Here is a 69916-nt window from a genome sequence, read left to right as displayed (position 1 = left end):
TTCCATGATCGCCTAATTAATTAGAGTTCCCCCATTTGGCTAGTTGAGCTATTTTGTTGTTTGAAGCATTAGCACATCATTTACCAACACAGGACCAAGTTTGCAGCTCAGAAGATTAATATCGAGTCTTTTGAGCGTGTCGAAATGCTGACATCTTAACAGCAGCACCTGACAAGACATCAATCAGTCCTTGATGCTCCTTTTTGTTTACTCTTCCCTCTGGTTTGTCTTTGTATCTTCCCGCCTGTCTTTTTGCTTCTAAAGTTGCCTCTTGAGTGTTTTGTTCTATATAAATATTCAGAGAGAGAATGTGCACCTACACAATGTCGACTGGTACACACACACAAAGGGAAAAAGAATAAATCCACAAAACCTATTATTGTGTAGCAACGTGTGATTGAGCTTGCTCTTGTGTAGGTCTGAAGCATCTGGTGTCACAAAAGACAGCCTGTAAATTCAGGTTGTAAATGTAAAAAATCAGCCTTGGGATATACAAGCTGTACTTGTGACAACATTCTTTAGAAAAACAAAATTCTTGGCTTAACCCAGTACTAAGAATCATCTATCATATTTAATGTCGTTTTATGCTTATCTCGCTCAGGGTCACAAGGACACTGGAGCAGGGGTGTGGTGCCCAGAGTCAGAGTCAGCTTTATTGTCAATTCCTTCATGCTAAGACACACAAAGAAACCGAAATACCGTTCCCCCTATCCCACGGTGACGAGACACAGCACACGATTAACACACAAGTAAAACAACGGGGAGAGAGTTCAGGACCCCAACAGCCTGGAGATCACAAACTTCGCCAGTGGCGAGCAGTGCTGGCATCCCACAACAAAGTCCCGGCACCATTCGTCACGGATGTAGACGCACAGTCCACCTCCTCGCGATGTTCCCCCTCGTACAATGGCCCGGACCGCCCGATAGCACGCCATCCGCTCCAGATGCACAGCAGCTACGCACTGTCCGGTCCGCAGAACTCAGCAGGCATGTTGATGTCCAGCGATCGAACGTTCGCCAGAAGAATGGAAGGCACGGCCGGGCAAGCTGGGTTGGCCGCCAGCCAGGCCCGGACGCCCTACCGACGGAGCAGACCGAGCGCCTTTAATGTCCCCGCTTCAAAGTCCTGATCGCCACAAAACTCGCTTTCGCCGATGTCGAGCAGAACCAGCCCGCCGCACTTGTAGCACAACCCGGTACGACGAGACAACCACACAAAACTGGCGGACAAACCCACATTAAACGACAAAACAAAACACCGTTCGGGACAGAGAGAGGCCGCTGCGTGTGCACGCGCCGCCATCTTACTATTTCAAGAGTTTCTCTGAACGGCTGGTCTATTTCCAGGCACCTTGACACTAGTAAGGAAGCAAACCGGTGCCTCGCTCAGTTTCTAGCCTCATTTGACTTGAACCATATTTCCTCCAGTTCCAATTCCATTTATTTCTGATGAGTGAATTACTCCAAACAACTTATCTGTGATGAAGATGTGATCATTGACGTTTTAAAGGCATGCAGTTTACTGCTTAGAGCTAACATCTTACTGATCTTAATGACCCATGAATTGCATTGAGATGTGCGATGTAAAAAATTCTCAAGGGTGTCACAAGCACCTCTGCAAAATATATGGAGTTTCCAACTGATCATTACCTGCTATGTTGGAAAAAGAAGAATGAGACAGCACACCAACCCACACTGCAGAAAATACGATTAAAGCTGTGCTTGCCATCGGTGTAGAGAGAATAAAATTCATTGCATGGCCACCATCATCCACTGACCTCAACCTTTTTGACAAAGGAGGTTTTATCAGAGTGGACGGCAATATACCTCCAGACTCTGGGAGGCAATTCTTGTTTCCTGAAACGAGGTGTACTACAAGCAGAAACTATCCATGGGCTGTTTTTAAGGTGATAACAAAGATGGGCTCCTACAGCAAGCCAAAACTGGGACTCATGGCTGAGGTGGAAATGTTTTTTGTTTTTTTCCCCTCATCATTTCTGTGTAACTTGTATCACTCTATTTTCACTTTTCAATAATTAGACTGGGGGAGAGAGCTCTACCCATCCAGTTGATTTTGGTACCAAAATCCTGAATGGAAGCCATGAATTCAGAAATGCATGTAAATTGCATTGACTATTTAGAAAAATTCGTGGATCATTAAAAAAATAAAACAGCATATGGCCAACCTGAGGCATCTTCTTCAATATGACTTTGATAAAACAGCGTTTTAATCCCCTCTGGCTGTTTTGTATCGACCACATGTTTTTGTCCTCTTGGTTTAATTAAACACATGCCGTTCGTGTATGTTTAAGTGTGCTTGAAACACAGCAACAAGAGAATGGCTGCCACTGGAAGAGAGCCATAACTAGTACACAGGGGACACCTAGATAAAAACACACACTCCACCTTTAACTGTCTTGGTCCCATAGGGGTGTGTGTATCGGGGTGTAATCATGTATTGTGTGTGTATTGGGGTGTAATCACTATGCCAGCATCACTTGGCTCCACTAAAGAAAAAGCGTCTCATGAGAGGTTTGAACAGAATCTCTTGATTTATATTTTCTTTTCACTGTCCTGATGCACAATACAGCCTATTTATGTTTTAACGTGTTTTTAACATGTGAAAATGGCAATACATTATATTCTAATATCATTAAGCTTTAATTAGAATTCACTCATTGTGCATGCACATTTTTTTCACTGGATAATTCATGTCGAAATACAAAGCAACAATACTTTACACTCTGGCACTAATGTGGTGCAAATTCATGATTCAGTTCAGATCAGGTTCAGTCATTTATATCAGTTTGATGAAAAGATATCAAATGCAGTTCAACTCAACATGAAATAGTGTGCGAGGGTGTGCGTGTGCTTGTACGTGTGTGTCAAACACTGTGGTTTTGAAGTTTCTTGCCTGTGATATATCCAAACTTCTACTGCTTTTCCCAAGATGTAAGGATTTTTTTTTTAAAGAAGCTCTTTGAAAGCTATTTTGGATGGAACCAACGTCTTCAAAAATGTCTTCAGGGAATTGTGAACTTTGCATTTGTTTGCGACACAGAGAAAGTAAGGGGAAGGAAAATTGAGCAAGTTTGCGCATGCTGTTTCCAACAATTCTGTCAGTGGCAATATCGTTACAAACTAATCTGATGGGAATATTTGTTAAAAACAGATTTCAAACTGGTTTGTTTACACTTTGAGGAGCAGTGCTTTAAGTGGAGGGGGCTTATTTGGCTGTTGCCAGGTAAGTTAGATGGTAGTTAAAATTAAAATATAAATAAAATATAAATATATAATATAAATATGTAATAGATAGGAAAATATTAGGGCACAACCTCTTCCTATGAATATGGAGAGTGAATTACAAAAACAATATCTTATCTCCAATCTCACTCACCGTGTGTGCTTCTGAAAATTCTTGATTTTTGTCAATTTTAGGTATGACTTGAAGTTCTGTAAAATGTTGGCAAAAGCACATTGTGTCGGGAATCTGCCGATCAATCAAATCCTGTGTAAGGGGGTGAGTGTGTACGTGCGTGTGTGTGTTCATGTCTGTGTTTAGTTATTTAAATGGTCCTATCTATCTTCATTGGAAGGTATCAGGGCAAGAGTGGGACTCCCTTTTATCAGCCATATACATGTCCATCTTTCCCTGTCAACGAGAGCGATTGGTAGAGAGCCAGGCAGTGGTTGAACGCCAGCCTAATTTACCTTGTCAAGGTGGGCTATTGCTCATGTGACTACAGTATATCTATCTTTCCTAGAACCTCAAGTGTTGTACTAAAAGTGACAGAGAATAAACAGCAAAAAAAATTGGCAAATATTTGCAAAATCCTTATTTGAAGTGTGGGGCAATGACTTGAAGTAAACAATGCAAGCGATACTATCTTGTCCTTAACTGTTCCTGATGTTTTATTTTCCCAAGCAGTCGGTCGTTAGAATCAAACTGGACTTTTCATAAGTCTACATTCACGAAATAAAATAGTCCTTTCATAATTTAAAAATCATGGAAGGTGTCTTAATTCTTCACTCGTCTGTTTTAGTAACCGCGATCACATCAAGTTAGCCTACCTTCAAAGTTGCAAAAGTACAAAAAGATGTCAAACTTAACTAAGACAGCAGATGAACTTTGCTTGAGCAGCAATATTGCGCCCCACCTCGGCTCGAATACATGAATGGAAGAAAAAAAAAAGTTTTATATAATTCTTTTTTATTATATTAATATTTATATGTTTAATATTATATATACATATCTCTATTTTACTCTCAATGTTTTTAGTGAACTTTTTTGTCTTTAAGGAAACTAGCACCTGTGTGGTGGGGCAGCACCCCAATGTTTTCATTGTCTTAGAGATAAATTGCAATTATAAGCTTGCAACCGGCTGCATGCAGATTCCCTGTGTAAAAGAGGACATAAAAATGGGCTTGAATCCAAGCAGAGTCTGAAATCACCGTGAGCGATGTTACTGCCGAGGTGCTTTTAATGGATATTGAACACGGATGCGTGTGGCTTTACAGCCAATAAGCCAAGAGATGCCAATATTCTCCATGGGAGCAGACATCCAAGATGCACCACCACTCTTTTCTCACCTTGTCTCCCTTGTGGCTATCTATGCCCCCGCATTCATCTTCTCATCCCTCTCAAAGACTTCCCCACCGCCCCTGCACCTCCCCGTCCGTCCACATACAGACTTTCGTTCCTTCTTTTGCTATTTAGCTTTTCAGGTTGGATATTAAAATGAGGTCCCACTTCTCGGCCCACAGAGACACGCCTGCTCTTCTTCAACACATTCAGCACATAGACACACGCTGGCCTTTCTTTCAAGTCTTCTGTGCCACCATATTCATTAATATAAATACATGTCTCATTATTATATACTTGAAAAGTCTCTGGTCGGACAGTCAAAAAGAGAGCATCACACACTGCTGGTTTACATAGCTCACAAACAAGCGCATTTTGGATATTGTTAAGAAAATGATAATAACTAGACCACAATCAATATTATTATCGATGAACTTGTTTTCTTGGTAGCGAGCAAATGTGTTTTGTTGTCTTTACTTTTTGGTTTAATTATTTTCAGGTAGCAGAAATTGACTTTGGGCTACATAGAGAAAAAATATCTTTTAGAAGAGCAAACATATTTAAAAGATAAAATGCGTCATTAAATCTAATGGAGCTCCGCAAGTAAAGTGTCGGCCCCTTTGAAAGAGGAATGTTATGTGCTGCATTTTGGCAGTTTGTGTCTTGGGGAGAGGCTTAGTAAAACATAATTTATGATTCAGATGCCACTATGATGATTAGAAACAAAATAAAATGTAGTCAGCGTACCTTTTTTTTTTTTTGGATGGTCCTGATGATAATTAGTTAGTGTGGTGCATTATCAGAATTGTTGATTAATGTACTATTTGTGACCTTTCAACAGCTCTTAAACCAGGGTTCGGCAACCCAAAATGTTCAAAGAGCCATATTGGCCCAAAAATGCAAAAAAAACATACCTGTCTGGAGCCGCAAAAATCTAAAAGCCTTTTATAATGCAACATAGACTGTCAATACATAAGTTGTATGCCTACTATTAAAATCATTTAAAGAAAAATCGTGGTGTCAATTTGATCATTTCTTCTTGCGGCCCATTAGAGTTCACGTACCTGCATAGCAGCGCTGTCTGTTCGATATCGGTCACGTCACACGACTCATCCATCACAGGCAATTGAGAAAAAGCTGGAGCTGAATTGATGTCCTTGATTTGCTGATCGGTGATATTGTTTGTGCGGAGAGCCTTCATGTACTCGGTGAATGGTTTTCCGCGTTTTATTATCTCCGGGGCTGCAAGAAAACTTGCAGCAGTAGTAGAGTTTGGAGATGCAATCCACTTCTTGAAACTGTTTTTTCGGTCCTCAAATTTCTCCACCAGTACTGCAATTGCACCTTTCCTCTCAGTTGCAACTGGGTGATCGGCAGCAAATTTAGCATGCTTTAGCTGAAAATGTCGCTCCAGATTCCTCTTATTATTATTTGACAACATCCCATTGCAAATCAAACATGCAGGCAATGCTTCAGCATTGGCAATGAAAGCAAAGAGTTCAGTCCATTCTTTCTTAAAGCCTCTGTTGTCATCAGCAATCTTTTTCTTTTTGCCTTTTGAATCCATGACCCATCATCGCTCACACACCTGTTTGTTTACAACTCACCTGCGCTGTGTCGCAGGCTATGACGCAATTTTGCTATTTGGCGTCATTCTTAAATTCGGTATTTTTAATATATTTACAACTTCATACATTTTTACAGCATAAGAATGGTTGAGTCATGATTACCATCTAAAAACCGTATTTTAAAAAAACACCAATAATTAAAAAAAATAACATTTTCACACATTTTTGCAAAAAAAACGCTAGGGGTGTGCTCAAGAGCCGCATGCGGCTCTGGAGCCGCGGGTTGCTGACCCCTGTTTTAAACCATTCTGTGCCTGATCCCAATCCTTCTTGGCACAGGCCAGTCTACATTAGATTGAATGAGATTCATCCCGTAATTCATCTTGCCATGTAATTTGAAATCCTTACAACAATGCCCTTCCTTCTTTCCATTCATAGCCTGCACAGGCGTACAAAACTGGAATATACATAATTACAGCAAGCGGCTGTGATTCGCATGCTAACTGCCGTTCAATCCAAAGTGTGGGGATGGGTGCAATATGATTAGGCAAATATGTAATCCAATGCAATTTAATTATATGGAAGTGTGATCATGCCAAAAAGAGATGGAGAAGTAGAAGTGGAAAGGCCCCGATTTTTTGGGGGTGGTTTTTTATCACACAATTGGTTTAGATTTGCGATTCTGTTTTTTTACATTTAGTCACCTACTACTTTTTTTCAGCCTCGCTCTCACTTGTGCACATTATTTTATCTCCTGTGGCGTGATGGTAAAATGGCCACTCCCTGCAATGGATGAAAAATGGGTGGATTTTTTATTTTATTTTTTTGCTTGATTTACATTTCACAAATGCAATGTTGAGCAGAATACCACGATCAGACTACTGGGGCTGTACAGACCATATTATTGTCAAGAACATTTTGACTTGACTTCCTCTTTAATTTCTCATTAAACTCATTAATTTCTTTAATGTGTCATTATTAGCGCACTAAGTAGGGGAGTAATCCAGAAGGAATTAAAAGTAATTAAGTAACAATTGTTTTTAATATTATCGTATTTGGATTATGATTTCAACCCAATTTTTTAAAGTATCCCTTGCAATAAAGTTGAAGAAGAAGACCTCATGATGTTAAAATACTTTCATACGATTTCAAATCTCATAATGACAGAAAATGTAAAAAGGTGGTCAGAAAAGGGTGGCAAAAAACCAAAGTGGCAGAAAAACTACAGCCTCATGCTGTAACAAATGAGTTCATATTGCAGTGCTGCGCTGTGATGCGGCCATTTTTCATGAATGCTGTGATTTATCAACACGGGCGCTGAGACGGTCATAGCAGGGGATTTTGATTAAGGTCATTAGATATCAGACATTAGCTGCGTGATTATTCATACAGCTGGGATTGGATTTCTTCGTCATTTATTTTATTTTATTTTTTAACTTTCTTCCCTGCTGGTTTTTCTCAGTGAAACTCTAGTCATGGTGAGGATCTACTCAGCACCTCAGCAGGTGGACATTGTTTTGTGAAATGGGCTCTATGCATTGGCTGCACCCTCGATCATCTACTTTTGGAATCTGTATTATTTCTGGGCCAACCGTTTTGAAAGACAATGCATTTGGACTTTGGTGCAACTGTGACCATGATTTTCAGATGGGCGCTGTTTGTTTGTCAATGCATCACTTCAACTTTGGTGGCTGTAGCCGAGGTTCCAACCCAGAGCATCGGGACTTCAAGGCAGATTGCCAGTGTAGTGGTTAGTTTATATTTATTTATTTGACATTGTTGCTTTCCTGAGGGCCACAGAAGAGAAAGATTATTCCACTCTCAGTGGCCCTAGTTAAGAGAGCTCAATAAAACACCTTCTGCTTGTTCGGTTGCTACTATTATTTAGTAGATTACCGTTTCCTAAATACAAGGAAATGGCCCCTAGTCTTTTTTTATGTCTTCTCCCTCACTTAGCAATCCCATTTAGCAGAATTCTGGCTATTCTTCACACACAGACAAACACACAGGGTATTGATTGAGGATGCCATTATTTGCTGCTGTTTGATCTGTTTGGCTGCGAGGAAAAGGCGGGCAGGGATTTTCAGGAGACTCTTAGTTGATTGTAAAATCACCTTCATCTCTAACAAATATTCCAGCACAGGCGAGGGTGGGTGGGCAAGAGTCAATAATGAGGCTTATAGGATGGGGAAAAACAAACAGTATATTGTGAAAAGACTGTTTTTTGGCCAGTAATTATTTAATTATTTTCTTCTCATTTTTATCTCTACAGATTCATATTGGTTTTTTTTCCTTGCATTGAATATATTTTATACAACCATATTTATAACCACAATTTACACAGTTTGTGACATAAATGTGTTCCTGATTGGTTTCAGCAACACTAATGTGTAACATGTGCTACATAAAAAGCTGGTTCCTTCTTCAGGCTCTACAGTGAATATTTTGAATGTAAACTTTAAAAAAAGGAATATGAAGAGCCATCACTATCATGTATATTCAAAGATTCCTATGGAATAAGCCATAACTCTCTAAGGGGAAGAGATTATCACCTTCCCTCGTATTGTTGTCTTGTCCCCCCTTGGAAAATGCTCTTGTTGAGACAGTGACAGGATTAACTTGCATGCGCAATCTTCGGACACTGAGCCGCAACTTACTTTCAAAGAGGGAAATGCCGGATTAAAAAAATTATTCCACTGTCTTTGTTTCTATTGTTCAATTTGATGCCACTGTATTTAAAAGTTTGTAAGGGAACTGGACCGCTCACTGCCTTAGTTGGCCATTCAGACTATGGTAAAATGAATAAACTATCTCAAATATTAGACCTGTAAAATTGGTGTTAGCCCCAAATTGAACGACTCTTTCAGCTAGATCATGGAGTGAGTAAAAAACATTATGACAGTGCAAGCTGACCTTAAATCGTGAAGGGAAAAAAGCTATGAGTGCGCTGTTTGGAGTCCAACAGACATAAAATAGCATTTTTGTCTACGACAGCATATACACTTTGTATCTGCTCGGTAAATCCAGCCTGTTTTAAACCCTGGCTGTCAGATTATGGCACCCTTTAGCGTTAGTGACTGTGAGACGACAGTGTTTTGTGTTTCTTTAAGCCACAGCCAATTTTGCAAGGCAACTGGATTCACCAGATTATAGCCGTATAAATATGTAAACCCATGCCCACACCAAGCAGTGTCCTCGAGATGAAGCGGCAATGGAGTTCAGAAAGAGAACCTGGTGAGCGTTTGAATGGATGCCGTAATGTCAGGTTAACATGAGCCATCCTTTCAAACCCAGCAGGCAAAAAAAACATGGATTGGATTGGTTTACAGTGAATAGTGGGACAGTTCCAAACACTGCATTGTGATGGAGCCAATGTGACAGACAGAAAGGACCATTCCTTTTGTATACATTGGATGGACAGATCTTTGTGGCACGAACGCCTTGTATCATTGTTCCATTAGTATTGTGCCCCTCCCAAATATATGTCCTGGTTTGGGGACCAAAGGTTGTATTCGGGCTTCGAGTTCAATAATTGGGTCTAGAACAAGCGTTTTCAATCTCACACAAATTCGAATGATGAAACCGTCTATACTGCTTATGCTCATTAGAGTCGGCTAACTTGGGACAAGAAGCGGTTGTGCTGAAAAAAAAAAATATTTTACCTCAGCTATCACAGAGCTTCACACACCACAGTCCTGAAGCGTCACTCAATTCCATGATATACAAGTACATTACAGTAACTAAATATCGTGGGAAACAAAATTTATTTCAGCAGTTCCATTCAAAGATTGAGATGTATAGAGATTCACTCCACAATATTTCATGGTTTTATTCTTTTACAATTTGATGATTAGAATTCACAGTCGACGCAAAACAGAAATTCAACATCGAGAAATTATTTTGTAAGAAATAATAAAATTAAATACAAATTGAGTAATAATCAGCCTTTTGAAGAATATTTTCCCGTGTCTTTTATAACATGACCTTCCCTTTTGAATTAAAGAAAAAAAGATCTAATTTATCGATAGACAATACATACTAATCCATAGTATTTCCTCCTCATCTGGTATGTGTAACAAACGAATAAAACATGACAAAATGCTTGATCCCGAACACTGAACGATCCAGTTTTATGATATTAAATGAGATAATCTCACATTATTATAATACAGTTTGCAGAGGTTGTCTTTACGGGTGACGATGCGAGATTACATCATCATCAACAATGTGATTGAACTGAAATTAAATCTGAATTGATAGTTCATTAATAACAGTATAATACATTTGTTTTCTCCATGTTTTTCTCAACTAAACTCTATAAAAACAGGCTGCTGAATCAATTTGATCCTCAGTGAGGAGAACGGTGCTCCCAGGCTGGAACGTGTAAATGCAACTCTGATACAAGCCATCTGTGCTCCAATCATCAAGTGACTTGCTAGAATTCACGTGAAGCCTCGCTACCCCTAGAGGCCATGTTTTTACATTCTGTTCTCCCAAACGATACATCACTAACTTTGGCTTGGTGCCATCACTAAAGGGGTTATGTTTAGTTTTGCATGTTTAGCTTCCTAAATCATTGTGAGATGTATTGCATCTTTGGTTTAAAAGATGCCGGCTCCAGCAGTTGCTTGTTTGAGCAATTCTGAAAAATGTTTTTCACATCTAACTAATGTTTAATGTACTCCTTTACTGCTTCTCTCTACCTCCTGCCATCCTCATTTTCCCTATTACTGCACTGCTGCTCGATAAAGCTTTTAAATGTTTGTTTATTCGTACCAAGGAGAAAGCAGGCTGTTAGTGCTTTTCTGCTCTGTATCTTATTAGACACCAAGTAGCTGCAGTTGTGACACTAAAAATGTCCTCAGATGTAAATAATGCGTAACTAAAAAAAAACAATAGTGTTCACAGCAGAGCTGGCACAGTCTGAAATAATAATGAGCGAAATTGTATTTAATCAACGTCACTGTGTGAGTGGCAGCCTGTTTCAATGGTTTCTCCTCATTGTGAGCTTTTCACAACTTTTTTTTTGCTTTATTAATAGTTTTAAAACTCATATTTTGTTGGGGGTTTTTTCTTCACATTTTGAATATGGACATGCAATTTGTAGTGGCACAGAGCCATGGCCCCTTTGTACACAGTCATCTAGTGTTAGCACTCATTGTTAGCACTTAGCGCTAACACTATGACAGCTTCCGTAGTGAAGCCCGACATTCCTCGTGAGCTAAAGAGAAGAGCAACTGAGTAAACTATATCAGCTGCGATAGGCTTATAGCACCCCAAACAGAAAATATGGCAAAGGATAGATGAATTGCTAGGCCCGGCGTGATGTCTGGCTTTTATTTTAATTTTGGATCCCATTATAATGCAAGCCTTGGTTCAAACTCTAGTTAGTTGAAAATACAGTTGTTAGACCCCGTTAAAAGTAGGCCATGTAGCCGGCGGCAGACGGGCCTTGTACATATAGACAACATTGTAACTGAGTCTACTCAGCAAACAGGGTTGCATAAAGCGAAGTCAAATCAAGGTCTCTTAAAACAAGCCTATGCAGCAAATGGAAGTAGAACGTGACTCAGGTACTCTTGTCGTCATTAGAAAATGGTCCACTCAGCAAAAAATGAAAAAAAGGAGAGATTTTCCAAATGGGCAGCCCCACTCCCAAACCGTCTGTCAGATTGGCTATTGAAGAATATGTTTGCCTAAGGAAAATTGGTCCAAATTGCTCAGCTCTGTATGAAAATCACTTCTTACTCTTCTGGAGTAGCAACTGGTCTCGTTCCTGTCCAAGACTGGAAAAAAAGAATTTGAGGGCTTACATGACACAAAAACATCCCCAGGCGCTTTTGCAGAAGTCAAGAGTAAACTGGAGGGGCATACAGAATAACAAAAGCTGTCAGGGAAGAAGTTATTTCCCAGTTTGACCCTGCCTGCAGCCAGACGGATGTGTAAAGTTGGACCGCTACTTGAAGCAAGACAAAGTAATTTTCTTTCAAAGTATTCGGTTCTGGTGCAAACTGTAACGTGAGGATGTATGCAAATGACTTAAGCTCTCTTGAGAACGTGTGGCTTTCGGATAAAGACGCACGCAGATTAAGTAAGGAGTAGGGTATTACAAAGAATTGATGTCTCATTTGGTGGAAAAAAACAATCAAGGAAGATATAAACGTTTCCACAAAGGGTAACACATTAAAGCAAAGCGTCTTATCACTTGTCGTTTTTTTGATCAGCAAAGTTGTACAAAGAAAGAAAAAGAATCGGCGCTTCAGAGCAATAAATTGCCTGCTGCAATATTCAACGTTTTGCTTTGTCTCATGCATTCTGTTCTGTGATTTAGCCTTGTCCGGTTTGTTGGTCATGAACAAAAGTGGAAATGTATTCTTGCGTGGGTTTAATCCTGCAAAGCTATGTATCGCAGTCCTGCAACATGCTGCAGCCCTTGGATGACTCTTTCTTAGGAAGTTCAACTTTCAGAATCAATAAATAACAAATGGCATGGATCGTGTAAGATTCTAATAATCATTAGACCAATCTCTTTCAACGCTGGAACTTTTTTGTAGGCGTTGGTGAGAAATGGGCAAAAAACGTCATCTGAGTTGGGTACAAGATGGGAAGTCGCGGTATTAAAAAAAATATGTCATGGGTGAGGATGAATTGTCTATTTATAAATGCAGGAAAAATAAAGTCGAGGGCATATACAGTCAAGGAGTTGTTCCTTTGTTTATTTCTTTAGTAAAGTTGAGATTGTTGATCAATTTTTCCCCCATTTTGGGGTTATGAGGATGTCATCTGTTCTATCAGCGAATACAATATAATTTTTAATCTTTCCAACTGTATATTGAGGTCTTAAAAGGGAGTTTTTGGTTTCCTCCATGATCGAGTGCAGGTTTATTGGGTCTCTTAAAAAATGCTGAGTTAATTTCTAGACTCGACCCATGTGGAAAGTGTCGATTTGTGATTTGGCGCCATGTAACACCCCATTGCAGCAAGTCGGGAATGCAATTTGAGACTTGCTTCTAAGGTATTTGGGCTGAAGTCGTAATATTATGGATCTCTTGAAGTCACAATAATAAAGAGTTTGAAGCAACCCAAGCACATCGCTTCTGCTTCTAAGTTGTGTTTTACCACAGAAAATATTTTGAGTACAAGGACTTAACAAGACTCTAATTTATGTCTTTGCCCCGGAACATGAGGCGATCAATCTCTCCTCTGCATTAGTTTAAACTGCCACTACAACCTTTTCCCTGTTATGTGATGCCTTAATTAGATTAAACTAAATTTAGAAAACTTGGTGTTCGTAATTTCTCGTGCCAGGACAAGTGGAGGAATGTGAGAATATCTCTAAAATGATAGAAAGATGCAAAAAGCTACTTTGATGATGCCATTGCGTATTTCTGGAATACTCTTCTCTGCTGTATACTGCATGAGGTCTTTTTTGAAAACGAAAACTACGGTGTTTCTTGCTTATTGATTATGTGAAGCAATACACAATATCAACATATGATGCACAACACTGAAATGACAAATTAGTTACACAGCGGTCAGATTTTTTTTTACTCATTTGTTTAATCAGGAATGCAAATAAACATTTCTGGGGCCGATTCCAAATGTGCAACAGGGTTTTTTTTTTTCTGAATCGTTACACATTACTTTCTACCTTGACTATGTACCTCTTACTTAAGTAATTATTTGGAGCATTACTAATTATTTTCACTCAACACGCCACTGGTGAATTTGTGGCTCCAAGTTTCAGCGGTGTTTTGACCATGGCAATTAATTACTTGATCGGGAGAACAGATGTCCGCTATTAAGCTGTCGAACCTTTTGGCTGAGCAGTTTGTGTTGTATGTGTTTGTGTACACACACAGTTAGTCTTACTGTGACTAACATCCTCCTTCTTATTATTCACCCACATGCAGATTAAATCATAATTGGAGTCAATGACTCACGTCTGGAGTCTTTAATAGCTCTACTGGGACATTCTTTTGGACATCACAACACACGCACGTACAGGCACACACACACACACACACACACACACACAAAAGGATGTGTAAAGCTACGGAGTCATCAACACCACAATACACAGTGGTGGCACAAAGATAAGTGACACTGCGAGACATTTATTCCAATAATAGTATTGTTGTTGTGATAGTTAATTCCTGTGTAGGGATGTTTCTATTAGGCCTTGTGTAGCTAAAAGATGTTATATAAGTCAGCATGGTGCAGTGCCGTTTTTCACCTTGCCAGTCACAGTGCTAACCAAGACCTTTGTAAAGGAAGTTGGGTTTTTATTGTTGTTGTTTTTTTTTTATACATAATTGCTCTTGTATTGGTTTTCATTAGATTCTGCAGGTTTATGTGAGGGCTGTGTTGTGGCTGAGTGGGAGAATGAGTCATTGTTGCTCCCGTGAGATGCTGTGACTCACTCCTTTTTGTCATATGTCTTCAAGGACCTCCAAACCTGGTTCAGTTTGTATGGAACACGAAATCTCTTCTTCGTTTCATACAAGAAGGGAGACATGTCTTACGAAACGTGAAACGGCTCCTATCATGAATAATGAAATAGAACCGGTAAACATGAGTCATTGACAAAAATTAGGAGACAAAATTGCTGGTGGCAAAAATTGGACATCTACAGACAATAGGTGGGTCCAAATCGGCTCGATAGAGAACCAGCGAGCTAGCTAGATGGATAGATTAGACCCACTGTTGTTGGGCAGGCGCTTTTCTGTGCACCCGCTGTTGCACTGACAACAGATGGATGGACTTTGTGGCCACTGAAAGCTATCTCAGAGTAACTGCGCACTTCATAAACACAGAGTGGGAAAGAATAAATAACATACCATTAAGGTGTCCTGCAGCTGAAAGAGGAAGTATTTGCCTACATGGCAAAGGAATGCATTGGAAGACGAAGGAGTGTGTTTTTCTAATCCGGCCATGTTGGCACATTATTACCCGTCTGCTGCCGCCACCTCAATTTTCAGTGTTTTCTCAACAGCAGGTGACATTGTTTCTGCAGACAGATCTACTCTGAATACTCGAGGTGGGTGGATCGGTCCACATATTGATAATGATAGCTTTTGGTTGCCAGTAAGTGGATTTTTAAGTTTCTATTTCATTTGCATTGCTACGTTTGTTTGAAAGCGATACCTCACACCACCTACGACCTTAGCGCTACTCTGGGCGGTCACGGAAGAGAGCAGACACACATTGCTCCCACTCCCGCTCTTTTGTTTTGATGTTGGCCAAACTGCCTTGTGTCTTCAGTAAATTGTTTTGCATTCAGTACGTGAACCTGATGAGTTTTATTTGATGGCAGTTGATGAATGAATGATGATGTGAAGTCTTTTAAATGATCATTGAGATCGCAACAGTTTCCTGTAATAATATAAAATCACAGCGTTTTATGAACATGACAAATAGTTTTGGGAACAGTGGGACTCTATTGCTCATTAAACCACAGCTGAGAAATATTAAAGTTGGGGTGAATTAGATCAAGCTTGTTAAAATTAGTGTTACGCTTCACCCGAACAATTTTATTGCCCGATATGATTATCTTTTTTAACCGCCAGCGAGCTTTACAGATATCAGGCAGTCATCTTTTTTAAGCTGTTTGAATAAACTAAGAAGTAAAGAAAATGTTTTCGGAGGAAGTTGAGAGAAGAGAATGAATTTGTACAAGAATTGCAAGGAATTTGTTAAGAATAATGTAATGATGGTTGTAGCTTTAAGCTAACAAAACCCCACAATTCTCCATCTGACTAGTTTAGACTATTACATAAGGAACAGAAGAAATCACATTTAAAATAGAACTATTAAGCATGTTTAACTGTTAATTTAACAAATTATAGCAGATTTAATTGGCGTTTTTGGCTGCACCTCTGGAAGCACGGTCACCACCACAGCACATATCTGACACACGATGACAGCAACTTTTTTTACTTCAAGAATCCTTTCATGTATTTTCTGAGGTTATTTGAAATAATGGCCAACGTGTTGAAGTTCTGCTTATCCTGTGTTTCCTTCATGCTCGCTCTCTCTCTCGCTCTCTCTCTCTCTCTCTCTCTCTCTCTCTCTCTCTCTCTCTCTCTCTCTCTCTCTCTCTCTCTCTCTCTCTCTCTCTTTCTTTCTTTCTACTTTCATCTCTTGGTCTTGTTTCTCACTCGGTGGTTGCCAGGGGCAACTGACATTAATTAATATGACAATCGAATTTTCTTATTGCTGTTTGCCTCTGTAAGCCTTTGTTTGTCCAAACATTGCCGGTAATGTATTGCAGTTTGTGTGCGTGGGCATTTATGCAGGAGGGGGGGTGAGGGCTCTGACATTTTTTATATGATGAAATATTAATACTTATTACCACATTTCATACAGAAGGTAACCTACTGACTATATTCCACATAGGTACAAAACACTTGAAGCCAAAATAGGCAAATATATTTCGCACATTTAAGAGCAAAGTAGAAAGAAGTTCACGCATTACTAAAAAAACAGTGCATGAGCATGACAAAAGCATGGACAAGTTTCGTGTAGTCTGCTTGGACCATAAACCTCTTTTATGCCCAAATGGACAGTAAAGCAACAAGAAGCAGAATCACATTATCGGCAATGCAACATTTAGAATGGAATTGAGAAAGAAGGGGGGGGGGGTAGAGTAGGGGAGGCCCAGCTGTTTTATGTTCCCCGAGGGAAGGCTCACTGACCCACACAATAGAAAACAAAGCCTCTGATCTAGAAAGAGGCATAAACACCAATCCACAGTGGAGTGGTATGATCCATCACACATGCATAGGTATCGGCCCCCCTCCTCAGCATCTGCAGTTCCCTGCACACACACACACACACACACACGCACACACACACACGCACACACACACACACACACAAACGCAACCTGACTTCATTATCTGTGTGCTCTGCGATCACAATGTCAGGCGCAGCAACCATGGTAACAAAAGAGCAAGAGACCGTTTGGATTCACAGCCACTTCACACCAACGCATCATTAACGTCATTTAACTCTCCCCTTGGTGAGTCTGTCGTTTTCTTTTGCCACCCCCTCTCTCACGCCCACCCCACCCCTCTCCATAAACCAAAGTTTGCATATTTTACAGTCTAGCCCTCTGAAGCCTCTGCTGGTGAGTCACTCATCGTGGTAACTTGTCACTTTACGCGGTCTGGCAACCTCATTACCACAGCTGCTGCATCGCTCTTCGGGAGTCGCCAAAGGGGTCAAATGGTGACATTTGCACATTTGTCGTTCTTTGTACATGAATGATTCAGTGCACTGATTTCAATGCAGAGCGATGTGTAATAGGAAATAAGCAGCAGGAAATGAACCACGGTTCTCCAGTTCAACTAATACCTGTTCTAGTACGCAATATACCACGTAAAGAGATACATTCATGAGATATTCATGTATTTTATAGATAGATAGATAGATAGATAGATAGATAGATAGATAGATAGATAGACAGACAGACAGACAGACAGACAGACAGACAGACAGACAGACAGACAGACAGACAGACAGACAGATAGATAGATAGATAGATAGATAGATAGATAGATAGATAGATAGATAGATAGATAGATAGATAGATAGATAGATAGATAGATAGATAGATAGATAGATAGATAGATAGATAGATAGATAGATAGATAGATATGCACATGTATATAAAAACAAACAGTTGGAATAATGGGGATAATTGGTTTAAAAGATGGAACTGCATCAAATTGAATCGTTCAATTTCGAAATATATCAATATTGGCGCGATGTCATTCAAGCTTCAAGCTAGGACAGATGGACTGCATTATCACAAACAACGTGAGAAGAGTCGCAGTTCAGTCAACGGGCAATTACTAAATCTGCAGCGCCGTCTGGTGGTGAAAGGCAGTGGTACAAATACAAAAAAACTAAATCTTTCATTAACATATACAGAGTTTTCTTTTTACCTTCCTTTGATAAATAATTATCAATCATCATTATTTATAAAAGAAAATCGTTGTATCTTCAATGTCAACAGTGGAGTAGTCATCTTGAAGGATAGCGATAAATATTACATCTATCTGAACATTCCACTTATGATCACATCTGTTGTTACATTAACTTGACCAACTATTTCTGAGCAACTTGCCGTTGAACGTTAGTGAGCTTTCTCAACATCGAGACTCTTATCATCATGTGTTACAAGAGATGAACATAACAGTCAACTTCCTGATTATACTAGTAAGATAAACTGGAGAGATTTTGTCCACTACTGAAAACCTCAGGAAATAGAGATGATCCTCTGTCATTTGAATGAGGGTAAAGAGAGAGAAGTGAAGAAAGACGTTTTTGAGGAAATGGTGGTCCAACTAGAGTGTCTAGAAAAGAAGATTTAAAGCGTAAGCAAAATAGTCAACCATCTTAAGAGCCAACAAAGCGTTGGCTTGAAAGACAGGAAGGAAGTCAAAACATGAGAAAAGTAACTGAAACCGAGACAGCAGACGGTGTTCGTTTCTGGCCCAACTGAAGGAACCTGCAAATATGCAAAGTCATCTATAGGTGATGGGGTGGGACATTCTCTGCACAAACACATTATCAGTCTTGCTAAGTCCAAACTGTACACTTACAAACTTGTAAACCTTGGCGCAGCGTGTATCTTTTTTCTCCCCACAATGTAACACAGCCCTGGCTCCAGTAGTCTTGAAGATTTTGAAGCCATATAAAAGTGGACTCTGACCTTTATGAGCACAAAAGATAAACTCAGCAATCAGTTTGACATTGTAAAGATGAAAGGCCTGGGAACAACATAAAAAATACAAAAGAGTCTTTATTCAGATTTACACAGCACTTCACGATATCACCAGCAGGGTAAAAACTCAGCACACAGCCCAGTTGTTCACACTAAAAATTGTTCTTTATGGGTGAAACACATCCATCACTTATATCCAATATACTATTTATTTGTGACATTGTATGATACACAACTTCTTTATAATTGTTTTTACAGCAGACAATCCAAGCTCACTGTTGTGCGTATTGCATTGTGACTAAAGGTCAACTGATGAACTCTGTTGCCAATGTCATCCCAATAAAACAAAGGCAATTGAATTCACAGTGTGTGTGACAGTCCTAACAACACACACCCCTTTATGAACACAAACTAAAAAATACATAAATGAATACTTTTAATTCCGCCAAGGCAGGACATTTAAAAGATGTTAAAGGCTCTTGAATTATACGGCATTCATTTAACCTGGGTGTACCTAATATATGGATGGACACACTAGCCCTTTTTCACATTTACTGAATGGTTGTACAATTGGTTCGTTCAATAAATATCAATAGTCCAATTTGGTCCTTTCAATATTCGTCACATGTGCCAGTGGTGGGTAAACCAGCGAAGAGAAATACCAGAAAAGGATGGGGGAAAATGCTGACAAAAGCAGTGGAAACAAGATTTAGAAACTTAAAATTGAACTAAAACCAACAACAAAAGACTTGCATAAAAGAATCATGTTGCTTACACGGTCTGTGCTTCCATTCAGGATTAATTGGTTTTGGGGCTTGGTTCAAAGAATAGAAGATTCCGAATTGATGTTTTTTACCATTTGGTATAGTTGTGAGTCCAATACGATGTACCCAAGTTAAAAATGTAATTTTTTTTTACCCAAATTATTATTATTATTATTTACAGTGTAGGTTCCATGTCACCCCCCTAATGAGGGCAAGTTCCATAAAACAGATAGCTGGACAACAAATGGATGTTCGCAGGATTCTTTCTTTTAAGAAGAAATCAACACAGTTATGATTATTCTGGAGAAGTATAAAATAAAGAGATGTTTTCATGAACGTAAATACTGTGTGTTGACAACAAGCTGCAAACTAGTTTGCCACTAAGATTCTTTGCAACGGTCAGACTGACGGCAACTGCATGGAAAAGAACACAGAATATGGTGGAGGCATAGCATGGGCGCGGGCACGGATGCTCTCAATTTTTACGTCTAATTAAAAACGCTCGAAATACTTCTGGTTCCATCTTCAAGAAAGCATCACTGACTTTCAAGTCTACACAAACCTTCACTGATTACGGTGCATGGTTACATTGAAGCCCTGAGGATCCTCCATTTGAGGATTTCTTCCATTGTGACCTGAGCAACTAGGTGAGGACTATTTACAATGGTTTTTTTTTTATTCCTGCCATGCTCTAACCCGCACGTGTCATTCATTGGAGGCTAAAGCACACAAGGCTTGAGGCCACACACAGTGTTGAAGGCACATAATGACAACACACAGAAACAGAATATAAAGTGCTGAAGCGGCTTGCGAGCACATGTGAGATTTGTCAGCAAGAAGAGTGTCAGTGAGTCTGTCGGTTCATCTGTTTGTGCGTTATGGGGAAAATTTCCCGAGACAGTCCGATGCATACATTGAAGCAATTAAAGAAGAAAATTTCCCCAGTCTTAAAGCATGGACTCTGGCTAGCAAGATAAAAAGCTGTGACAAATTAAATCTCATTATATTCCCTGAAATAATTATATTGGTATTTTACGCTTTCTACAAACAGCATCTCTCATCATTCACACAATATTTTGATGTACTTTTAAACAAAATGAGTTTTTGTTTTTTTATTAATTAATAAAACTAATAAATTTCCTTCACAAGAAGTAAAAATTAAAACAGGCTTCACAATGTTTCAAGTATATCTTAAAACAACAGTTAGGTGTTCACATAACAGCTTCTGCATGCAGTAATGTTTGCTCCTGCTCATAGTGGCCATTAAACGACTTCTTAATGTACTTTCAGTTTTAATAAGAGCACAGTGCTTTGCATAGATATATTTTAAATTGAGTTTACACCAGTTAGTTTTACGTGTACAATATAGTAATTGGTACAATTACTAAAGAGCAAATTCAGAGTCAGTTTGCTTGGTAATTCTTAGGACATGATTTCTTCGAGGGGTTACCATGGCGCAAATGCTGTACTGAAAGGATATTAATGGTGCAAGAACACTTAATAAATCACTGAAGTATATTTTTGACACTAAACACATTTCACGAAATGGTATCAATCTAGACTCAGGCACATCTTATGGCAAGTATGAACTGGAGGAATGAATACAAGCCGGTCAAACACGTTTGTTGTGGTGCTGCTTACAGTCACCCAACGACTGTTTTAAATCACTCTTCTCTAGAGTCTGTTCTTCTAAACTCTTAACAATGTTTATGATGCAAAGGCTTGAGTCACACTGAATTTAAATTGGACAAGTCATGATTCGGTAAGTGCATAGTATGTTACTGTCGTTCTGATACATCATAGTCCAATAGCCTATCCCAAATTTAGGGTTGGGACCTAAAACAGGTTGCAGATTCACTGAGTTTGAGAAATATTTTTCTAATTTGGCTCAAAGTGTGGGAAATTCTGCAATAAAGAATGGCATTCATAATGTTTCGCAATAATGAATACACGGGCAATTATTTATAATGAATGCACCCGACTTCAGCCACCTTCTACGTTAAAGACACGCTTCCAAGCAACTACACACGTAAACCAAAAATGCCCGAGTACTGCCTTGAATTGTCGGCAGCGCATTTGCAGAGCGTGGCAGAAGACAAATACCAGCGGTGAATCAAAATTGAGTCAATATGCTCGACGATAAATGGACAAGTCAAGTGGTGGCCCAATCCCTGCACGGTCACGTCTGACTTAAATAAAACGAGGGACTTGTCGCGGTGATGTTAGGAGGAGGTGACATCTGAGGTTTTCCTAATGACGCTGGCCCGCATCTCGTGAGTGTGGCTGGGTATGGAAGATGTAAGAGAGTTCTGGCTGTAGGGCGTTGGCCAGCCGTCGCTGTGATAGCTGATGAGGGGGTTGGGGTCTCGCGTGGTGGTTATTCTGCACCGGGGTTTGCTTCCTCTAACGAAGGTGGCCATGCCAGGGAGGGAGGAGGGGGAGACCTTAAGAACTGACCTGCTGTGATCCCGCCTCCAGGCTGGATTGACACTCTGTGAGTCACAGGAAAAGACAGGAAATTACAAGTATGCTCAAAGTGCTCGTAAATAAAAATACATATGCGTGGTGGCTGGTGGGCATGTCTGACTTATGTACGTATGTGATGAAACTGGGCTTGAAACCAAACACCCGTGTTGAAAGTTTGATCATTTTAAATTGTCAACAGGACATAAACATTCAGAGGCTATAAACAGAGGTCATAAATCAAGCCTGTTTTTGTACATTATAATTTCATTAAACTTGGAAATTAGTTAGTATAATGTCACTGTTTATTTTGGGGGCAGGAATACTTTCAGGCAATTTAATTAGTGTGTGCATGCCTCTCTGTTTCGTTCGATGCAAGTACACTGGACTATAACGGAAGACTGTTAATGTTTGATAACAAGAGTTCCTGGACAAGGTCATCCCCCGTGTGTGTGTGTGTGTGTGTGTGTGTGTGTGCGTGTGTGTGTTTGCATTTGTCGAAGAGTAGACTCACCTGTTGGGTGTCCTCAATGTCGCTTTCTGTATCGCTACCTGTAAAGGAACTAATTTAAAACTTGCACATAGCAAACGGCGCATTTTGAACTGTGCACTGGGAATGGAGAAAAAGAGACACAACCTGAACCCTGACAAGTACAGCTACACATATGATATTGATTCAAAGCCCATCTCGTCACCCCTCCCCCGCCTATCAAACACAGCGGATCGATAACTGCTGCCGAGTGATAGACTCAGCTGTGCCTTGGATGACTGGTCAGAAAAGCAAGAAGAAGACACCTGCCACCACAACCTTCGGTGTCAAGTAGAGAAAGTCAATGCAGAAATTCAGTTCAGGAAGAACAGTAAATTGAGCTTCAAGAAACCGCATAATTTAGGATGTCACAAAATTTTAATTTCACACTTGGCTTATTACCCCAAGCTGAGAACACTAAACCACTGTTAAACCGATATGGTCTGTTTCACAAGTTTAGGCGCTCTGTTCCCAGCTTTAGATAAGATAAGACGAATGCTATACTGTGCTGACATTAAGGATGAATTACATAATTGTATCATTTGCCCTCGTGTTCAAATAAACAACAATAATCCAAACCAAAAATGAACCACATTATCTGTCTCAAGCTTGTCTTGTTGAAGCTTTATAAATACAAGAAGAATAAGGAAACAAGACCGGCAGCGATACTGTACTTGTGAATGACTACCAATCTGCTAACTGATTATGTCACAGAGTTACGCAACTTCTGTCAACAATTCAGCTATGGTACAGTTCACTTTTGACTGTGCTTCTTTTTAAGGCATTTGTGAAGAACTGCTTACTGGGGGTTGAACCGGTTAGTCACATCAACTGTACTTCTCCTTGTCAACATTTAAAGCTTCAAACATCTGCCTCTATGGAAATAAGATGATTGCTAGCTTCGGCTATTCCGCTGTAGAAGATTGGCAACGCTATGCAGTTGAATTGTTGCTCAATTTCAGTTAAGATTTTAGAAAGTTTATTCCGTGCCACTAATCTCCTTGTAACGGTCCCACAAATGAGGTGAAATGTGACGTGCTGGTGTGCGTTCTCACCGTCGTAAGAAGACACTGGAGAAATTTGAAAAGGGTACAAGTGGGAGGAGCTCACAGTCTCCTCTTCATTCTCTGTTTTCACTTCAATTGTCTGACAGACAAATGGTAAGAGCTCGCTTGAAATCACGTGATCTTCATCAGGAATATCTGCACATGAACACAGAGGACAACAGTATGACTCTTCCTGAAAAGCAAACATGCTGAATTCCCTTTGTTCAATTTTACTTTTCATATTAAAACTGTTAAAACTATTAAAACCTCTGCAACTTACAAGCGGGGGATGTTTGATACCACTTTTTTTCAGACCGATACCAGTATTAGTTCAAATCTAGAATAGTCACCGTTACCGATACCACGTGCCGATACCACGAGTATTATGTACATATAATGCCCCCCAAAAATAAATGACAGATAATCTTAAATAATATTGAAGATTATTATTATGACTATTTATTCTATATAGCAATTTTCCTTAAAATTACATGAAATTAATGACTATGTTCTAGTTGCAAATTTCTAGTTCCTGTTTGTAAAATGACCACAAGATGGCGGCCGATACCGATATCAACTGCCATCGCGAGGACAGATACCTTGGAATAAGGCTAATATCGGTACTCGCCCATCCCTATTTACAAGTATTCAGAATGTGATATGGACTACAGTACAACGTGAGAAAATTTTAAAGCGCTGTTATGGCACCTTTGGTTGTAATGGGTGGCTCTTCCGCATCCTGCGATTCCTGTTTGAAGTCAACAACTTGTACAGCATGAAAGAGAAGAGGTGTCCTATCAAAAGATGGAGACGATACCTGAGAGACAGAGTGGGGGAAAGGAGGTGAAGATAAAGACAGGGAGTCAGTATCGGAACTCACACCGATACAGTCGACTCAACTGTGTCAGCGTCATAGTGATGGATGACCGAGACACAAGAAAAATGTTTTAAACGCTTGAATCCAAGGCAATGTCTGAATATCATCAACCATATCAATAGGATGCCTAGAAAAGGTATCATCAGAAACTTAACTATCGACTTGCGCATCAAGTATTTGTTATTAATGTTCAAGACCAAAAAAAATCCACAATAAGTGGAACTGAGAAACTTTGCCAGTGTGCCTACAACATTTTAAGGAACTTAACAGCAAGTCGTCCAATGTGAAACTGTACGGCAATCTTACAGCAGTGACCTAATAACATTGAACAACGATCACTAAACAAGCATGTCGTCACATATAAACTACAGTTCCAGATAAGCACATTCTGACAGGAAACGGATGCTGCACTTCCTTAGCAGTGCTATCCCTATTGGTAGCAAAACATAGGGTAATTGTGTGTTTTGGTCATTTGTGTTGTGTGCAAACCAAAAATACAGTGCTGTCTTGACAATGCTGTGCTTTGCATGTCTGTGTTTATCTACCTCTTTATTTCCTTTGGGCCTACTCTCTTTGTTGGTCCTCTTCTTTCCTACATGCATACGCAGAGGAAAACACCTTTCAGATATATCAAGGAAATATCATATCCTTTCCTGAGTACACAAATAAAATTACAGTGAAAGAGTGAGATGTATCGTAGGACTTCAATTCTGAATGAGACCAGATTTTTAGAAAGGTAAATCTCGAACATTGCACAGAAATCCACTTTGAACCTTTTCGAACGACTGTTTTAGGAGTACGTGGTTACACATTTAAAAAATGTTTTTAAAAAAAGGTACGCCAAGTCATTGATGACCAGCAGCAAGGTTTACCTTTCCTTAGACTTCTCTCTGAAGATGACAGCATCTTGTAGACTCTGAAGGCATTTGTTCCCTTTTTGTTGCTTTTATCCTTCACCTCCTCGATATCAGGCAGGCTGTTCATCGCACAGCGGAAATTTGCCTTCCAGGTCTTTGGGTCTGGTTTGTCTTTTCCTGGCTGGTATTTACCTTCACGTACGCAGATGAGACATAACACATGGCACCAACTGAACATGACGCTTTACAACAAATGAGCATTGTATATTATTTTTTTCTCCTGCTACTCCCTCATTACATTAAAACTTTTATTCCCCCTAGGTACTGTGCAGCTCTCCTAAATTTGTTATTTTGTTGAACTTGTATGACTTGAGAAGGATGAAAGCAGCTTCATTTGAGGATCCCACCTCCAAAAAGGGCAATAAAATATCGGTAAATATAGGTATCTTATTTGATAAATGAATCGTATTTAAATTTGCGTAAATCTCTGCCTCCATTTCCATTTTGAAGTGATCACAATGTTATTTGACTCAGACATGAATTTAGTTTTGTACCAGATTTAATTTTCAGTACTGACAAAAATAAAGCCAGCGTGTTTACCAGTATGTATGGCCCAGCGCATGAAGAGAGGAGCATCTTTCTCCAAGTCCCAGCCGTGACGAGCAGCGTGCATCCAAGGGATCTGGAAGATCCTTTTTTCCTAGACAAAGCACCATCACCAAGGTTTTTTTCCCAGTGTATTTACAATGTAAAACAGCGCTAAATGATTTGTTGATTTATGATCAAAATCATCATTTCAGATAATGTGATTTTGTGTTCATCAAAGCTGTGTTTTACAAATCAAATCAAAAGCCTAACCATTTTCAAAACCTTGAAAAAATGACAGAATCCCTCACACTCTTTACTGTGCTTGCATTATTCAAGTCATATAGCTTTTAAGGTTTTGATGGTAAGATAAACATTTTCTGTCATGTTTGTAAATGTTACTGTAGTAGTAGATAGTCAATAATACCTATTGTATTGCAGTGTGGTATGAAGAAAATCATGAATCAAATTGAAATTGCAAGATGTCAGAAAAAATCCAATTCAAACGTTTCCGAAAATCATTAGTCACTTCAATATATAGCATCAAGTAAACTATATCTTTACAGAAGTCAGTGTCAGTGAAAGTACCGGTACTTACTTCGTTCACCCATTTGAGGCCTGGTATCTGGCAGGAGTTGATCTGTTCCTCCAGCCACGGCCGCATCCTCATTCTATCTACAGGCATTGTGGTATCTGAGCAGAGATATATACACATGCACTACTGCACATATTGGAGGCATATGGAACATATTTGTGCAAAGTATGCAAATGCATTGTCATATTTAAGATCTAATTATGAATATATATGAAAAGAACAATCATGAAGTTTAACCCCAAGCGCATTTCGTTTGATTTTTAAAAACAAAAACAATGTTAAGTTGCAATGCGATCTGATCACAGTCCGCCAGGCCAGATAAGCCAGTGGCACTCCCATTTAGTGGCACAGCATGCCAACTGAACGGGTCGAACAAGGTGAAACACTATCATACACACCAGTGCATGTTGTACATTAAGTGTCTTTAAAAGTCACAGATCTGAAAAATCTATAGTAGTTCACGTTTCAATGAAAGTACTTAAGATCGATACAATTATGGTTGAACCATTCTCTAACGTTTACGCTTATTTGAACCGTGTTGGTAGATTGCACAATATGGTACATTTACGTGTTGCATAAGTGGTGCAAAAGTGCAGATTAAATAAATACAACAGTGCAAAAGTTCCGAAAACTATTCACACTTCACTATAAACGCGCTTCATATTCCCGAGAAACACAGTTAAACTCTGCAAAACGTTACTTAGAAAATGCACATTTCACAAAATCTACAATGACAGCCATGAGCGTATTTTTTGGAAGTCTATGACAACACCACAGCCGCTTATGCCCTTAACCAATATCAGTCACTCATGGCCAGAGGCAAACAAGCTGAGCCAAAAGTGAAAATAAAAGCCAGTCCACGCAAACAACGCGAGCGTAAAAGGAGCACTTTCGCTTACAAGACGAGCAACGATCCGTCGAGCAGCACGCAAGAGAAGTCTGTCAAAAAGTCAAAGGTAGCAGCAGCAGTGGTGATAATATGCGGAAATTGTGTTACCTGTCGAGTTCGGGGTGCTTGTTTCAGAATAACATGCAACACTGGCGTGGCGTGGGGATTTTTTTCAAAGGACATAGGTGCTTTGGCAAAAAAAGGGAAAGTGAGAGCGTTGTTCGATTGTGTTTCTGGTCCAGAACGAAAGCAAAACAAGGTTAGCTGGGGTAGCGGGGGCAACATTAGATGGAAATCCCCCTCCTACTTCCCCGCACGCCAACGCGGAAGTGTGTGGCCCTTAAAAGATTTCGATGGAAGATGGCCCACTTTGCTCGTTTACGTTTATGACTTGGCACACAATGCGATTTTCATGTAGTGAAACAAAGCGCTGTGATGCGTATTGAATCGAGAGGCATTAAAATAAAGCTGCTCAAGCGTCTTTATGAATTCAAAATAAAAGCTCAAAATGTTCTGCCAGATGCGTCGTCTGATGTGCACAGACGATCTTTGTGCTGGATTTTCATTTTCACTTCCTTCATTGCTGCCGCTCTCGGCGCTATGCAGCTTTGCTCTGCTTTCAGTATGCAGGAAACGAAAGTTGTACTAAGATCCTATTTTTGAACAGTTAAATTCAGCGCGCTAATTCAACCAGTATATTCAAACCAATGTTGCTTCTGAAGTTTACGTTACCCCCCCTCGTTTAATTTCCATATTTCATGCTAAACATAGACAGTATATGAATGAAATCAAGTCATGCACACAAAATTAATAAAATCACAAATAATCAACAATCAATCGGTATTCAATTATTTTTCCATGTTTTTATTTTTGGAGTACATGCCGCCCGATTTGTCTGGGAAATCACAAATCTAATTTTCAACTGGCAGGTTTCCCAATCTAAATAAATGCAATTAAAGAATACGTTATGGTGTCCGTTAACAATGCAACACTTTAGTGTGCAAACGGCAAAGTCTCTTCTTAGATACACCCAGAAGTTAAAAAAGTGTTTAATTTTATTTTTTTTCACAACTTAGACATTGTCCCCACCCCCATGACTTAATGTACTGTCAGTACTCCTAAATCTTTAAAACGGTGTTGTGAAATGTTCAAAACACCAAAAAGCAAGTAAAATGGAAATGTAAGTAAAAACATTACTACAACCGAATAGTTTAAAATGAAATGTAGAAGCACGTTGATTGTGCTACACTGTCACGATCGGTTTATTTAGGGAAGTAAAGGTCTTTGGTTAACATGGAGACAATGCAGGGAATCTGCTTCTTGCCAGTGAAGCCGGGAAGGCAGGAGTTGGATTCGAAGTGCGTTGCCACCTTGTAGTTGACCCGAGTCATGATCTGCATCAGTTCCAACTCGCCTTTGAATCGCTGCAACATCTCGCACAATGCCTGCATGAACCAGGAACCGTTTTGCGTGTTCCTCCAAGAGTAGTAGCCTGTCGGGTCATTGTTAGTAGTATTTTTAGTATTGTTAGTACTTTAGTATTTAATTGATGCGTGATGTGTTTTCACAGCCGAGTCAGAAAATTCCTATGGAAAATCTTATTGCTGGTTACCTGGAGCTGTGGAATAGGCATACAAGAAGTCGGCCTCCACAGGAATCCTCTCCGATGTTTGCTCCTCAACACTGTCGGCTTGGAGGCCCGTCCCCCCATCCAGTTCCGAGCCACGGCATGCCTGAAAGATGTTTGTTCTTTCAAAATGACTCAATTCAAATAAAATAAAATAAAATGGTCCATAATGAGTTTAGGGATACGCTTTCAGAATTACACTGGTGGGGTTGGGGCATACATTGTATGATCTACAGCTTTTGTTATACTGACTGCTACCAATTAAGCAACTTTGTCACTTTACTCACGTCTCCAACCCATTTGAGTGGCTATTTTACAAATCAAGTGGTGAGCAACAAAATCTAGTGCTATCAATTAATTTTTTTTTAAATCTTGATAGAACCCTTTTTTAAATGTAAAATTTCTCTGGCCAACAGACAAATTGAAAATGTAATTCTTCTCTATGGTCAGTAGAGGGGATGCACGCTTCATAAAATCTGAATTACCGCTTTGATTTTCTCCACTTGAGAGAAGCAAGCCATTGTACACGTCTTTCTGAAATTAATATCAGAAGCAGCGGCATGTTCCTCCCTTACCGGCCTGCGTTTGATGTTCCCCTGTGCTCATTTTCTCATCCATGTTTTCACACCTCTACTCGAGCATATGTTGCTTAGGAGAATCATAATAACATGTAGCAACCATCAAAGTGATCAATGTGTATTAAATTTTTGAGCATGGTTAGCCTCCCTGTTGGAAGTGCCGCCTGAGCACCGTGCCCCCCTCCTACTCCACATTTTGATCAACCAGTTCTGTGGAAAATTACAGGAAATGTCTCCCTTGTCCAAAATGATATGATCCCATAGAAAACATCAAAACTAAAATGGTTAGCAGTTGAGTCTAGAATGGCTATAAGGCCCAGAATGTTTACTAACCTGTATAAAGAAGAGCTTTGGTTTTCCCACCAGAGTCTTGCAACGATGTCCTTTGAAAGGTTTTGTCAAATTTTCAAGCATTTCAAATCCATCAGTTCCAAAAATCACACCCTCTTCACCATGACTTAGCAACACGCACACAAATGATGCATTGCAGCTGTGGTCCTCTTGGGATACTGCAGAAACAGACACAAAGAAACAACAGAGTGACATTAACTAACCAGCATTAATTCCTACCTATTATTTATTTTTTAAACAGCAATTATCTGTTTCTAGACAATCAATATTCCAAACGCACGTTAGAGTTACACTGATAATAATATCAACGCAATAACAGAAAGAATAAAATCAATTACCACTTAACAGGAGACTCATCATCTGCTTTACAGTCTGATCAGTGGCCACTTTAATGGTGTAACCCAGTTCCTTAAAAGTTTTCATGGCAAAAGCGGCGTCGACATCGGTCCCGTTACGAGTGCTCATCCCTGGGAAGAAGATACACAAGTAGAAATAAAGTCCATTGAAAAACTGCAGGACTTACTTACAACAGGGAATAAAGAGAAATATTTTGGTGAGAATTTGGAGATTCAAACATATTTTTTCCTAATCAGGTTTGGCCCGCATGATTAACTAAGCAGACATACTGTAGGCACAGTGTATGTGACAATTTCCTTTTCACCGCTTCACGCCTATAGTGGAAAACAGGCCTGACTGACAGCTTGGGGGGGGGCGTAAAAAATGTTGAACCATGATTCACAAAGCATTCGTCAAAGTGGGTATGAACTGAATTAGACAGCCGCGTACAAGACTGCTTTAATGGGCGTATTTACTTGTGCTTTTGTCGAAGTTCTTATTGTTGATAATCAGGCAGATTCCCATGTTTGGGTAGTCCATCTTGTACTGATATGGGTTGTGGGCTGACACTTTGCTGATGGGAACAGAGTCTGTTTCCTCAGCTTTATTACTGCCATTCGATGGATTCGTCCTGAAAAAGATCCACAGTTGGAATCATGAACAACATTAGAGATGATAAAGATGAGGTTGGGAAACCTGCTAAACAGCTTAAAACTCAAATGTTCCCTTTAACATGATTTGGCAGCTCAATGAACCCATTGAAAGATTTTGTCAGACAGGTGACTCAGTATGGCAGCTGGTTTTCCCATCAATGGAAAAAAACCTCAACCATTGGCACACAATTACGTTGAGCGTTTGACAGCTTTTTAATACACATATAATTACACAAGCGCAGCAACACGTGACAGTTACAAGATAAATGTCAATAATTAATGTTTTAATTTAATAGTTTTTAAAAATTGGAATGAATCACCCCATTGAATTAAAAAAGGGTGACCTCCAAATATTATTGAATTGCTTGATTTATTTACCTGCACTGTAAAATATTTAGACCCTATAAAAGGTCTAAACTTTCAGTGTAGTTTAGCTTTACATCTGGTGTTCTATGACGTGGTTATTTGTAAGCAGAGAATCAGTGTGCCATAGGTACCTTTTTGAAAATAGTTTGAAGGCGTCCATAGTGTCCTCAGACTTCTCCAGAGAACCAGCATCTTTAGTTGCTGCCATGGTTTCTTATTACTGAAATAAGAGTCAGCTGAAATGTGAACACACAATCCATGATAAAATTGTAAAATTTGTGGAATTGTTCAAAACAACTTTCATGAATGTTCAACTCATATAAAACAATTAAATGTGGATAAAATAGCTGTTTTTTTTTGTGACACTGTGTAGGGGCAATTGATTACACAAAACGCTGCTTAATCATGTGAGGAATGGGAATAAACATGTCACAAACATGACTACATTCCTGTACAGTTGAATTAGAGGTGGGAGGCATTTTAAATATACACTTATCAAGTTTATATTATTCAGACAAAAAGTTATTTTCACTTATGCAAACGCTTTACCTGTAATTAAAATATTAAAATAGTTGGCAACTAAATAAAATTCACAACACATTTTAACTCAACCTAAAGACATTAGAATCTTGATCAATGATTTGGACAAAAACGTGAGGTGAGGTTTTACACACAGTTCTTGCCAAAAAAAAGAAACTTCCGTGTGTGATTGTGCTGCTGGATAGTAAATGATTGACCTGATGACAAAAATCGAAAGACAGTTCAGATAAAGTACCTTAGAAGCGAAAATCTCATAAATATAGTTCATTTTTCCCTGCTTAGGTGTTCCCTGGTAAACAAGTCTGGGACGCATTTCCTGAAGAGACTATGCTGATTCAGGAAGGCGGATAACTTGATAATTTCCAGTGATTACAGTTATTGGTGGGTATCATAAATAATAACAGTTAAGCACAATTTATTTTTGAATCGTACTGCTCAAAAGTTACGACGTCCTGTTGACCTCTCAATATTCTCGCATTACTTCAGTCGTACTGTACTATTGCGTCTGGGCCAATCATATGAATGACTTTTCTTTCACTGTATAAAACAAACACTTTGCAGCATAAAGCGTGGAGTTAAATTTATAACGAAACAAAAGGGTTTGGCAAAAAAAAATTACACATGTAAAGACGAAAATAGTACGTACTTACGTGACACAACTCAAACACCACCTACTGGAAAGTCGAGAACAACCTGAAACGCTCAGCCAATTAGACGCCGATGCAACTTGGACGCAAGTCTCAACGCATTGACTCAAGTGACACCTGATTGGACAACAGTTTGACTGAAGAGACACGCGATTGGACGAACAAGAACTAATCGAATCGCCCAGACGGTAGAAGTCAGGTTGAGACGTTTTTGAAGTTTTTATTTCTTTTATGAAGGCATAAAATACGCACACAGCCACGACTCTTGCTGGAACAAAAAATTGGCTCATTTACATTTAATATTAGATTTCTATACAATAAATAAACCTTATGCTACCATTCTATAGTTTGAAAATACACATTTCGTCTTGATATTTAAAAAATATTGCATTTATCATTACTTAACCAGGAATAATCTGTGAATCCTACACGAGTTGTGTATTGGTATAGGACTCCACTGTCCAACACATTATTTGCCATCTCCCTTCAGTTCTTTCTCCTGATCGTTATTGATCAGTCTCGGCTGGTCCTATGCTCCTTGAGAATGTTAGGTCTCCAGTAGTTGAGCTGCTACACTGGATGTACCATACTGCAAAAGGAAGAAGATAGAGAATAACATGTGTCAATGTGGGTACTTATCGTGTTTTCAAGTGCAGCTGTTCATACTGTCTCTTTCTCTTTTGGATGTGCAGTCCGGTAGTCCAGATATACTTGGGTGAGTCCTCTAATATCTTTGAGGAAAGCCTGGCTTCTTCTCAGATCTTCTAATCTTAGTTTGAGGTCATTTTTCTCTTTTTGCAGCAAGTCCACGAGCCGCTCCGCCCTATTGGATGATACTATTGAAATTACTACCCGTACTGTATAAAACTGTCAGAAAGACAAGCGCTCCTGTGATATCAAACTCAATTTATTGAGATTAGTGAAAATGGCTGCATTACTCTTCTTAATTATTAATAAAAAAAACGTTATTAAATTTATAGTTGATTATTTGCTGTATTTGGGATGGTGTTTTTCTCTTAGAAATGCCTCACCTTATTAGCTCATGCTTGGCATCCAAAAGTTGCTGTGTCTTTGTACGTATCATGGAGCTCACCTGACACACACATGGGTCAAAATAACAAAATGAAGCAAATGTACTTGATTAACATAGGGCGATCATAAACATTTTCATCATTCACAAGATTTAAGTTGTACATATCGTTTATAAGAAAATGCTAATTCAATTTGAGACTTGTTATATATCTATGATTTCTACAACTGGAAAAAAAAAGTCTCTCTGACAGAGATTGGTTACCTTGGAATTTTCCCGTTTCAGAGCCTTAAACTCTCTATTTGAGGCCATCTGAAAGAAAATTGCAAGGCCAAAATATAAGCTTTCATTTTGCAATAATTGTGTACTGTGAGATGGCAATACACAACAGCTCCTCTTTTTTAACAAAGGAGACCAACCTTTTCAAGAAGTTGTTCCTTGACACTGTTGGAGAAACAATCAATTGCTTTCTTGACAGCATTAGACTCGACAGAATCCCTGTAAGACACAGTAAATATTTTTCCCACAAGTCATTTTGTCACCAATACTTACGTGAGGTTTCAAGTTGCAGACATTTCTATTTATACAAACTGCTCTGGTTAACAATTACGGGTACCTGTACTCATCACAGAAATTGAGGAAGGCCTCCATCACCACTTCCAACTCTGTTCCTCCTTGAGATTTTTTCCTTTTCTTCCCATTCCTTTGGACTTTGTCTGCTTTGTTAAAGAAAAGATGCATTACATGTACAGTTATAATTAATGAAGGAATTCGAAAACCCATCTGACAACTGGAAACACTTGTGGTTGTCATTTGGCCAGAAGCGATTAAATCAAGGCAGATGCTATAAAAAGAAATTATTTGTGAAGAAATGTACATTACATGTACATGCCATCAAATTTAAGAAATGTACATTTTAAGTCATTAGCCCTTTACAGTACCTCTGGTCAACTTTTTTGAGGTTCTCTCCAAACTTTGGATTTTTGCTTTCTTTCGACTTGGGTTCTAAATAAATCAAAACAAAGGACAGGATTAGAACAAGACGATTAGCTACCAAGAACATTGAAGCTGAGGTACTTGAGTACCCAGCTTGTGTCCTCGTCTGTGTCACCATCAGAGGACAGAACTTGATTTTGTCTCCTTTTGGTGCAAGGGACGGTGTCTGATTCTTCCTGAGGACAGACATTTGGCAACAGCATTGTCATCAACTACTGGTAAACCAACTTTCAGATACTCAAATTCTCTGCAAAAAACAATATTGGAGAAGACAACATTTTTACTGTACCTGTGAGCCCCTTGACTTTTTACTCTGTGAACCTCTCTTCTTTTCTACCTTTGCCGGTTCATTTTTCTGAGTCCTAAAAGAAAGGGGGAAAAAAACCCACAAATTTTGTAGTCTTTTTATTGATATTGTAACAAAAACCTCAATCAGATGTGTTGACGAGTGAAAGGACAAAGTCCCAATTAACAAATATCAATGTGTTCTTTAAAAATTGTTTTGAAAATATCGAAAAATGACTTTATTTAGAATTATGCTGTGTGGCCGATGATATCATGTCTTTTAATAAGGTTTTGGCATTCACCAAGTTTGATAAACACTGTGATTTGCAACTATAAGTTTAGTGGTTTACTCGGCAGAATCTACCTGGTTTTGACCACTTCATTCACTTTCTTTGTGATGTTCTTCCCCACTCGACTTTTTGTCTTCTGGGGCTCTTTTGAAAGGTTGAAATCATCTTCTATGGCAGTACTGTGCAGAGGGTTACCTTGGAGACACAAGCTAACATAAGTCTGTCATTCATTGTTACAGACTGTAGCTTCTTACAGCTAAGTCCAGAAGTAAGTTGGCTAAAGATGAATACAATCTTAATAGTGACATGGACCGACCTTTTAAAGACTCACCATTTTTTTCCTGTAGCCCTTCTAAGAAACTGGCACTACCAATTGTAGATTGGTTGCCAGAGTCCAGAGATGAGGATTTCTGGATGCCAAACAAAAGGACATTTTCTTTCATCATAATCAATTGAGTAACATATTTATGTGAAGATCACAGTGTATTTGTATTTCAAGTCACCTTGTTGCCAACTGGTGCAATGGGCGCCGCCTTGACGCTTCTGCTCTTTCGGGTACTGTGGAAGCAAGGCATTTAAGTACTTTTCAATTCATACTATTTTAAATTCAAAGTTCATGGTTAGGAAAATTAGGTAATGTTCAACATTATAGACAACAAGATTGCCTTAGAAGAATAAAACTGAAAACAGGTAATATACATTTGAACTTCAGTAATTCCCAAGCACTGGAAATATTGATGTTCTAACAATAGTTACATCTTTTTAATGGTATTTTGTGTTTACTTGCCGCATTCTGCAGGATTGAATTAACAAAACAACATAAATATGACGTTCATGTTTTTTATGCAACACATAATAAAAACAAATCAAGAAATAAATCAAAAAAAATCTACGAACCTTTTTAGGGAGCTAAAGAACACACATTCCCTTCAATACCAAAAAGAAACACGCTACAATTACTTAGGTGAGCCAATATATTAAACAGTATAACGAAACAAAACAAAAGGTATCAATAACGGCATAAGACATTGTGTTTGTAGCTTTACAAAGCATTGTTGAATGTGCGTACTAGCCCGACATGATAAAACATAAGATGGTCTTATTTGTAAACTTATCTCACCTCATCTTGGAGTTTATAGTACGAAGATCGAACTACAAGTGTTTGCAAAATAAATCCAATCCAAAATGACAAATCTTCCCGCAAAATCATTTAAGTTCCGGGTTGCACCATTCACATTTACAGGGGTGTTTAACGGTGTGCGACAACGAGAGAATGGAAAAATAAAAATGATAAAATAGTAAAATGTCAAATTTGAATTTTATTTAATATATTATTAACACTTGTGTTTTTATTTTAATATGCTATTAAAAAAGTTTTTGGGGAACAGCACTGTGGTCCGTGATGCGGAAAGGTACATCTTATAAAACAGTCCGAATAGGAACAATGACTAAAATGCGCGATCCGCACTTACACGCAAGTACACACAAACCCGCGCACAAGCACGCACATTCACACGTACAGAAAACACACGCAGAAAGAAACGCAAACAACTCATTTGATCGTTTTTAATTAAAAACGTACATTTCAATTCATATAAATAAAGTTAAAAAAAACTAAGATCAAGCACAGTTGTTCCGATTAATACACATTTCAATAATTGTAAAGAAATAAAATCACATTAATATCAGATTTGTTTAAAATCACAAAAATATTAAGATATTTTCCCTTTGTCCTTTAATCATTCCTTTCCTGAGGCTTACAATTATTTATGGCTTTTTATGTTAGTTGTATTCTAAATGAAGCTTAGTCATTGTTCACAAAAACAATTTACTACAATTGGAATATGCTTATTCTTTAAACTTCTTTTAGTAATGCAAGTAATGTTTTTTATTCTGCGTGTGTGCGTGCGTGTGCCCGTATGAAAACTCATCCATTTTCTGTACCACATTATGAAAAAATGTATTTTGGATTGCTTGCATACAAATAACTGGGTATTTGGAGTTCTTGCCAACCAATTTAACACTGTGGAAAATTTACATAATTGAGCCCCTACCAAGTTTATCTGCTACATCTTTCAAACAACAGATGGACTACACTGAGTCAACATGTCAAAGGCAAAAGAGAAGAGAGGCATTGAGTTTTGCTGGCTCCACAGATTAGCGTTACCTTCTGATAAGTGGCATTTAGATGTACTCAAATGTTCAGCTAAAATGAATGGAGCTATATTTGAGTTTGGCGATGTATTCACTGCATGTGCCACATGCACACGCATCGACTACACGAATTAGCACAGAAAATCCAGTGGCATGGTGATAACGCGCCCCTCTCCAGCAGATAGCTTGTGCTCACTTACTTTTTAAGACTTGAGGTCGAAAAGCTCTGCTCCTAAGAGTCATGGTAACATAAACCATATGAGATTGGCACCGCAGTTACTATCCAGGGTTCTAAAACTAGATATTGTAGAGTATGCTAATTCTACAGCCTTGAGGGTTATTGTGACAAGAGAGTGTCACAGACATGCATTAAGGACTTCTGGTGAATGGTTTAAGTTGTGGGGAAAATGCACTTCGGTCATTAAAATCCCACAGTAGAAAATCTGAGGTAAAACATTCATTTGGAGTGAATTGGCATGTTCTGACATTTGGTCTGCATGTTCCAGCTTTGTTCTCGGCTGTCTTTCAATTCACACGTCTTCCTGAACTCCTACATCTTGATGCTGCCATATAGCTCATCTATTTGTGATCTGAAGTATTGTCTCAATTCATTCCTCTTGGCTTTTAGTGTTGGCGTGAGCAGACCATTGGTGACTGAGAACAGCTCAGTATGGAGATAGATGGCCTTCACCTGGAAGACACAGATTGTTACAGAAGACAATTGGGTCAAGAGCACAACAAAGCAGATTCAAACAGTGAGATAGACAAAACATCAACTGTCACATTGCTTTATAGTTGAGTCTTTTTGTACCTGTTCAAAAGACTTGAGGCCTGCTTCCTTGCCGAGTCGCACCATGTCCTCCAAGATGGCTGCCTTGACATCCTGTGCAGACAGAAAAAGAAAACTCAATAAACACAGGAGTGCAACCAAGCTATTACTACTCTGATAAGAAACATTCAATGTTGTCATTTTTTTACCGCTCGACTACAAAGTGCATTGTAGCTGCCCTCCACTCCCATGGTCCTCTTGGTCCAACCGCACAGGAATTCGTGGTCCGGAACCACCACTGCTACCAGAAAAGCCTTTGGGGAAGAGAACAAAAGCAAGATGAGGTGCTGCAAGGATTTTGTATCTAAAATAGACAAGGCAAAACATTGGCACAATTACAATACTCTGGAATCATCCTACGCTATAGCAATCATTTTACACAACCTCACTTACCTGTAGGCTGTCCCCATGCACAAAAACCTGTGCCACTGCATCACTTCTCACATAGACATTCTCTATCTTCTCAGGAGCTATGTATTCCCCCTGAGCAAGTTTGAAGATGTGCTTCTTCCTATCCACAATCTTCAGTGTGCCGTTCTGCAAACAAATATTGCCATTACTTTTCCAGATCCTCTGAAGTACTGCAAGGAGAGTACATAGCTTGCAATCCCCACCGGAAGCCATTTTCCGATGTCGCCTGTGTGAACCCATCCGTCAGCGTCGAGAGCCTCTGCAGTCTTCTCTGGATCGTTAAGATAACCCTGGAACACGTTGGGACCTTTCACACACACCTAAAACACGGACAACAACGTTAGGATTCTGAATGCATGTTTAGTTAAGTTTTGATGTGTCTGTCACCTCTCCTTCGCCATTTTTGGCCAGGTAATTCATTTCAGCCACATCTACCAGCTTGATAAAATTACAAGGCAGAGGAGCGCCAACGTGACCTGGAAAATGTCAATGCAATACCTCATTTTCTGCTGGTCTACTGTACACGATACTTTATCATTAACTCAGAAGGAGAGTTGTACCTGCAGTCCAGTCACCGGGCATGGTCATGGTGCAACCAGCGGTGCATTCTGTCTGTCCATAGCCTTCGTAAAACTGAGATGAAACAAAACTGCTATTACTGCTCTTGCCGTCATCCTGATTTTCTATCACTCCTAATACAACACCAGGTTTTGATAAAAGAAAAAAAGGATTGTAATTGTGGTTGTCACAGATTAGATGCCAGAACTTTGTGGTACTTGATCATTGTGAGAGAATCTTGTAAGAAATGCAGTTGTTACCTGACAGCCTAACGCAGCTCGGAGGAAAGTGAGGACAGTGGGCGAAATGGGAGCAGCCCCTGTTATCATCAGACGTACGCGGCCCCCAAGGCTAGCCTGTGCAGGGCACAACAAAAAAGTTATTATACATAATCAACACTACTGCCAGCTTCATACCTTTAAAGTAGAACATTTTGTTTGCAATATATTCTATGTGACTCTATATAAACTGTCCACTGCCGTCGGCTGGAATTAACGAGGGGAATAAAAAAAGCTCGACTAACCTGAACCTTTCTGAAGATCAATTTATCCCAGATGCTGTCTCTCCTCACAATGCCTTTCAACATCTCGGCCGCCTTCCGACTATATGCAAAATCCAGCAGCCAGCGCTTCAGAGAAGTGTTAGCCTGCCCAAAGATCTGAAAAAGGGCAATGCATATTATATTCTTATATTATAATTGCATATTACAAAGCTCCACTTATTAAGACCCCACCTTATCAAACATTCGGTTTAGAAGTCGGGGTACCACAGGGAACACTGTAGGCTTTAGTGTACAGAGATCATCCATCAGAAGACGAATATCTCCCTGGAAATATCCAATCTTGGCCCCCTGAACCATCATCACTCCCTATACAACAAATGTAAAGATCCAGAAGAAAAAGTGGATGACAAATCATTGAGAAACACACAAATAACATCTGCCATGAAAAAAAATCGATGACACCATTCGTGTTCTCATGCAGACTCTGAAACAAATGACTCTGGTCAAGAATGCAAGTAAACAAATATATTTGACATAATTATCAAGAGATAAAAAGGCGCTTTGGTATTTTTTTCCACTCATTTTCTAAAAGAGAAAATCTACTGATAACAAAAAAGATTATATTTACGCTTTAATAATATAATTTGGCATTACCTTGCTGATTCAGTAATAGTCTCATGTATTACATCAAATTAATTAACCACTGTATATTAAGAACTACAGTTCTTTTTCTATTAAGGTCATCTGAGAGGAAATAACAACTAATAACATACCTGTACAACTCTCTCAAACATGTGAGCCAAGGGAAGATATGAGATATGGATATCACTGGGCCCCAAAGGACAGGAGGCCTAGGTATTTCCAGTGACACAGACACACACAAACAAGCAGACAGTGTGATAAATTATAATTAAAAAGTGTTGAACCTAATCTACCTTCGTCAAGTTGAGCACCAAAAGCAAACAAATAAAAACTGATATCGACCGCAGCTCAATTTGTGACGACTTGTTTGTAGAAATGTGGCAGCTTAAGATTTGTTCCAGACCAAAATATGGAAAATAATACTCATCCATTTCCTGAGCCTCGTGTACAAACATGTCAGATATGACATTGGTGCCTCACCTGTGTTATTTTAAGGAAGGCTGAACAGTTGGCCACAATATTCCGATGCAACAACATGGCTCCCTTTGGGTTACCTGAAACAACACGTGTTTAATAGCATAAGCGTTATGTGTGTGTGCTAGCGTGTGTCTGCGAGTATGTGGAGAGTACGAGCATCACCTGTTGTTCCACTAGTGAAGCAAATAATGGCCATATCGTCAGATCTGGGAGGCTGCAGACGTTGAAGTATTCAGGTTGAAAAATAAATCATTCACAATCATACACCCTTGTGATTTTTGGCTGCTGAAATCATACTAAAAAGCTAATAGTCGCTTACCACAGGTTGATGATGGTTAGCCTTTCCGATGGCCTGTCCAATGACGAAGAAAAATGAGGAGAGCAAAAGTCAATATGTTGAACAGACAAGTAGGACATTTCAGAAATAAACAAGCATTTTTACCGACCTCCATCTCTCGTAGGCTGAGGATGTCAATTCCAGATTGCTTGCCTCTGCTCACCAGCTCGTCGGCGGGAGGCTCCATTACAACAATGGTTTTCACGGAGTGTTTCCTGTCCTTCACGCAGTCAAGTACCAGGCTGACTTTATCTGCCACGTCACATACTATGCTCGAGATGGAGGCTACAACAAAAACCACAAAGAAAATCAAGTCACGTGTGCAACCTACAGCAAATACTTAAAAAAGAAAGACTTAAACTTTTCATCAGTTTCTCTGTGATGGCTTCTTACCTTTGTCTATAATGTAGTTGATGGCTTCTGCACCAAGTGTGTCATAAAGCGGCACAGACACCAGGGAATAGGTGTAGCAAGCCAGCTCGGTGATTGTCCACTAAATTTTGACACAAAAAAGAGATAACACCAATTAACAGTTTTTACTTGAGAGACGTCTGAGTTATCGCTAAGCGCATTTTTTTTTTTTTTTTTTTACCTCAGGTCTGTTCTGAGAGAAGATGCCAATGTTGGGGTCATTGGTCTTGGAGTGTCCTTTATAAAGAAAAGCAGACCCAAGATTTTCTGTTCGCTCCATTACCTAAAACACATACATGACATGTCTAGTGTGACATGGGGTTTCTATTTTTGCTCATTGTGATTCCATAGAGTAGTAGTAGTGCGATTCAACAAAAATGCCCAGGGAACTATATATGAAATTTTGGTTTGCATGCTACTGTATGTTCAAAACTACACCATTAAATTAAGGCATGAAACACCTGCATAACCGGTTCAACGTTAACTAATTACAAAACTCAATCAATTTTGAGGGGCAATGGAATTGATAGCATCCATCTCAGCCGTGCTTTTGTTGCAGATTGTGCTCAGGCTTACCTTTTGGTAAGACATCCATTCATAGGCACCTTTGGGTTTTCTGGAGCCCAGGAATGGTCCATTATCTCAAAGGAAAAAAAAAAAAATCAAAACACAAGAGGTATATTTTTTAAATAGCTTGATCCAATCGCCATTTCTCTCTATTAAGCTGTTTCTACACTCAGGATTTGAAGCACTGTCCTGCACACAAACTTATTTTAAGTCTAAAGATAGCAACATTTGGTGTCAAATTTGTAAATAGGTCACACAATAAACACTACATACATAATGGCGCTGATGCATTGTGTGCTAATCTTGAAAGGTAACATGCATATATTAACCACTTGGTAAAACCATTTTTTTTTTTCCTACTACCTACATGTGCTCAAGAACAGACAAACAACACAATTGTTATTGTGTACCATTTCAATAATATAATCAATAACTATTTTACTTTTGTATCAAAATGTTTTTAGCCACATTTGCCCATTGTTCTATTTTTGTTTTATGTTGATCCATCCAACTTCTTCCGCTTATCTGTGGTTGGGTCATGAGGGCAGCAGTAGCATAAAAAGGGAAGCCCACACGCCTCTCCAACCTGCCACTTTGTTCAGCTCTTCTCGTAGAATGGGTCCCTTCTCCCTCTACGGTGACCCGTGAGCAAACTTCACAGATGGAAGAGAATTTGGTTGTGTTAAGTGTATGACATGTCCCCCAAATCTTTCACCGCGTGAAAGGAGACGCGTTTGTAACCACAATGTAGTAAGAAGATAAGCCCAACGTTAGCCTAGCTTCCTCTGCTTCATCGTCTACAACCACATTTGTATTTTCCGGCGTTCTGGGTTGGAAGAGGAGAGGCCTCCAATTATGTGAGGAGGTGGCGTCATGTGAGTGGTGTGCTGAATCAGCCATCTTACACGCACTACGAGAGCAGTAAGAGAACACGGGACAATCTTTGACCAATCATGTGTTGGGTCTTTCACATTTAAAAAATAAAAAAGTTAACCATGTTAACGTGTGTAGTCATGTCAGTTGGGTGCATCAAATCACTTACTGGATACTTGAGCACCCTTCAGGAAGAATTCATACATTGTATTCGCATCGTCATAGAAACGTGTCAAGAGATCATCACCGTCTAGCAGAGTCGATTGGTGTATGTATTCTCCGCCCTGGGGAAAAAAAAAGGCAAATACAACAATTGTTCATTCATTCATCAGCCGCTGATTCGAAATTTCCACAAATGCTATGACATTTAATTTGCATAAAAACAACAGTGATCTGTTATGCTACAGGAGCTGACCCCGATACCATTCGGGAGACTATAAATACATATGAAATGATACTACAGGCTTTAAGAACAAAGACGAGTTAAATAATTGTGGATTTTTCAAGATAGTTACTTTTTATTTTGTTTGGCTTGTGTTTTTGAAATTCAACTAGTCTTAGCTTTTAGAGGAGGTTCTTAGTTATTAGTTTTTTGTTATTGTTTAAAAAAAATGATTTACTTTAGTTTTAGTATTGTTTTTTATTTTCAACTGTTCAGTGCATGATTAAAAAAAGTCCCCATTATGTGATAAAGTTAATTAACCACAATTCTCTTTGACCTTCCTTCTTCTGTACAGCAATAACAAAATTAATACATTTAAAATTAACCCTGAGGCCTCATGTAGGTATGCTATAAAGTGATGACAACAAAAAAGATGGACATTTCCGCTATGGTTTTGTGATAAATGTATACATTTCAGATGTGGTTTCAAATTTTTTTTCTTTTTTTTTTTAAAGCATTTTGGTTTTTATTTATTTTATTTTGTTACAAAATTTGGTGTAGCTATTTTGTTATTCTTCTTGAATTGTAATAATCTTGATATAGACAGACCTTTGATTTCAATTGAATTTGCGTCCAAGCAGAGTGACCCCAAACTCACCGCAATTTCGAGCGACTGCATCTTGAGATCGCAGATGGGTGGCAGGGCTTTTGGTCGCGTTGCCATATAGAAGGTTGTTGCAGCTGTGATCGCCCCCATGCTGATTAAAGTCGATGTGGACAGACCCTGAAGGTACTGACTGACGGAATCCAGATCTGGCAGTCTCAGCTTCTGCAAGAACTCCGGGCTCAGCATTATTGTGATGAGGAGGGATCAGATGGTGATGCTTGGGCCTTGCACTTGGTGGAGGTGGAGTGCTTGATGAGCACAGGAAGAATTTGGACTCTGAAAGCCGGAGTGGTTTTAGGGACACCCTGAGGTAAAGGAGTGTATGAGTTGTTTTAGGCCAGGAGTGTACCTGTAACGAGGAGGAAATGAGTCGATGTTGGCGTGGATGATAACATCACAAATTACTCACAGTGTATCTGCTGATCTCACTTTCAATGCAGCATAATGTATCATTACATCACATAGAGCACATTTGAAGCGCTTCAGAAATGATGACAAGAAAGCACCCACACTTTCAAATCAAACACAGCATTAGCCCTCATGCTTATCCACAAACATCCTTTTGAGGGTGTCAATGGTTCACCCAAAACCTTGTTGAACAAGTTCGTGCCCATGTGTGCGTATGAGGTTAAAACTACAAGAGGTGGCATTAGTTTGACAATAAACATAGAGGTTTTCTTCCATGGGAACCCTGAAGATGGGAAAAAAATGACCTTAAACCCAGATTCAGAATCATTACAGACAGGGATAATCAAAATAGTTTCAGTCAATCAGATAACCTCAATAATTGTCTCCAAGGGGGGGGGGGAAATGGCATTCCTTGACATTTGGTTTGGAATTTCACATTCAAACACAGTAAATGTTTGTAACTTCAACATTGAAAATGAAACGTTTTTGATCTTTTTGTTCTTCAGATTTCAGAGTCTTAATGCATTGCACACCAATTCAGGTTTGACAGCTAAAGAGTCTCTTACGTAAAGAAAGACGTGAGGTGATTATTTGAAATAGATCCACTTGAAGCACTAATTCTACAGGATACATTCCACACGAAAAGGAAATCTAGTTTGACTGCAGTACAATACCGTAGAGCTTCTCAACTTTCCTGTTACTCTTTAAGTTTATGAAAACGCCACTAAGCATTGTAGCAATGTTAATATATTACCAATAATTCTCCCAAATATCCGCACACCCATGGCCTAACATTTTCTTTCCCACTTACCTCTAACAGACAGGTAAGACCGTTGCGTCTCTGACTCAGTTGTGACTGCTTTAAACAACACCCTTGTTTCTCGTTCTCTCTTATTGATTAGTAATCTACCATTTTATTGATTTAAAGCCAGATCAAATCACTGAGATAAGGTTTTTTTTTTCTCATTTAAATATTGTCTATAACGCATTATTTTGTCTTTTTCAAAATAATTTCTAAAGATAAGAAAAGCAGAACTTTCTAAACGTTTTACATAGTACAAGTCAAATCAAGTTGCTCTGCCCACTCAACTTTGCCCCAGTAGCCTCTGACCTCTGTGGTCAGCTGAGATGATTAGAAAGAATGAGGTAATCACTGACCATTACAGGAAGTAATACAATGACTGATATATTGAAGCCAAGTCAGTGACGCACATTGACTGAAAGCTTTGCATTAACATTCCACCCAAACTCTCGTGAAGAGCATTTTGCTTGTAAGCCAAAATTAGAAACCATTTGTTACTTTCTATACATTTTTAGAGTTTTCATGGTAAGTCAAACCATACCCGCATACTTTACTGATATACAGAAATGCTAGACATGCTAACAGGCTGAAGAAAGCATGTTACTTGATGACTTGCTCACACAACACTTTAAGCATTCCAAATCAAAGTCCAACTGTGCAAAATAGTGTTTCACAATCCCCACATAAAGATTTATGGACTGCCTTTTTTCTCTTCGGCCATGAGTGCTGTGATATTTGATGTAGTTAAGAAAAAGTTAAGTATTTTGCTGATGAGCAATTCTCTGAAAACAGACCAGATTGACTGTGAATTCCGAAACCAGTCAACTTTGACACACTTCAGTTACATCACGACACATTACATTTCAAACATCCAATTAGGCACCAATTAGTGAGGAAAACTTCGCCTTAAATATCACTGCCTGCTATCAGTAGAATTCAAAAGTACCCAATACAATTACACAAAGTATCAATATTACCCCATTCCTAAACATAATATAGCAGCATTCTGTATTGTGAAAAGTATGACCTGAATATCAATGCGTGTCCAGAGCCTGACCAAAAACTAGTGGACCCGTGTTTATCCTTCAGTGCCTCCAAACATCGAGTGACAGTGTTGTCAACTTAGCAACTTTGTCGCTCAACTAGCAACAAAGTATGTCCACAATCAATTCTCATTTGGTGTCATTGCATGCTGTTCCAGCATTTCTTTGATACCCTTGATATCCAGACTAAAAGGTCCAGGACAAGTGTGCTATTTATCCTCACTAGTAAGACAAATTTGGGATACTAGTGCGAGTACAACTTCATATTACAAGTGAGGCAAAACAAGTGGTAATTTTGATGATACAAGTAGATTCCAGGATACTAGTGCATGACACATGACTACTAGTTGGGCCTGGAGGTGTAACTTAATACTGTAGTGCAACACAATGGTTTTCCAGTTTAGGTTTAATTGCATCCTAATAAGCTAAATGTATTGTGAAAAAAATGAGTACAACAACTTCAACTCCTGGGCTGTGGATTGTCTTTCAAGTACGGGAGAAGAGGACAAAGCTGGATTTCAAGTATATCTTAAATGCTCAAGGCTTTTCCATACAAGTCAACCAATAACAGACAGGTCACCTTCCGCCATGGCTCACAGCAACTTCTCTGAGTCTATTTATTTGCCCACGTGTAGTGACGTCATATGGTCTGGTCAGTGACCAGACTCTGGTGTCTATGTTCTTGTAACCCGTTGCATACCACATACTATCATAACAATCTAAACAAATACCTTCATCGCAGACTTCTGAAAAGGTTCATGTACTCACGACTTAGATACACCAGCACACCCATATGAAGTATTTATCTCTTCATTTGAGGGATGCTTCACACTGCAGTGTTTGTGTTGAACTGAAGCAACACTCCGAACACCAGAAAGCAAGTGAAGGTTTAAAAAAAAAATAATGAAAAGGTATAAAACACGTTATAACACATTGAGTTTCAAAGTTATGTTAACGCATCAGAAAAAAACGTGGGCACTAGGCAAGTATAAAAATATATAAAAGTATATATTTTAAAAGTCGCTAATTTTACAAATTACTAAAACGGCGGTTTAAAATGATAGCGCGACTGCAGTTGTAATGTTCTACCCTTGTTACACGTGTTACGATTCATCGTCTGGTATTGTATGTGTAGTAAAAGCTTCGTTGCTCACAATAAAATCCACGCAGTACAATCGCAACTACTTTACACGTCATTGTTTTATGGTCAGTAGTATATTAATAAACGACACGTTTAGAACTTCCCACCTGTTTGCTGCAGCTCTCCACCCGGCTTCCTCTTGTTGCTGACCACGCTTAGCCTTACAGTGGGTGGGCGTGTCCCAAAGTACAACTTCCGGTCAAATCTTTAACGCTTAAGTGCCTTTTCCGGTTAAATGTTATAAAGTACAATACTGTACGTTACCTTGATGTAAGACGCAAGTACTGTAACTATAACTCTGTAACTGTTATTTACTGTACTGTAGCAAAGGTGATTAAATTACTCTTCTCTCCAGTGTCAGTACTGTACGGAAGAGGATTAATACTGGTAGATATTTATACTTGTGTATAAAAAGACGAAAGTTAGATGCACTTAGGTACCAATGGGGAAAACAAAAAATAATTTATCTAAATAAGATAAATTAACTGAAATTATAAATGAATTTCAATTTACCTGTTTTAGGAACAAGACAGATCAATTATTGCAACAAATTATATTTTTTATATATTATATTGATTGTAAAATGACAATAAAGGGCATTCTATTCTATATATAATTTTTAAATGAACTATTTGTAGTTAATGTAGAATTTAATCAGCGTTCATGAAATACATTTTATATATGTTAAATAAATTTAAAATATACATCCAATGAGATAATTGAATTTAAAAATTAATAATATATAAATAATAACAAATATTAAATATAAATAAATAACACCGACCATATAAGTGGGCCAGATTAAAAAGACATAAGTGCTGAGTGGTCCACAGCCAGTGTGCCTGTAGTGGGTCATAGAAGAAATTACTACCCAATTTAGGACACGTTCTGCCTTGCTTGTTTCATGTTTTTATGTGAAATAATTGGTACAATATCTTTCTTGTCCACATCAGGGTTGTCGGTGAGCTGATCAGGCCCAACCCAGTTGACTTTGAACAAAGTACACCCTCGACTGGATGGCAGTCAACCACAGAGCACAAATTGACAAGCAACAATTCACACTCAAATCCACACTTTTGACCAATTTAGTCTAGTCTTAAATTTTTCACTGGACAGTTTTGACTCCAAAAGGAATAGAACTTCAGTCGTATTTGACATAGGGATTTTGAATGTAGTTTGATTTTCTTTCAGGGTAATCAGATCATTGTTTAGCTGAACTGGTTCAAAGTTTCAGCAATCTTATCAAAGGCATTATCACAAGGAACATGATGATCCTTGTCAGAAGCCTTGTCCAGGACAAAAGTGGATATGTACTCAAACTGACTCCTAGTCATTGCAACAGACATTTCTGCTTTCTGTGGAAGAGGCCAATCATCTCCTGCTGATTGTTTCATAGGGACACACATCAAGGGACAGGGTGGCGATTGAGAAATTTGGGCCAACTCCTGATCTCCTGATACGGTACATTCCAGACAAACATAGCACTGTTTTTTTTTTTAATAGGCCCTAGGTTCCTGTGTAATTTGGCCTTTTTTAACAAAACGAGCAATGTTCACTTACCTAAAATTAAATTACGAATAAAAATACAAAGTTCATTCCCAAAGTTTATTCCCATGTTAGATGTATTTATTTAGATAGAAAAAACAGACAGTGTAGAACGTGCTAAAAAACAAAAAACAGTTTGAGACATATTATCATTAATAGATTGTAATCAGTGCATGTAAGGGACTAAGTCTATTTCCATGCTTATCTAGGTATTTCTGAGACCAAGGACATTTTCTGATCTGAATAGAACAAGGCTACTATTTGGCTTTGTGGTAGCTTTGATTTTATCAACGCACACACACAAACTAGCCATCTTCCTGAAATTTATAAATAGTCAGAGCCCAAAAACACATGAAATGAATACGTTAACAAGTTCATATTTTGGGTGATAAGCTACTGTAGCTTTTTACGCACTATTATAAAAGATTCTTGAAAGGTAAATGTGTCACTTGACAAACTGGGAAATTATGTCACAAAAAAAAACCCAGGTAAAATATTTCACGCTTGTAGTGATGTCTAAGTTATGTCTGTTTTTGAGAAATACACATCCTGCACATGGTAGCAAGTGATTGCTTTTAAATTTGATTTTCATTTACAGATTTTTAGGTGAACACAAATTCATCTTTTTCAGTAGCTACACATTAAAATCTGCTTCGCAGATTTGTCCAGTGTCAACAAAAATATTGTACTTCGTCAAAGCATATATACTTTGTGAAAAAAAATCCCCCATTTTACTTCAGGTAAACAGCGACTATTCAGATTTATTACAAATACCGGTCCATAGACAAATATTTCATTACAACCTAAAATGAAATAGAATAACATTCAAATATATTCTAGTCTACAGATATGACATTTGAAATATAGGCAGCCAGAAGTACTATATCTGATGAAGGACTGTGTTCATGTTCATGTGGAATAAAACACTTTTATATGCAGGAAAAAAAAGACGTTGGTCACTTTAAAATTGATCAAATGGTTAAAATTTCTGTAAACTAAGGAGCAGAAAGGGAAGGAATAATATTTGTTCATTTTAGTGCACTCTCAGAAATGTACTAAATGTTTCTCACATGCTTGCTTGTATAACGTTTTTTTGAAATATCTCAACAAACCATTTAGTGTTTCTGTTTCCGAATATTTATCCATGCACAGCACTGTTCTAAAAGATAATGCTTGACAGTACTGTATATACAGCCCCCCCCCAAAAAAAGTATTTGAACAGCAGGAACGTGAAAAGTGGGTGGCTTTCAAGAAAAAGTGCTCTCTCTTGAATTATTATATCTAGAATACCACTAAACAAAATCAGGAATTGTCAACTTTTGTCTCATATTTACCTTTTGATCCGAAACCTAAATATCTTTGGTATACAGACAAAAGAATTGACCTTGAAGTTCAAGTAGTACTTCTGTAGGAGACTGTAGATTTGGAGGTAATCAGGGGCAGAAGGAGCAATGAACGCCCCCTGTCAGGTCAGTGATGGTTCCCTCTTTGATGAGACTTTTAAGGACTTGGGTCTCCTCATTCACATTGTGCATACCCTGCCACAGCATGTAACTCATAGGCAGCTGATCATAATAATGCATTGGACTCCTTTCCTGGGAGAGGTTGTAGCCGAAGCCCGCGAGGCTCACCTCGTCACAAAGCAAACTCGCTAAATCCAGTGCAGAGACACCCAGGGTGGGGACATTCTGCAGAACAAGACAACAAACACTAAATATCATTCCAAGAATTTTATAAGTGTTAGAGATCTTCGGGAATTTATCAACAATACAAAAAATGTTGAGATGGTCTGCTGCTTTATATTCAGGAAATGATTAAGATGTATATCATTGTGCATTCGTGTATTTTGAAATTGAAAATGGCTTTGGCTATTGCAATTCTCGAAAATGTGATACAACTCAGCGAGTACGTATATCTATCGATATTCAAATCAAAATATTCCAAAGTATACAGTATGTACGGTATATTTTTACGAGATTAACAGGAAAACTAATTTATAGGTAATGACGAGTAAAGTTGTTTCATTCATCTCTGTTGTCTGTTTTAGAGACATAACATCCGCTCAAGGACACTTTCTGGAATACAGTGGTGACCAAACTTCAGCCCGAGGTCCATTTGTGGCCTGACATTAATTTGCCTTATCACATTTAAGCGAAAGCCGTGATGAAGCAAAATAACTATGATGTATAATTGCTTGACTGACTGGATGGTATTATGTTTAATATGTGAAAGTTAATAAATGTTCATTTTCTGCATGCGGCCCCGCAGGAAAAAAGTTTAGACACCCCTGCTGTCGTGGCTCGTTAATATGTATACAGTACCATCAAATGAATTAAGATGTCTTCACCTTGTCTTAATCTTCCTTTCAAAAAAAAAAAGAATCCTGCGCTATACTGTATAATTGGTGTGTCACTTTTATGCAGTGTCTTACCTGGTCCCAGCCCCACAAGCGTGTAGTAGGTGGGGAGAATTTTAGTAAATCTAACGCTGTTTCTCTGATGAGGAGTGGATTTAAGAGTCTGAACCTGTTGGGTTCAAGGGGGATTTCCTCTGCAACATCCTGCCAGAAGAATAGCCAGTCCCACAATGGCTGCAACAGAAAGCGCATGTTATATTTCTTGTTTCTTCATCACGGATGCTGTAACATTGATGTGGAAATTAGCTGCTGTTGCTCGTGTTCTCAAAAGTGACTCTCATCCCATGACAAATTACAGACCGATTAGTACATTGCCCACAGTATCTAAGACTGCACAAAAATGTCTTTGTGGACCTCCAAACCTTGTGTGAGGGTTCAGTTTGAATGGAACAAGAAATCGCCTTCATTTCACACAAGAAGTGAGACCTGTCTTACGAAACATGAACTGACTCCTGTCATGAATAATGAATTAGAACCAGTAAATATGATGAGTCATTTGCAAACATTAGGAGACAAAACTGCTGGTAGCAAAACGTGTACATCTACAGACAATAGGTTGGTCCTAATCAGATAGAACGCCAGAGCGACCGACAGACAGAGAAAAAAAAACAATAGTCCTCACCACAGTGAGCTTGTTAATCATTGCAGAGATCCAGCTGACATCTACGCCTTTATATACAACAGCTACAAATACTGTTTGAGGATCTGTGTCAAGCCAGTGAGTGGGCGTGCCTTCTGGATAGCTTATCCTGATGCTGGTCCGATTCCCTACGTCAACACTAAACTCTCCGAGAGGACCGCTGTTCAACCTGGCGTAGTCAAGACACAAGGAAGAGTCAGGGTCTTGCATGAGGAACAAATCAATTCAAAAATGTATTGTTTTTAAAATGGTGATGGAAAAATTAAGATTCAAATTTGCTTCATGAACCAGATGTACTTTTTGGACTCCTCCAGGTGGCACTGCTGGTTCAAAGGAAGGGGCTTAAGAAATGGCAAGTCAGTGTTCTTTCAGCCATATAGTGAGCAGTGCCATCCAGAGGGCTCAATAAACACAACAACTGGTCATTTGATATCCTTTACGTGAGTGTGAACTGGGACAACACAAATTTTGAGTTAGAGTGGTGGACTAAAATGTCCACGTAAATGTACTCAGGGATGATTGCAAAGGAAATGCTCAAGACAATAAAATGAATTTAGTCTTCATCTGAATTCAAAATTCAAGCAAATGATTATTTCATAAACCTTAATGACTTATAGCCTAGACAATGCCCATGTAAACAATAATTTTATAGAATATTTTTTCTGGGACGTATACTAACCTTATAATGGTGTCAAAACGATCAATGAAAGGACCCAGCTCCAGGCCTTTCAAAACGCCTCCATTTCCAATGACCACACAGCGCTGACATGTATCAGGCGCCTTTTTGAATGAGGGTGCTTCATTGGACTTTGGCAACTTTGGAAATAAAGTAATATTTTTAAAAAAAACAGACACACAGCTGCACAAAGTCATTCACCACAGATATCAGTGTTTGAAATAATTAATCATAAAACAGTAATGATATCCAAGTGGGGGATATTTGAAGACTGAATACAGACTGAACATATTGCAATCTATGGACACACATCACCTGCTGAAGCAGAGCCGCTACATTTGCCTGAAGACCTCTGAACCCAAAGGGGGGTGGGTACTTGAAGAAGTCGCTTGAAAGCGGTGTGTCCTTCCACAGGAAGGGCTGGGTCATGTGACTGGAAGCCGGTAGTCGAGCCAAAAGCCCCTGCCTGGTGCTTTCGCGGTGACATTGCCGCTCAAGTACTTTGAAAACATTTTGGTGCACTAGCTGCAACATAGGTGACATGAAATATTTCAACCATAATGACAAACACAAAATAATTATGACGAGAAGCCACCACATGATGAACACTTGCACAATCTCAAGAAACAAGGTCTTGGGACACAGGTCCCAAGACCACGTAAAAGCATGGGTTGGTTAAACCTTCCTTATTTAACCAACCCATGTTTTTCCAAACAAAATTATGCAAGTTACTTGTGGTGGTACCGCCTGATGGGACAAGCAGAAAGTCGCAGCATTGATAGTGACTGTTTCAATTAGAGAAATGCGTCTGATATCATACAAGGCGGACGTTGATAGCGACACAATGAAATTGTGTTGCCCTCATTACTTCTAATGTAAATAAAAGTAAATCTGTTTGAAAACAGAGTAGGAAAAACAATGTATCCTCACCTTTTTATACTCGGGGCTGACATGCATATCCAGAGGTTTAAGTGCGTCTTTACCAGACCAAGATGAAACGATCACCAGACAGAGCACACAGAAAATTCCCGTCAATAGAAATGCACGTCTGGACACAGAGACAAACACAAAACAGAGGAAATAAACATTAACCTTATTCAACATTACCTGGTTTGCCTTTTTGCAAACATTTTACATACATTAAGTATATGTAAATATTACAAATAAAAAAGCGCTATCACCTTAAGCACACAACTACCCACTGTCAGACAAATACAACAGATGATACCAGAAATGCAAAAAGTCAAAAGTGGTTGCATAACTTGCCAGGGCATTGCCTCCGCTCCTTTTTTTTTGTGAGTATGTAAGACATTACTTTATTTTATACCACTCACATCCACTGGTTTTAACTGTTAAAATAAAAAGAGAACCTGGCACGCCACAAAGCCTGTCTGGTAACCTGACCACATTCAACTAGGTAAGAGGTCTGCAAGACAAACTCATAACAGGAATAAGAAGAAGTAAATGTGACAACTAGGCGGCCGGAAGGTAGTCAAGGTTGGAAAGCTACTAATAAAACTGCCAACACTTAAAAGAGTCTTCAAAGAAATCATTAGACGGCTTATATAGTCAAAACTGGATTCATGTGCATTCAGAATTTGTCATCTCAAAATACGTAGCTTAGAATCATTTATTTAGTGGCACATATTTGTATATGAAGTAGCCTGACACAAATAAAACAATTAGATGATTTTTTTTTTCTGAAATCATTTCATGCACCTCACCTGTGTGCTGCCCAGCGTTTTGGAAGCTTCATGTTCCCAGCATTCACACCATAATAGGAGATGATCTGCTTTCTATGATGAAGCAAGGATCTTAACCTGCACACTGGACAATGAAAGAAATTGTTTGAACCATTCATCCAACCAACCTAGGCAGGAAGCAACAGAACAATGTCCATCTTGTGTTGGGTCAAAAGCCAAAAAGTAAAACTGTGCCGCCTCGTTTGAATAAAATTTACTTCTGCATTGCAGGAAGAAAACTGCCAAAATAAAAAACAAGCGAAAATCAAAGCAAATAAAAAATAAAAGCAATTTTTTAGCTTTACTTTTATTCATTTTTGATTTGGGCAGTTTTGGTCCTCCGTAGTTTTGTATTCTAAAATCAATTTATACATTATTTTTATCCTGCCCACTTTAACCTTGGGAGGGGATATGATGGATCCGCCTGCGACTCACATGTTCAAGTCTTATCACAATTTCTAATAATTTGTGTGGATTTCCCCCCGGGGATCTTTCTTTCTTTCTTTCTGGAAACTCCACAAGACCAGACCATTAGCATAACCTAAATACGTTTTCTCATACTGTCAATTAATTTTGACGGTGAACAGAATCATAATCAAAATTGGTTTCGATGCGAATGTTCGACAAATATGTCATAATAGCACAAACAACGACATTTAACTATTGTCCCCAGCCTCCATTTCAGTCCTCGCTGCAGATAAACAAATCATCTCAAGCAACATCAGTGACGTTTCTACACGTTCTGACAGTTTTTAGGGGACTCACCTTATCATGGATCCCACTACTTCATCTTGACGGGAATGTTTCGAGTCAAGATTCTTATTTATTGTCATTGTATTAATTCGGCGTCAACCTCATCTCTCCATGTATCGGACGATGAACTCCGGCAGTTTCAAAGGGGCGTGGAGCAAAGCAATCGAAACCATGCAAAACCACGCGAGAATATGGCAAGTCTTCGTATTTTAATTTTACCAAGACGGATGGATGGACATGGACAGATTTGACTCTCATGAATTATAATCCCAGTTGAAGACAGTTGTCATTCGAATTAATTCAAAATATCTACACGTGCATTTTCGCATACCTTAACTCAGGATATTTAGCAGATGAAATGTCACTGCGGTGAGGCCAAGGACAGCCTCCGCACGGAAAGACGAAGTCAAGTCAGCGGCTTGGGGACCTTCATAATAAAAGCTCCCCAACGAGTGCACGCACATCGGTGGTTTGGATTTAAAATAATGAAGTTGAGTTTGGAGAAGTTAGTGTTCATCTTCATTAATAACTGCAACTCGCCCTTTGAAAAATACCATTAAAATCTGGAATTTCGTTATCCCGCAACCAGACCAGTTCTTGACCACCCATTTACCATTTCAAAATAAAACTGTCAAATTTGAAATTTTGACCATTACCACATTGCTTATAGACATATAGTGGAAAATCCACTTTTTTTGCTAATTATAAACTGTAGCTATGTAACACTATAATCCAGGGATTTTCAACTGGTTTTGTCCAAGGGACTGCAATTATAATCAAGAAGCAACTCAGGGACCAATGCTTATATATTGGTATACATATATAAGTTAAAGTTAAAGTTAAAGTCCCAATGATCGTCACACACACATCTGGGTGTGGTGAAATTTGTCCTCTGCATTTAACCCATCCCCGTGTGATTTTGATCCATCCCCTGGGGGAGAGGGGAGCAGTGAGCAGCAGCGGTGCCGCGCTCGGGAATCATTTGGCGATCTAACCCCCCAATTCCAACCCTTAATGCTGAGTGCCAAGCAGGGAGGCAATGGGTCCCATTTTTATAGTCTTTGGTATGACCCGGCCGGGGTTTGAACCCACAACCTTCCAGTCTCAGGGCGGACACTCTACCACTAGGCCACTGAGCCTATATATATATATATATATATCAGGGAGACATTTAAATCATGCAGGACCAGAATTATATTATGCACAGATTCTTTTGTTCAGACAATAAAAAAATTAGTTGTTGCCTGCTCAGAAAGACTGGAGTAGCAGTCGAAACTGTCAGCAGGTGACAACTAAAAATGTTATTGTCTGAACAAAATAATCTGTGTGTAACATTACGAAGACATGATGAATCTCATCGAAATAATTCCAGGACCAGAAATGTCCAACGCTGCCTTAGATGTCCCAAAAGCAGTTGGAAATCCACACTGACGACATTGAGCGGTGGACTGCAAAATGGCTCCTGGAACATCATGTGCCCGTCCGCTTGAAATCTTCAGCATCCAAAGCAACAAGATTCTAGACTGTATATGGAGTTGACAGATACAAACCAAGTGAACGAGCCAACGCCTTTATTATGGTTCAAACACGTTTACATAATTGAAAGAAAATCACTTCAATATAGTCAAAGAATTCATCAGAACATGTGTATTCAATTAAAGTGTGTTTATACTTGTACTATATTTTTCCACATAATGCGAAAATGTCGTACAGTGACATTATCTTGCACACTTAGTCTAAAGTGAACAACAGTGGGTGGCGACCGCTAAAGAAACAATAAGGAAAAAAACACGTCAGAATGGAGCTGATTGCCATTGGCGTGACGACGGCCAGACAGGAAGCGGCGCTCGGACGGCCGCGTGGTCACTTCAGCTGGACGTGGATCTGTTCCACTTGCCACACCAACAGCAAGTTGATGGCTTGCAGATCCTGAACTTGATAAGTCCTGTTGGGGTTGAAGGTCAGCTGGAAAGCGCCACTGCCACACTTGATGACAATCTAGACGGCGGCGGGCAGAGTACGGGTCACTTCCATCAAAGACACATTTGCATTATTGTGCAACAAGAAATCAGCAGCGGAGGTGTTTGTCAGGTTTTTACGAACCATTCGGTTCAAAGACGACCTGGGCTTTGTTTCTACTTTTGGGCGGCCCAATCCGGCATGCCTCTTTGTAAAGCTGCCCGCGTGTCTTCCATGCGGAGACGTTGACAGGTCCCCACAATGTTTCCACGTGCGGCTCGCGAGGAGTGCTCACGTTTTGCCACAACGCCGCCGATTCAAGGTCACAGTGAGACGTTTCACTTCAGACGCAAAGACCAATACTTTGATACTGACTTAAAAGGACAGGGCAGGAACAAGCTGTCCCCGGAAATGAACACACGTGTCTTGCATGTACAGGCGCAACACGAGCCCAAATGAGAATGTGTGCCCCCTCCCTCTCGCCATTTTAACGTCAAACCGTGTTTCTTTTGCAGTCATCTGTTGAGAACATTCATCAAATTGTTACTCTGAGACATTTGCATGTGCTACATGAATTATTTATATGTTCCCAATTGCTCATGACAAACACTTCAAAGGGAAATTCCAACTCTTTTGCAGTCACTTCTTAGGAATGGTCTTGTACTTCTGTCATAAATGCTCCTTATCTTGTCTTACTAACTTTAAGAAATTGGCACCTTTTTTCAAATGATGTGCATTTAAGTAGACCAGGAGCCATGAAACCCCAGGGCTGAGGAGTCAGAGATCAGGGGTCACATTTGAAGGAGTGTCCACACTGCTTCCGGTAGGGAGGACTGACTGAAAGAGCTCAAATAAACACTAATAAATATTTCGGTAAAATGTCTTGAAACAATGAATTGTTTCATTGAATAATCTTCATACAAAAGACCCCTTTGCTTTGGAAAAAAAATAAATCACTGTGGCTATTTTGTTTATTTTGTTGCTATCCCAATCTTTTCTTGTCGGATTGCAACAGTGCAACCGTTTTAAACAATGTATTATGAAAAATGGGGCACATATTTGCACTGATATTAATAATTGACATTTAAAATGTCGAGTGTCATTAGTGTCCATCCCCTCAAGTAGCACTCACGAACAATCGTGGCCTTTAAATTGCCTATTCCTAATCCACATCATATTATACTCTTTATCTTAATCATCATTTTATACCGGAAAGGGGACATGATTTAATTGATTAGACAATATAGCAATCATAAATAAACTCCATAATCTCGAAAGCCAAAAGTGACGACATTTGTCTGAGGCTATGGAAGGAAAAAAAACAATTCCTCAAAAGAAAGCAATACAGTCTAAGTATTCTAAGTTAACAGGAGTCTCCACATAAATAAGGCTTGCGTTCAATATCGAACCGGTTTTCAATTTGCAATCAAACTCACATGTCCCTACTTTGTTGCCGTCGACAAAGGAGCGTCACCGCATAGGCGGCTGCTGATTGGTCAGTTTCAATCCTCGCGGGCTGCTTGAATGAGAGAAAGGCAACAGCAAATTCAAGAGTTAGTGTGGCAACGGAAAGCAGCATCGGGGCGGCAGGTCAGCTTGCCTTGAAGGTTGGTGGAACTTGAAGTAATGGCACCCTAAAAGTCCTGCATCTGTTGAAAATCTTTGCCCGTTTTGTCGCTTCCCCCTCCACGTGTTCCGTTCCTCTTTCAAGTGTTAACTTGGCTTTTGGTTGAAAGAGCGCTGTTATCTTCCACAAGGTCGCAGCTAACATTAGCTTCTCTTTGATATCGCTGCAAAGAGAGGGAAATTAGAAACTGTAGCACTCAACTGTTAATTTGAGGGGTGCAATAGAGGCCAACTCGAAGCATGTCGGGCGCAAACCGTAGCCAAACGAGCGACATCCACAACCAAGAAAACATGCTGGCAAGACTGCGAGGCTCGCTGAAGCCCCGGGGAGCCGCCTCGGAAAACCAGGAGAACATACCGCCCAAGCCCGCGGCCACCAGGACCGTGCTGGGCGCCTTGCAGAACAACCAGAGGAGCAAACCCCACAACCAGCGCGCTCATAAGCAGGTCAGGTCAGCAGCTCTACCCGCCTGTAGGTCCTTTTACCAGCTAGTTAGCTCGTATGCTAAGTTAGATATGTTGTATTTAACCCATTAAAAAAAAAAAAAAAAAAAAAAAAAGTCGACTGTCAGTTACACAGATGAAATCATTAAATTAATGACTGTTTAACTCTAGCATGGTGCCTTTTCAAAGCGTGTCAATGTATTGCCCCGTGGTAGTAACCTTGGCCCTTTAGTCCGCCATTTTCTAACTTCCATTCTTTACAAATTCGCTTTGCAGCCTGCGACTTTAAAAACAAACTTAACAAGTGTGCTTTAAGTATGACTGTTTTTTTATTTATTAAACAAAAAAAATAACCCGTCTTAAAGTAGGTTATAAATCTTAACCCTAACCCTCCCCTCTTTCAATCATAAGTCTGTAGATGACATGATCTGAACCGCATAGCAAATCAAATTAGTATGTTTAGCTTTGTGCAACATTGAGAGCTATTTCACACATTTAAATAGCACGATTAGCTGCTAATTGTCCTTAAATGGTTAAAGGATCATCTTCTGATTTTAAACCTACTTGCATCTATTTGCATGGAGTTCCCCAATGAGGTTATTAAGAAATGTTAGACTTGTTTTGGGAGCTTTAGCTCATTCTACATTTTTTTCAATGCCTAACTGTATAGGCCAAGTCATTAATAGCCCTGTACTTGTACTGTATTGTGCTTACAGGAATCCCCAAAGCAGCAGTCATGTAAAAACGAAGAAATCAACAAAGTCTCCAAGCCACCTCCTTTCCAAATCCATGTAGACCAACCCTCCCAAGACCCTGTCAAGAAGCCGTGCGATGGTGCCGCCGCAAAGGTTGAGGTGCTCGCAGAAGACTCGCCACTCAAGATTGACCATGCAGTCGCCAGTCTGCGCCAACCTCTGGCTGCACTTGACATCCCACCACCAGCTATGGACATCAGTTTTGGTTAGTGACTTGACTGCAAGTGTTGAGGTTTTCCCCCTTTTTTTAAATAAACCTGATATGAACTAATGACTCCATTTTTCCGAAGACTCTCCCATGGACATGTCTGTGGTCGAGGGCGAGGAGAAGACTGTCAGTGTCCGAGAGGTGCCCGAATACGCTGCAGAGATTCACGCATACTTGCGGGAAATGGAGGTGAGACATCGTATGGCATGCTATAATGTTAATATCTGGCAGTGATGGGCAGAACAATTATCCTTTCAACAGAATTAGTTCTGAATCATACAATGAGTAAATTGCCCAAAGGTTTGGGAGCCACACATTTTAAATGTGGCTGAATTATCCTGCAGGTGAAATGCCGACCCCGGTCGGGCTACATGAAAAAGCAGCCCGATATCACCAACAGCATGCGTGCCATCCTAGTGGACTGGCTGGTCGAGGTGGGTGAAGAGTACAAGCTCCAGAACGAGACGCTCTACCTGGCCGTCAATTACATCGACCGCTTCCTATCGTCCATGTCGGTGCTACGTGGCAAGTTGCAGCTGGTGGGCACCGCCGCAATGCTGCTAGCCTCGTAAGTTGACTTTCAACACTCTCAGTCGCCATCGCCGCCCCGTAATGTTGCTTTACACCCACAAACGCCTGCAGCAAATTCGAGGAGATTTACCCTCCGGAGGTGTCGGAGTTCGTCTACATCACAGATGACACCTACACTAAGAAGCAGGTGCTGAGGATGGAGCAGCTGGTGCTCAAAGTGCTCTCCTTTGATCTGGCGGCACCCACCATCAACCAGTTCCTCACCCAGTACTTGCTGCACCACCCTGCCAACAAGCAGGTGGAGAGCCTCTCCATGGTGAGAAATAAATGGCCCCTAGACAGTAACTTGAAATTTTTGATGACGAAAGGTCAAAGGAAAATCTCAGCTTTACACGGTTGACGAGTCAATGTCTTGTTGCACATGCGCAATTTGATGTAGAAATACTAAGTTGGACATGCTGGCAAGGAAAACTCTGTAGAAGCCAGAGATGCGCAAAGTTTGATGCTGCTAAACAGGAATGACGCACCACATAGTCAAGGATGAACACAGCAACTGCTGCAGCGAATAATTGGCAAGAACAGAAACTTGTGGTAGTCTCTTTCAAACAAACTATCTGCCAAACCGTACGGTCACACTTGAAGCAGACTGACTAACCCGAGCTAGCGGCAACACCACTCGCTGGTGCTCAGTCAGATATAACAGTGCACAAGGTAAGGGACAACCCAAAGTCAACAGGACTGCCTGCATATCACGTGCTGCATTTACCTTATTGTTTGTTGGCTTAATAAATCTCAAACTTATTTTTAGCAGACTGCGTAGTGTAATAGGTTCTGAAAGATTTGATAGTTGCCTCAGTGTCATGACTCTAAACTTGTGGGACTTGCCTTAGTGCAACTGATGTTTGTTCAGTTAACTGTTTTTCATTTTATTTTAAATGAGGGATTGGCAGCAAATGCTTGCTGTGGAAAGTAAAGAAAGGTGACTCTCATATGCCTTGATGTTAGCGTGCCACATAAAATGTCATGGTCTGTATCTGGACCTCATGCCTTGAGTTGGATACTGGATTAAAAAAAAAAAGAGTGGAAATGGATGACTGTTCAAAGTATTGAAATGGCAATTGCTTGCTGTGGATGGGGTTTGTCTTGCTAAAGGAAGAGCTGGAAATAAGGTAATCAACACTTCTCGGAGTTCTCAAACAAGTGCTGTAGTTGTGTTGCATGGCGGTGAACGGTTTTGGATTCAACATGTATTAAAAAAAAAAAACAACTTTTGTCAACAGTATCTTGGGGAGCTCAGCCTAGTGGATTCTGACCCCTTCCTGAAGTACCTGCCTTCTCAGACTGCTGCTGCTGCCTACATCCTGGCCAACAACACAATCGCTGGTGCATCATGGGTATGTTTTAGATTTCACGTGAACCTTTGGGCTGTAGCGCATTGCCATGTAACTGATTTTTGTTGAAGCCCAAGTCCCTGGTGGAGAAGACGGGCTATACTCTGGAGAACCTGAGGCCATGTGTGGATGATCTTCACCAGATGTACTTGAATGCACCTCAACATGCTCAGCAGTCCATTAGGGAGAAGTACAAGACTTCCAAGTAAGAATTAGTGCCACAAATGTGATTTTAAATTTCATAATTGAAAAGACTCTAAAAAATGATTTCTTTTTAGGCATCATGAAGTTTCAATCATTGAACCTCTGGCTACTCTGCAGTTTGATTGAACTCCGGCTCCCCCACCCACCCGTTTTTGACTTACTTTCTGTCACTTATCTTTTTCCTTGTGGCCTGTTCCTAAAGTACTTTTTTTTTTTTTTAATAATCAATTACTGACGTTCATAGTGTTTTAATATGGTTTTAAAATCAGACTGTGTAAATAATTAAAAGCTGGTTTTATGCCCAAGCAGTTGTAATTGCTGGGATTGTTTTCTACAAGTCCACCTAGTTGTGTTAAAGCAGTTCAGTTTTACACATTAAACGTGTTTGTCAGTCATGGAGTTGTCTGCGTCAATTTGGGTGACTGTTAATGCTGTCAGGTCATCTCTCAGGACTGTCAAGAGCTCGTAAAAAAAATTCACACTTAAAGCTTGCTCGGTTTACTAACGCGTGGTGTTCTGAAAGACCACAAAGCGACAGCAGAGGAGAGGTTCAAACTCCAGGAATCGTTCATCTTGGTTAATTCGGAAAAGGTAATCTGTTAAATAATGGGGCAATTTAGACTATGTTCCATTAGTACATTATAAAATAAGTCCTTACTGTAAAGTCCTTGAAGTTTAACCATGTAAATACAGTTTTCATCAGAATTCAGGAGCGTGCTCCGGATAAAACTACTTTAATTGTTGATCTGGATTTAAAACTATCCTATCAAAACTAACGAATGCAAAACTGCAGTCTGCCAAATGGTTAACCGCTTCAAAAACCAAATGATTAAATGCATTATGCACAAACTTGTGCTTGAATCATTAAGACCCAGAGGAAAGCAAGCTTTCATACGTTGCACAGAACCTGTGGAAGAATCCAAAATAAGTGCGCATTGTGAATTTAAGCAAAGAGGGCAGTTGAATTTCTCAAATCAAGACCTAAATACAGGCTAGGGCATATCGCTTGACAGCTAGACCTGCATAAGATGACTATCTCAAATCAAAAATTCAACTAGTGGCAAACTCCTAAAATCCGGCCCGTGGGCCAAATCCGGCCCCTGGTCTGATTTCATTCGGCCCACAGCTTCGGTCTTATAATGCATTATATATGGCGGGCCTGCACTGTCGAGCGGAATAAAAAAAAAAAACATGAAACTGTCATTCCTCCTATTACCATAAGGTGGCAGTACCACCCCTCCACTCATTTCTGTGTGTGTGTGTGTGTGTGTGTGTATATATATATATATATATAATATACATTTCCCAACTTCAACCGAATCCGGTGTGTGTGTATATATATATATTTAGCAGTATTTTATTTGATGCCTTTATTTAATCAGTGTTCGTTTTATTCATATAGTTAATTTTAATCAGTAATTAAACGTGAATACGAGGTTAGTTCTCTAGTGCTGCGCAGGTGTGTAATCAAATGCCGGCTGTCTCCATTTCAAAAAGCGTTGAAACGCATGAGGTAAGAACGATGTAGTTAACTACTACCAACACTCGCAATAATATGGAGAATGTAATAAACAACTTTATTATATGATACGATAAACTATTGTCATACTAATATTGGTAGTATTGTAGTAATTGTTCTCGTTCGCGCGTAGCTTAGCGCTAACGTAGCTTAGCTTCTAGTGCTGCTCAGGCGTGTAATCAAATGCCGGCTGTCTCCATTTCGAATCGCGTTGAAACGCACGAGGTAAGAACGATGTATTATAAGTTAACTACTACCAATACTCGCAATAATATGGAGAATGTAATAATAAACAACTTTATTAAAAGATACGATGAACTATTGTCATACTAATATTGGACGTATTATAGTAATTGTTCTCGTTCGCGCGTAGTTTAGCGCTAATTTAGCTTTTGGAGTAACACGATGTAGCTTGTAGCCTAGCCCACCATACTTCACGATTTTATTTCGAAACCGCTTTACAAATATATGGAAATGGTGAGTACTCTTAGAACTGTTTATAGGCTTGCTCCTACATATGGTAAAATTTAAAGGTATCGCTCGTGAAAAATTTGTTTATCTCGTCAATTTGAAAATAGTGTTGCCTCGTTTTGAAGTAGTTGATTTTCATACTGTATTTCGGTGCCTTTGACTGCCCAAAAGTGTTGATAACCAGCTGGAATATTTATATTGCCATATTGTGGCCGAGTTTGAGGGTTTCAGCGTCTTAGAGAAGAAATATTAATCATAATTTCACATTATTAGGTTGTTGTATCTTTCTGCATTAATGCTACAGCTCGTTTTAATTACGAAAATATACTTTGCTCATCCTTTTTTTTTTTTTTAAATCGTGTTCGTTTTATTCATGTAGTTCATTTTAATCAGTAATTAACCGTGAATACGAGGTTGGTTCGCTCGTGCTGCCGCAGGTGTGTGCGTAATCAAATGCCGGCTGTCTCCATTTCGAATAGCGTTGAAACGCATTAGGTAAGAATATAGTAAGTTATAAGTTAACTACTACCAACACCCGTAATAATATGGAGAATGTAATAATAAACAACTTTATTAAATGAAACGATAAACTATTGTACTAATATTGGTAGTATTGTAGTAATAGTTCTCGTTCGCGCGTAGCTTAGTGCTAACCTAGCATTCGGGGCAACACGACGTAGCTTTAGCTCGTAGCTTAGCCTACCATACTTCACGATTCTTTTCTAAACCGCTTTACAAATGTATGGAAATGGTGTGCAGTGTTAGAACTGTTTATAGACTTGCCCCTACATGTGGAAACATTTAAAGGTACTATGTCTCGTGAACAATGTGTTTATCTCGTCTATTTGAAAATATGATGTGCACTGTTGCTTTGTTTTCAATTGGTTGATATTCATACAGTATTTTGGTATCTTCGACTGCCCAAAAGTGTTGATAACCAGCTGGAATATTAATATTGCCATATTGTGGCCGAGTTTGATGGTTTAAGCGTTTTAGAGAAGTAATATTAATCCTAATTTCACGTTATGTTGTTGTATACTTCTGCTTTAATACTATAGATCATGTTTTAACTACGGATATATACTTTCATAAAACCTTTTCTTTTTACTTTTACTTTTTACTAATGCTAACAAACCTAGATTCATGTTGAAGTCATTATAACTCCAATATAACACCAATTTTTGAACACAAACTTTGCATTAACACTTGTAGGCAGAAAATATAACAATACTCACGGGCATATATTATGTATACTAAAAACTGATTGAAGCTTAGTGGCTCAACTCTATGTATCATACTGAAGCATGAAATCATGATGTACAAACTGGTTTTCTGTAATTCTTTACATTCTTTTCAATTATTTGATTACTGTAGGTTTTTATGAAGTATAAAACAAACAAAATAAACCATTCATATTTTGTCTTTGTTCTTTTTAGGGAGCTGCGCAAATTGCATTTGCCTTCATTTTAATGGTGTACTGTAAGTTCCATGCGTGTTCATTTGGAGTTCCGAAAATTACGTCAGCCATTATGATCTGAATACTTGAGGAGAACAGCAAACAAGTAAGTCATTATCACTCATTTACAAAGGTAACACTTTACGACAAGTATTTTAGCATCTCCCGGATGTTTTAGTTTTGTCTGAGATTAATGCTAACATACTATGCTAAGAAACCTAGATCAATGTTGCAGTCGTTATAACTCCAATATAACACCAATATTTGAACACAAACTTTGCGCAACACTTGTAAGCAGAAAATATAACAATACTCACGGGCATATATTATTTATATTAAAAACTGATTGAAGCTTAGTGGCTCAACTCCTTGTATCATATTGAAGCATGAAATCATGATGTACAAACTGTTTTTCTGTAATTCTTTACATTCTTTTCAATTATGCTATTACTGTAGGTTTTTATGAAGTAAAAACAAACAAAATAAACTATCTTTTGTCTTTGTTTTTTTTAGGGGCCTGCGCAAATTGCTTTTGCCTTCATTTCAATGGTGTACTCTAAGTTCCATGTGTGTTCATTTGGAGTTTTGAAAATTCCGTCAGCCATTATGATCTGAATACTTGAGGAGAACAGCAAACAAGTAAGTCATTATCACTCGTGTTAGCACGATCGCGAATTAGCATCTTTCCGCTAACTCGTTAGCCTGCCTAGTAGTTCTCGTTAACATGTTACACGCACACACGTATAATATTTGTATTTTCAATATTTATACAAAATGTTCTGTATGTTATTTTTACTATTGATGTATTATTTGCATATTTGAAACAATTATTTAAGGTTCTAATCATAAAATATGCACTTAAATGGTTTCATATACATTTTTTGACAAACAAAAAATATACAGATGAGAGGGTGACCGTACATTGCGGATTTCACTTATCGCGGGTGGTTTTTGGAACCAATTATCCGCGATAAACGAGGGATTACTGTATTATGAGTTAACGACAACCAACACTCATAATAATATGGAGAATGTAATAATAAACAATTTTATTAAATGAAACGATAAACTGTTGTTGTACTAATATTGGTAGTATTGTGGTAATAGTTCTAGTTCGCGCGTAGCTTAGCGCTAACCTAGCATTCGGGCCATTTCGATGTAGCTTTAGCTCGTAGCTTAGCCTACCATACGTCACCATTCTTTTCTAAACCGTTTTACAAATGTATGGAAATGGTGTATACTGTTAGAACTGTTTATAGACTTGCCCCTACATATGGAAACATTTAAAGGTATGTCTCGTGGAAAATGTGTTTATCTCGTCTATTTGAAAATATGATGTGCACTGTTGCTTTGTTTTCAATTGGTTGATATTCATGCAGTATTTTGGTGTCTTTGACTGCCCAAAAGTGTTGATAACCAGCTGGAATATTAATATTGCCATATTGTGGCCGGGTTTGCGGGTTTAAGCGTTTTAGAGAAGTAATGTTAATCCTAATTCCATATTATTATGTTGTTGTATACTTCTGCTTTAATACTATAGATCATGTTTTAACTACGGATATATACTTTCATAAAACCTTTTCTTTTTACTTTACTAATGCTAACAAACCTAGATTAATGTTGAAGTCGTTATAACTCCAATATAACACCAATTTTTCAACACAAACTTTGCAGTAACACTTGTAGGCAGAAAATATAACAATACTCACGGGCATATATTACGTATACTAAAACCTGATTGAAGCTTAGTGCCTCAACTCTGTATCATACTGAAGTAAGAAATCATGATGTACAAACTGTTTTTCTGTAATCCTTTACATTCTTTTCAATTATGCTATTAATGTAGGTTTTTATGAAGTAAAAAACAAACAAAATAAACTATCTTTTGTCTTTGTTTTTTTAGGGGGCTGCGCAAATTGCATTTGCCTTCATTTCAATGGTGTACTGTGAGTTCCATGTGTGTTCATTTGGAATTCCGAAAATTAGGTCAGCCATTATGATCTAAATACTTGAGGAAAACAGCAAACAAGTAAGTCATTATCTCTCATTTACAAAGGTCACACTTTACAACAAGTATTTTTGCATCTCCCGGATGTTTTAGTTTTGTCTGAGCTTAATGCTAACATACAATGCTAACAAACCTAGATCAATGTTGCAGTCGTTATAACTCCAATATAACACCAATATTTGAACACAAACGTTGCAGCAATACTTGTAGGCAGAAAATATAACAATACACACAGGCATATATTATGTATACTAAAAATTGATTGAAGCTTAGTGGCTCAACTATTTTGGTGGCTGCGAACCACCCAATACAGATTTGACACAGTATGTGTAGAAAATGTGATGAATGCAAAGCTTGGTTAGCTTGATGCTAACACATTATGGAAAACACCATCGACAGATTAACACAACTAGCATCAGTCTTTTGTTCGCGGCTATGTCATGTGCCTGCACCTGGTTGAAACTGCCCACCCCTGTCCTGCCCTGCCCTGCCCTGCAACATGTTATGTTGTTGTATACTTCTGCTTTAATACTATAGATCATGTTTTAACTACCAATATATACTTTCATAAAATCTTGTCTTTTAACTTTTACTTTTTACTAATGCTAACAAACCTAGATTAATGTTGAAGTCATTATAACTCCAATATATTTGAACACAGACTTTGCACATTATGGAAAACGCCAACAACAGATTAACACAACTAGCATCAGTCTTTTGTTCGCGGCTATGTCATGTGCCTGCACCTGGTTAAAACTGCCCTGCCCTGCCCACCCCTGCCCTGCCCTGCCCACCCCTGCCCTGCCCTGCCCTGCAACATATTATGTTGTTGTATACTTCTGGTTTAATACTACAGATCATGTTTTAACTAAGGTCATATACTTTCATAAAATCTTTTCTTTTTACTTTTACTTTATACAAATGCTAACAAACCTAGATTAATGTTGAAGTCGTTATAACTCCAATATAACACCAATAGTTTGACACAAACTTTGCACATTATCGAAAACAGCATCGACAGATTAACACAACTAGCATCAGTCTTTTGTTCGCGGCTATGTCATGTGACTGCACCTGTTTGAAACTGCCTGCCCTGCCCTGCCCACCCCTACCCTGCCCTGCCCTGCGCCTGGACTTGAAGCTATAACTGCCTGCCTGGCTTGCGCCTGGATAAAGCTATGATTGCCTTTCTGGAATGCACCTGGATGAAGAACAGAGTGCTTGGCTGTCTGGTCTGCATGTTGATGAAGTCATGAAAATCTGGACTGCCTGAACAAAGCCAGGACTGCCTTGGATGCGCCTGGACGAAGCCAGGACTTCCTTGGATGCGCCTGGACAAAGCCAGGACCGCCTTGGATGGACCTGGACGAAACCTGGACGACGCCAGGACTGCCTTGTATGCGCTTTAGATGCGCCTGGACGACGCCGGGACCGCCTTGGATGCGCCTGGACGACGCTGGGACCGCCTTGGATGTGCCTGGACGACGCCGGGACCGCCTTGGATGCGCCTTGACTGCGCCTTGACTGCGCCTGGACGACGTCGGGACCAACTTCGATGCACCTGGACGACGCCGGGACAGCCTTGGAGTTACCTTGGATGCGCCTGGATGACACCGGGACCGCCTTGCATGCATCTGGACAAAGCCAGGACACTCTTGGATGCACCTGGAGGACGCCAGGACCGCCTTTGATGCGCCTGGACGACGCCGGAACTGCCCTGGATGCGCCTGGATGACGCCGAGACCGCCTTGGAGGCGACTGGACGCCGCCGAAACCGCCTTGGATGCCCCTTGGATGCCCCTTGAATGCGCCTTGGATGCACCTTGGACCCGCCTGGACGACACCAGGAACGCCTTGGATGTGGCTGGACGAAGCCAGGACTGCCTTGGATGCGCCTGGACGAAGCCGGGACCGCCTTGGATGCGCCTGGACGAAGCCAGTTCTTCCTTGGATGCGCCTGGACGAAGCCGGGACCGCCTTGGATGCGCCTGGACGAAGCCGGGACCGCCTTGGATGTGGCTGAGCGAAGCCGGAACCGCCTTTGATGTGCCTGGATGAAGCCGGGACCGCCTTGGATGTGCCTGGACGAAGCCAGGACTGCCTTGGATGCGCCTGGACGAAGCCGGGGCCGCCTTGGATGCGCCTGGACGAAGCCAGTTCTTCCTTGGATGCGCCTGGGCG

The 69916-nt window shown here is 39.4% G+C and overlaps 6 protein-coding genes and 1 long non-coding RNA gene across 17 annotated transcripts; 2 read left to right on the top strand and 5 right to left on the bottom strand.

Moving 5' to 3' along the window:
• Positions 1-18941: 18941 nt before the first annotated feature.
• Positions 18942-27805, bottom strand: LOC119128641 (interferon regulatory factor 2-like). 4 transcript variants are annotated; one of them, XM_037261214.1, is made up of 10 exons: positions 27597-27798; positions 26603-26697; positions 26020-26119; positions 25435-25611; positions 25109-25154; positions 24586-24613; positions 24394-24502; positions 23695-23841; positions 22625-22662; positions 18942-22139 (listed from the first exon to the last, which is right to left on the bottom strand). In XM_037261214.1, exons 2-10 carry the CDS (start codon positions 26687-26689, stop codon positions 21870-21872), a joined length of 1002 nt encoding a protein of 333 aa, XP_037117109.1. In that variant the 5' UTR covers positions 26690-26697; positions 27597-27798; the 3' UTR covers positions 18942-21869. The 4 variants fall into 4 exon arrangements, with proteins under 4 accessions (XP_037117109.1, XP_037117110.1, XP_037117111.1 ...); XM_037261215.1 differs by having other exon boundaries at positions 27499-27610; XM_037261216.1 differs by lacking the exon at positions 24586-24613 and having other exon boundaries at positions 25108-25154; positions 27597-27796.
• On the top strand, positions 27391-29288 carry LOC119128645. Its single transcript, XR_005099056.1, has 2 exons — positions 27391-27555; positions 29059-29288. It is a non-coding gene; the product is annotated as an uncharacterized LOC119128645 (long non-coding RNA).
• On the bottom strand, positions 28556-32693 carry LOC119128644 (caspase-3-like). 4 transcript variants are annotated; one of them, XM_037261220.1, is made up of 7 exons: positions 32586-32693; positions 31531-31635; positions 30857-31011; positions 30383-30511; positions 30027-30202; positions 29101-29221; positions 28556-28980 (listed from the first exon to the last, which is right to left on the bottom strand). In XM_037261220.1, exons 2-7 carry the CDS (start codon positions 31605-31607, stop codon positions 28751-28753), a joined length of 888 nt encoding a protein of 295 aa, XP_037117115.1. In that variant the 5' UTR covers positions 31608-31635; positions 32586-32693; the 3' UTR covers positions 28556-28750. The 4 variants fall into 4 exon arrangements, with proteins under 4 accessions (XP_037117115.1, XP_037117116.1, XP_037117119.1 ...); XM_037261221.1 differs by having other exon boundaries at positions 32590-32693; XM_037261224.1 differs by having other exon boundaries at positions 31531-31619; positions 32590-32683.
• Positions 32694-32786: 93 nt separating this feature from the next.
• On the bottom strand, positions 32787-36666 carry cenpu (centromere protein U). 2 transcript variants are annotated; one of them, XM_037261218.1, is made up of 13 exons: positions 36308-36666; positions 35691-35745; positions 35519-35597; positions 35262-35382; positions 34902-34974; positions 34702-34788; positions 34558-34621; positions 34233-34335; positions 34036-34114; positions 33881-33928; positions 33618-33679; positions 33253-33409; positions 32787-33175 (listed from the first exon to the last, which is right to left on the bottom strand). In XM_037261218.1, the coding sequence occupies exons 1-13, from the start codon at positions 36310-36312 to the stop codon at positions 33134-33136; spliced, it is 975 nt and encodes a 324-aa protein (XP_037117113.1). In that variant the 5' UTR covers positions 36313-36666; the 3' UTR covers positions 32787-33133. The 2 variants fall into 2 exon arrangements, with proteins under 2 accessions (XP_037117113.1, XP_037117114.1); XM_037261219.1 differs by having other exon boundaries at positions 34233-34332.
• A 297-nt stretch (positions 36667-36963) lies between these two features.
• LOC119128807 (long-chain-fatty-acid--CoA ligase 1-like) lies at positions 36964-47584 on the bottom strand. Of its 2 annotated transcripts, none has more exons than XM_037261584.1 (21): positions 47499-47584; positions 43989-44346; positions 43118-43232; positions 42085-42149; positions 41690-41791; positions 41491-41590; positions 41207-41382; positions 41080-41112; positions 40923-40974; positions 40764-40837; positions 40415-40492; positions 39873-40007; positions 39663-39797; positions 39400-39495; positions 39142-39214; positions 38969-39057; positions 38785-38901; positions 38564-38707; positions 38320-38424; positions 38153-38224; positions 36964-38032 (listed from the first exon to the last, which is right to left on the bottom strand). In XM_037261584.1, the coding sequence occupies exons 2-21, from the start codon at positions 44181-44183 to the stop codon at positions 37892-37894; spliced, it is 2097 nt and encodes a 698-aa protein (XP_037117479.1). In that variant the 5' UTR covers positions 44184-44346; positions 47499-47584; the 3' UTR covers positions 36964-37891. The 2 variants fall into 2 exon arrangements, with proteins under 2 accessions (XP_037117479.1, XP_037117480.1); XM_037261585.1 differs by lacking the exon at positions 47499-47584 and adding an exon at positions 45217-45238.
• Positions 47585-48982: 1398 nt separating this feature from the next.
• st3gal5 (ST3 beta-galactoside alpha-2,3-sialyltransferase 5) lies at positions 48983-55549 on the bottom strand. Of its 3 annotated transcripts, none has more exons than XM_037261588.1 (8): positions 55495-55549; positions 54393-54495; positions 53599-53716; positions 52984-53193; positions 52672-52808; positions 51975-52161; positions 51368-51526; positions 48983-50624 (listed from the first exon to the last, which is right to left on the bottom strand). In XM_037261588.1, exons 2-8 carry the CDS (start codon positions 54422-54424, stop codon positions 50370-50372), a joined length of 1098 nt encoding a protein of 365 aa, XP_037117483.1. In that variant the 5' UTR covers positions 54425-54495; positions 55495-55549; the 3' UTR covers positions 48983-50369. The 3 variants fall into 3 exon arrangements, with proteins under 3 accessions (XP_037117483.1, XP_037117482.1, XP_037117481.1); XM_037261587.1 differs by lacking the exon at positions 55495-55549 and adding an exon at positions 55176-55488; XM_037261586.1 differs by lacking the exon at positions 55495-55549 and adding an exon at positions 55176-55488 and having other exon boundaries at positions 54393-54488.
• Positions 55550-58651: 3102 nt separating this feature from the next.
• ccna2 (cyclin A2) lies at positions 58652-62676 on the top strand. The gene is made up of 8 exons (XM_037262327.1): positions 58652-59195; positions 59909-60152; positions 60238-60344; positions 60500-60723; positions 60798-61002; positions 61967-62080; positions 62149-62282; positions 62356-62676. The coding sequence occupies exons 1-8, from the start codon at positions 58989-58991 to the stop codon at positions 62405-62407; spliced, it is 1287 nt and encodes a 428-aa protein (XP_037118222.1). The 5' UTR covers positions 58652-58988; the 3' UTR covers positions 62408-62676.
• Positions 62677-69916: the final 7240 nt, after the last annotated feature.

Source organism: Syngnathus acus, chromosome 10 (assembly GCF_901709675.1).
Source record: "Syngnathus acus chromosome 10, fSynAcu1.2, whole genome shotgun sequence".
Lineage (NCBI taxonomy): Eukaryota > Metazoa > Chordata > Actinopteri > Syngnathiformes > Syngnathidae > Syngnathus > Syngnathus acus.
The sequence above is the reverse complement of the archived record's forward strand: the minus strand, read 5'-3'. Positions and strand labels throughout refer to the sequence as shown.

Bases quoted from the DNA above. Each gene is read 5' to 3' on its own strand.
- LOC119128641 (XM_037261214.1), bottom strand. From the start codon at position 26,689: ATGCCTGTAGATAGAATGAGGATGCGGCCGTGGCTGGAGGAACAGATC. The intron at 25,612-26,019 runs GTAAACACGCTG...GCGTACGTGAAG, and splicing joins GCGCTGGGCCATACATACTG to GTAAATACCAGCCAGGAAAA. The intron at 23,842-24,393 runs GTGCCATAACAG...GTTCATGTGCAG, and splicing joins GCCACCCATTACAACCAAAG to ATATTCCTGATGAAGATCAC.
- LOC119128644 (XM_037261220.1), bottom strand. From the start codon at position 31,607: ATGGCAGCAACTAAAGATGCTGGTTCTCTGGAGAAGTCTGAGGACACT. The intron at 31,012-31,530 runs GTACCTATGGCA...GATCTTTTTCAG, and splicing joins TTCAAACTATTTTCAAAAAG to GACGAATCCATCGAATGGCA. The intron at 30,512-30,856 runs GTAAATACGCCC...TCTTCTTCCCAG, and splicing joins GAACTTCGACAAAAGCACAA to GGATGAGCACTCGTAACGGG.
- st3gal5 (XM_037261586.1), bottom strand. From the start codon at position 55,243: ATGACAATAAATAAGAATCTTGACTCGAAACATTCCCGTCAAGATGAA. The intron at 53,717-54,392 runs GTGAGGTGCATG...CTCTGTGTCCAG, and splicing joins AAACGCTGGGCAGCACACAG to ACGTGCATTTCTATTGACGG. The intron at 52,809-52,983 runs GTGATGTGTGTC...TTATTTCCAAAG, and splicing joins TAGCGGCTCTGCTTCAGCAG to TTGCCAAAGTCCAATGAAGC.
- cenpu (XM_037261218.1), bottom strand. The intron at 35,598-35,690 runs GTGACTTGAAAT...TTTGGCATCCAG, and splicing joins TTGCACCAGTTGGCAACAAG to AAATCCTCATCTCTGGACTC. The intron at 35,383-35,518 runs GTGAGTCTTTAA...TGTGTCTCCAAG, and splicing joins AGGGCTACAGGAAAAAAATG to GTAACCCTCTGCACAGTACT.
- ccna2 (XM_037262327.1), top strand. From the start codon at position 58,989: ATGTCGGGCGCAAACCGTAGCCAAACGAGCGACATCCACAACCAAGAA. The intron at 60,345-60,499 runs GTGAGACATCGT...ATTATCCTGCAG, and splicing joins CATACTTGCGGGAAATGGAG to GTGAAATGCCGACCCCGGTC. The intron at 60,724-60,797 runs GTAAGTTGACTT...AAACGCCTGCAG, and splicing joins GCCGCAATGCTGCTAGCCTC to CAAATTCGAGGAGATTTACC.
- LOC119128807 (XM_037261584.1), bottom strand. From the start codon at position 44,183: ATGCTGAGCCCGGAGTTCTTGCAGAAGCTGAGACTGCCAGATCTGGAT. The intron at 43,233-43,988 runs GTGAGTTTGGGG...TTTTTTCCCCAG, and splicing joins TGCAGTCGCTCGAAATTGCG to GGCGGAGAATACATACACCA. The intron at 40,493-40,763 runs GTGAGGCACCAA...GGAAATACCTAG, and splicing joins CCTTCCTTAAAATAACACAG to GCCTCCTGTCCTTTGGGGCC.